This window comes from Zootoca vivipara, chromosome 6 (genome assembly GCF_963506605.1).
Source record: "Zootoca vivipara chromosome 6, rZooViv1.1, whole genome shotgun sequence".
Classification (NCBI taxonomy): Eukaryota; Metazoa; Chordata; class Lepidosauria; order Squamata; family Lacertidae; genus Zootoca; species Zootoca vivipara.
In genome coordinates, this window is record NC_083281.1 from 26,904,864 (window position 1) to 26,975,206 (window position 70,343).

General features: G+C 46.0%; 3 protein-coding genes across 5 annotated transcripts in view; 1 reads left to right on the forward strand and 2 right to left on the reverse strand.

Moving 5' to 3' along the window:
- Positions 1 to 2,208: 2,208 nt before the first annotated feature.
- On the forward strand, positions 2,209 to 33,115 carry ATP4A (ATPase H+/K+ transporting subunit alpha). The gene is made up of 23 exons (XM_060275674.1): positions 2,209 to 2,421; positions 6,829 to 6,960; positions 7,642 to 7,701; positions 9,298 to 9,501; positions 10,124 to 10,237; positions 11,477 to 11,611; positions 13,544 to 13,661; positions 14,074 to 14,342; positions 14,850 to 15,048; positions 16,786 to 16,895; positions 17,697 to 17,831; positions 18,702 to 18,894; positions 20,347 to 20,522; positions 22,115 to 22,251; positions 24,322 to 24,472; positions 25,422 to 25,590; positions 26,240 to 26,394; positions 26,507 to 26,630; positions 27,764 to 27,909; positions 29,314 to 29,447; positions 29,658 to 29,759; positions 30,577 to 30,668; positions 31,988 to 33,115. Exons 1-23 carry the CDS (start codon positions 2,410 to 2,412, stop codon positions 32,014 to 32,016), a joined length of 3,096 nt encoding a protein of 1,031 aa, XP_060131657.1. The 5' UTR covers positions 2,209 to 2,409; the 3' UTR covers positions 32,017 to 33,115.
- Positions 33,116 to 34,826: 1,711 nt separating this feature from the next.
- Positions 34,827 to 43,544, reverse strand: TMEM147 (transmembrane protein 147). 2 transcript variants are annotated; one of them, XM_035120664.2, is made up of 8 exons: positions 43,470 to 43,544; positions 42,852 to 42,977; positions 41,597 to 41,666; positions 40,258 to 40,323; positions 39,929 to 40,065; positions 38,313 to 38,397; positions 36,078 to 36,199; positions 34,827 to 35,131 (listed from the first exon to the last, which is right to left on the reverse strand). In XM_035120664.2, exons 2-8 carry the CDS (start codon positions 42,926 to 42,928, stop codon positions 35,011 to 35,013), a joined length of 678 nt encoding a protein of 225 aa, XP_034976555.1. In that variant the 5' UTR covers positions 42,929 to 42,977; positions 43,470 to 43,544; the 3' UTR covers positions 34,827 to 35,010. The 2 variants fall into 2 exon arrangements, with proteins under 2 accessions (XP_034976555.1, XP_060131658.1); XM_060275675.1 differs by lacking the exon at positions 43,470 to 43,544 and adding an exon at positions 43,405 to 43,452.
- Positions 43,545 to 55,727: 12,183 nt separating this feature from the next.
- The window catches only part of GAPDHS (glyceraldehyde-3-phosphate dehydrogenase, spermatogenic), a 16,578-nt gene continuing 1,962 nt past the window's right edge, over positions 55,728 to 70,343 (reverse strand). The window contains exons 1-11 of one of the 2 annotated variants that reach the window (XM_035120163.2): positions 66,784 to 68,060; positions 64,033 to 64,218; positions 62,744 to 62,840; positions 62,159 to 62,265; positions 59,852 to 59,942; positions 59,495 to 59,613; positions 58,891 to 58,972; positions 58,125 to 58,276; positions 57,250 to 57,412; positions 56,657 to 56,754; positions 55,728 to 56,028 (exon numbers count right to left, since the gene is read on the reverse strand). In XM_035120163.2, the coding sequence (XP_034976054.1) occupies positions 55,953 to 56,028; positions 56,657 to 56,754; positions 57,250 to 57,412; positions 58,125 to 58,276; positions 58,891 to 58,972; positions 59,495 to 59,613; positions 59,852 to 59,942; positions 62,159 to 62,265; positions 62,744 to 62,840; positions 64,033 to 64,218; positions 66,784 to 66,848 (1,236 nt within the window). In that variant the 5' untranslated portion in view covers positions 66,849 to 68,060 and the 3' untranslated portion in view covers positions 55,728 to 55,952. Of the gene's footprint in view, positions 56,029 to 56,656; positions 56,755 to 57,249; positions 57,413 to 58,124; positions 58,277 to 58,890; positions 58,973 to 59,494; positions 59,614 to 59,851; positions 59,943 to 62,158; positions 62,266 to 62,743; positions 62,841 to 64,032; positions 64,219 to 66,783; positions 68,061 to 70,343 lie in introns of those variants that run through there. The other variant, XM_035120162.2, reaches the window with a different exon arrangement.

Here is a 70,343-nt window from a genome sequence, read left to right on the forward strand (position 1 = left end):
GTTTGCCCCCAACCTCCCTTGCCCACCACCATACGCCCATCAAGTGATACAATAGGGATATTTACAAGCTCCTGGTTTTCCCATCAGGAAAACTCCTTAGTCCTGACCGAGGACCTAATCCATTCCTGGGTGGTTTGCCATTGTCCATGAGATAACTGCCTGTCTGGCACCCATTTGCCAGGATGCCAGTGATTATCTCTTGTGCAAGAGGCTGCTGTATATGTGATCCCAGGTTTCAGGGATTATGCCTGCCCACATCCTAAACTCCCCCCTTGGTAACCATTCCTTTCCTGAACAGAACAAAGTTGGAATGGCGCAAATCCATACTGGAACGATTTTATATGACTTTCTAAAGTTTTCCCAGTGAGCCAGGCCCGGTACATACCGGTAGATACATTTATCAGTGAATTGTTATATTTGTTGAATAGAGATAGGGAAAAACTGTGATGAAGTGTTTTGTGGGGACATATGCAGGAGTGATTGTGTTGAGTTTGGTAGTCGGTGTGTGTGTATAATGTCTGCTGGAGGGGCAAACACCCCCCCCCAAAAAAAAAAAACCACCTTTACATAAATTCCTGTAACACAACTAACAGGTTTGAATTATATTATTATTATTATATTTCTATCAACATTAGTAGCTTATTAGTAGCTGCAAGGCAAACAATCCCTGGAAGGATGAGGAGAGTTGTACAATGCAAGAATGGTCTAAGTGAGGGCCAGCCCAAACATGAGGCAAATTGGGGCAACAGCCTTCGGGTGGCAGGATCGATAGGGGCAGCAGATCCGGCCTCCAAGGAATTCCCTGTCTCTTTCAAATCGGGAAGTGTAACATACCTCATGATGCACAGTGGGGTTTGTGTTTTTGGTTTGTCGGTTAAATAAAGCATTTAACGGGGTGGGGGGGATGAGAAATCTCTTCAGATGCTAGCAGAGCTGCAGAAGTCGCTTGCCCTCACACTTCTCCCATTCTCCCACTCAATAACCACAAACCGAAAGTTGAAAGTTGAGAGGCATACTCAACTCCAAATCCCACGGAAAGGCTGATCACGTAGGACGCTTGCTGCGAGGTTATAGCAGTTTCCATTTGAGGTGGTTGTGGCTATCACAGCTGTGGTTGTTTACCAAAGCTTCGTGCCAGAGGAAGGGAAGTGGGACGAAATTTGATTCATTTTCCATTTAGGTCACATTCAAACCATGCCACAAACCCCCTATTAAAAGCATTTTAAACAGCCACAGCTTCCCACCCCACCCCCACCCCCAAAATAAAGAATTCCGGGAGCTGATCTTTGTTAAGGGTGCTGAGAGTTACCTTGTATTTTTATCTTGCCTTGAGATCTTGTGATAAAGGATGCTATATGAATCTGATAAATATAAGAAATAGGGCAACCGCTAGTCCCCTCATAGAACTACAGTTTCCAAAGTTGTTTCACAACCATTGTCTCTTCCCGAGGAACTCTGAGAACCATAGCTCTGTGAGGGGAATCAGGAGTCGCTGATGGGGGAGGGGTCGCTGTTGACAGTCCTTCATGGCTCAGATGCGCAGCTCATAACTACTGGCCTACCGACCAGACCTTACTATTCCTGTCTCCCTTCTTGGAACCAGGGAGGGTATCTATAGCAACGATCAAGGGTGCTTACATGTAGGAATAATAATAAACCGCACCCCACATCTTGAAATCAAATCCATTAATCAAAGCACATTGTGGGGCCTGCAACAAAAAATGTTGCAGTGTGATGTGCTCGTGTTCTGGCCAAATTGGCACAAGGACGAGGAGGTATTAACAGAAATATAAATAAGGTTTGCAGAAATATAACCAAATCCTGGGGAGGGGGGAACCTAAAAATAGCCCAGTGAGAACTGAGCATGCCCAGTGGGGTGTGTGTGGAAAGCCAAAAGGTCTCTTCCAGCCACACATGGAGATGCCAGGGATTGATTTCAGCACGCAAAGCAGATGTTCTACCACTGAGCCACAGCCGTGCCACCGCTTTCCCCCAGAGCCTTGTATTTAATGGCACCAGCTCCGTCCTTTTATATGGCCTGTTCCTTCACCCCCCTCACCTTCAAGGTCTTTGCCTTCAATGCCTGGATATGTTTGCTCCAGAGGGAGTTGCCATGGGTGGGAAGGGGAGTCCAAGGTGAAGCCTGCTCTCCTGGGTGTTTGCTTTCTCCCGTCCGAGGCTGTCACCTCCTGGTGCGTGACTTCAAAAAAGCACGCAAGAGGGCTTGGCATCCCCTCTCCTTCCTGGGACAAGGTGGCACCCAGAGGAATTGATAAAAGGGGGACACCCAAGAGGGGTCACCGTTTACCCTCCCTGCGCCACAGAGCACCTGCAGCAGCTTCAGACACTCGAGACCCACCCGGGTCTGTCTTGTTGGCCTTAGAGAAGACCAGGCCCAAAGGAATCAAAATGGGGAAGGCGGTAAGGAACTTCTGCTTTCACCTAGACACCACCAATTTATAGAGGTTTTAGGGTTTCCATCTCTGGCCTCCTTTTTCTTGTGAATTCTTGATGATCTGTGAGCATTGTGGGATCAGGGACATTATACGTGATCCCACTTCCAATACTGGTTGTGGCTGCAGATGTTTCAGGGCAGATACACCACTTGGTTTCCAAACACTGAAGCCCCATAGTTTCCAGTTGAAATCTAGTAATTTTTCATACCACAAATGTTCTGTTGGGGGGGGGGTTGTTATCCCACTTTTGTTGCACTGTTACAGTGCAAGAACTGCCCTCCAGGTGGCAGTAACATTGGAGATGTGTTGCAGAACAGCTAATAAAGCAGAATGGTTTGTGGATGGCCCAGCCTGAACCCACCATTAATTCACTATTATTGCATAAATATCGCGGGGCAAAATAAACCAGCAAAGATGGTGAAGAATCTGGAAAGTCAAGTTCTACGAAGAACAGTTGCGTTGGCTCCTTTTAATTTGGAAAAGAGAAGATGAAGAGGAGACATGATAACTGCTTTCAAATATCTGAAATTCTGTCATGCAAAAGGGGGGTGACTTGTTTATTGCTACTTCAAGGGACAGGAATAGACTGAATGTATAGGAAAGGCAACAGAGCAGCTTTCTGCTATACATTAAGAGAAACTTCCTAATGGAATGAGTTGTGTGATGATAGTAGAACAGACTGCCTTGCAAGATGGCAGGGTCTCCTTCACTGGAAGTATTGAAGCAGAGGCTTCATCAGTCAGGGATGTTGCAGTTGCAAGATCCCTGCATTGATCAGGGGTTGGACTAAATGTCCTATATGGTCCTTCCAGCTCTGCATTTCTTGGTGTCGCCATCTTCTGGAGACCCTACCCACTCAATTCATGCATGAATCTGCAGAAAAGCAACTGTGCCAGAGTTAAGCCTGCACTCTGCTATTATGGCTTCCAAAGGTCCCCCTTGACAAGAGATGAGGGAGAAATCCTACCCAGTTCATAGTTAAAGGGAAATCCTGCTAACGTTCAACACAATGAAAATTAAGATATAGCAATTACTTTGAAATTCTCACTTCTCTGAATTTTTCAGTGAGGTTCTCCAGCCAAGTGATGTGTACAAAATTGCATTTATAGTCAAACCTTAGATCCCAAACACCTCCATTTTGGAATGTTTCAGCTCCCGAATGTTGAAAACCTGGAAGTAAATACTCCGGTTTTCGAACGTTTTTCGGAAGCCAAGGCGGCTTCCGCGTGAGTGCAGGAAGCTCCTGCAGCCCATCAGAAGCCACACCTTGGTTGTCAAACATTTCAGAAGCCGAAAGGGCTTCCGGAATGGATTACGTTCGACAACCACGGTTTGACTATAGTAGGGCACAGTTTGTATTAAAATGCATATAGGCAAAGTGATGTGGAAATGTGGAGAGCTGAAAAGAAGAGTGGAACATGAGAAAGTGAAATTGGCAGATTTGCTTCTTCTTGCCCTTGGCATCTTATAAATCACCCTGTCATGTTCGACATCTAGCTAGTGAAAAAGAGCCAACAGGGCGAGGTGTTGCCACCTTTCAATGCATGCTTTTAGGAAAAGTGAGAGTTCTAGTCCTTCTTGTTAATTGTTAATTGAATTGTTAATTGAATGCACCACCCATATAGAAGATTAGATGTTGCATAAGTTGAATACATGACAGCTGACAGACACAGCAAGGCTGAGAACAATCATGACAATTTGTAATATAGTTTCCGTCATTCTGGGTTTAGGAAGTTGAGCCAGTTGTTGAGTCTTGCACAGATGTAAAATTTCATCAGTTGGCTTCATTTCACATATCCTGGGGTTATCCAGGCAGTGAATTCGCAGCAGAACATAGAGCAGGGTAGAACTAGGAATCCAACCATCTGAGCAGAATCTCAGCTTCTGGCAGGGGCGTTAAAAATTTTCTAAACCTCATAACTATTAATTAACTTTTTTTATTTGTATGCCATCTTTCCATGGCTAAACCCATTCTCTTTTTTTTTTTTAAATATTTTTATTAATTTTCCAATTAAAACCAATTATATCACATTCAATATTTCAAATTATACACATATATATATCAATCAAACCGAATGTTATGCCAAATCATCTAAATAATTTATTTTTGGGTTCCCATGCTTCAAGAAATTGGGAATTCCTCGCAACTGTCCACTGCCGTCTTATTTCTAAAGTTCAAATCGTCCTCCAAGCTCATAATATTCCAAATCTTCCCCTTACAGTCACCTAGATGTTTTCCACTTTCATCCGATTGTTCCAGCTGCTGAGATAAATGTCAAACGAAGTTTCACAGATGTTCTTTCTCCTGTGTGAGTTAATCAGTCCAGCCTCCCCATAAATCTTCTTAGTGGAGCTCCCTGTTGCGACGGAGTAGCAGCGCCATCTTAAAAGGCTCAAATCACTTTCATTTTCTCTCATAGCCATGAAGATTTACGATTTATTTATCTTTATAGAATTTACAGCTTTTTCAGGCAGGAGACCCAAACATCCAACCATGAACTCTTGGTAAATTAATGGATCTCCTTGCCCTATAGCTGAACTTAGCTTCAGGTCGCTGCTCCAATTTAAAGTGCGTCACAGCTCATAAATCCTCCGAACGCGTCCAGAACTCCTTCCGTCTGACTAGGGGGGGGCTTTTCTCATCGGCAACTTCACATCTTTAAGAAATATGCTCAGTGCTATAAAGTTCAACTCACACAGTCTTTTGCTTCTCTTTCACTCCAAACAAGCCAGGACATCGCGTCCGGGAAGATACGAGGCAACAATATGAAGAAAAAATAAAAACTTGCTTCCCTTATCGCTCCGTCCCCATCAATCCTTCTTCCAGATGCCGTACATTCTTTGACTCCTCTCGCTCAGCAGCATAAAATTCTCAGCAGTAAACAGCGCTTCTTCCCCTCCTTCTGAAGTATGTCCATAGATTTAAGCCTAATTATCTTCTTTAACCATGGAAATCCCCGCCATGCAGATTAGCGTCCGGGAGTCCTGGCCGTCGTAAGTGCTCAGCCCAAGCTCCCCCCACTCCAAAAACAGTCGGAGTGGGTCTGGGGGCATCGCGGGCCAGCGGCCCCTCTCCGTAACCCCCGGAGAGGGTAGGGGGTTGCCATTTACTCCCCTAGCAACCGCCAAATTCCTTACGAAGGTCAGAGAGATGGAAAACAGGTCCGCCATTCCTGCAGGCGGAAACCGGAACCTCCATGGCTAAACCCATTCTCAAGGCGGCTTACAACATGAAAAAATGTGCATAATTTTAAAAGATAACAACAAAAGTGGTCATGAACAATAAATAAAACTCATCAAAAAAGTAAACAACCAAATGGAACATTTTCCACATACAGTGGTACCTCGGGATACAGACACTTCAGGTTACAGACTCCGCTAACCCAGAAATAGTGCCTCGGGTTAAGAACTTTGCTTCAGGATGAGAACAGAAATTGTGCAGCGGTGGCAGCGGGAGGCCCCATTAGCTAAAGTGGTACCTCAGGTTAAGAACGGTTTCAGGCTAAGAACGGACCTCCAGAATGAATTAAGTTCTTAACCCGAGGTGCCACTGTAACTCTAAAAAGATATGAAAATAAAGGTACAAAAAAATAATATCAACCAACAACAACCCCTCTTCCAACTAGAGAGAAGAATATGAGGAGAAATCTTGACAGAATTGCCATGTGTAGGGAGAGAGGAGAGAGAGAAAGAGAGATGTCCCACATGTTAAATGGGAGGGTTGAGTACATTATCCCACTGAAATCAGCAGGGCTTAAAAATCCTGGATCCTGAACCAGTCGAACTGATTTGAGCTGACATGAGCTTTGGCCAGAGTTCAATTAATTTCGGTTGCAATCTTAAATCCACTTACCGTTGGAGTAAACTGCATCCAACTCAAAGAAAGGATTCCCCACAGGAACCCTCACTTTGAGAAAATCTCCTATCTTGTGGAACTTGAATTCAGTCTCTACTGCAAGGGAGATAACTGTTCTGCTTGTTGGGTTTGAGCTCCGAAATATGATAAAAGACAGGGCCTCTGAACATGTGTGAAGTGCCTTTCCTTCCCATTAATAGTGCCTCTCAGCCTGTGCATTCCCCCATTCATGAAAGGCAGTGCCTCTGCACATGTGCAAAGTACCCTTTCCCCAGCAATTAATGAAAGACAGCGCCTCTGAGCATGTGTGAAGTGCCTTTCCCGGCAGTTGATAGATGATAATGCCTCTATTCATTTGCAAAGTTCCCTCCCTTTGCGGTTAATAAAAGAATGTGCTTCTGAGCATGTGCAGAGTGCCTTCCCCCGCAACTAAAGTTTCAGCTGATTACATCGCCATGGTGCTTCAGTTCAAGTTCCCGACTCTCTCTTTTTCCACCCCCTCACCCTTGGCTTCAGGACAAGTACGATATGTACTCGGTGGAAATGGAGAAACATCCTGGTGGGGAAATGGATGTGAAGATCAAGAAGAAGAAGAAAGGGGAAAAGAAGAAAGAGAAGTTGGAAAGTATGAAGAAAGAGATGGATGTGGTAAGTCAGGGTGGCTGAATGCTGATTTGGACTGAGGAAAGGGCCTTGCTTTCAGTCACACTTCCAGAACATTTATTTATCATATTTACCATCCTATCTATTGCTATCAGTGTTACTTGTTATCTGGAAAGGCAACGTGGCGACTTGGCAAAGGACGCAGGTTTAAATCTCTGCTCAGCCACCAAGCTCATTGGGTGACCTTGGCAGGGATGGCTGCTGCTTTAAGGGGGTAGGGTCTCTTCTGCTCTTAAGGGCCCCTGTAGGCTTACCACTGAGCCTCTTGGGCTTGCCAATCGGAAGGTCAGCAGTTCGAATCCCCATGACGGATTGAGCTCCCGTTGCTCTGTCCCAACTCCTGCCAACCAAGCAGTGCAAGTAGATACTGTAAATAGGGAAGGTAAACAGCATTTCCATGCGCTCTGGTTTCCATCATGGTGTTCACCAGAAGCTGTTTAGTCATGCTGGCCACATGACCGGGAAAGCTGTCTGTGGACGAACACCGCCTCCCTCGGCCTGAAAGCAAGATGAGGGCCGCAGCCATCCAGGGGTCCTTTACCTTTTTCTTTTTTTATCTTTTATGTGGTAGCTGTGAGCAGCAGCAGCTGCAGACAGTCCCTGCTGCCCGAGATCTATTTTCCTCCCCCCTCTGAAGCCACATCTTGGGTCTGCTTTCCCTTTTAGGACGATCACCAGTTGTCCATAGAAGACCTGGAGCTCAAGCATCGGACCAGCGTCTCCAAGGTGATGCCCGCTGGTTTATAGAGGGGATATGCAACAATCTGAGTGTGATGGAGTATTGTCAAGGGTTGCAACAGTAGTCCTCCTGATCTGAATGTTTGTGCACCATCTAGTGTTCAAACAAAATATTACAGGGATTTCAAAAATGTGTCCAAAACGTCAAAATTCATATTCAAAGGGCATAGTACCTCACAACACCAGTGGCATATTATGCTTCTTCTTTTTTCTTTTTTCTCTTTTTATTTTTTATTTTGACAAAGTAATAATCATAAATAAATAAGAATAAAAATGTGCACCCCCACTCCCGACCATTCCAACCTCCCAACACCTCTTGCGATGGTTTGACCCCTTTCCGTTTAAACAGTACAAATTCTACAAACACCTTCCATATCTCCTCAAAATCTTTCTCCTGCATATTCCCCATCTTACCTTAATGGCACATATTAATATATTATCATTAATACCGGTAGCTATATCCCATACCTCTTTATACCATTCTTCCATTTTATATTCACATTGCCTCTTCCACTTCCTAGCTATAATAACTTGTCAATAAATTTGTGAGCAAGTCCTGCCTAGCTTGTGAACCTTCCACCCCATTGTAAATTGATAACAGTGGTACCTCTGGACTTTATATTATGCTTCTTAAGTACCGGTAATAAGGAGCACTTAAACTATCCAACTAACCTTTTTTCTAAGAGAATTCAATTGTTGTGTTTTCTTTTGACTCTTCTGGCAAATATTGTGCTACTATGTCAGAACTTTTAGAAACACAATCCGTTTGAAATCAGTTCTTTTGCCATATCGGGATTTGATCTCAAGGTGCGTTTTTTTCAACCGTGCATTTTTGTAAAAGAAAATTTGAAGAAGCTTTCCCCCCACCACAACCTGCATTTGCTTTCATGCTCTCTTTGGAAGGCGCTTCATAGTCTTGGGAGTAAACGAACATAAGGACAGCCTGTTGGACCAAGCCAATGGCCCATGTAATCTTGCATCCTGTTCTCACAGCAGCCACCCAGATAGCTGTGGAAAACCCCTCAAGCAGGACCTGAGCACATGAGCCTTCTCCCCTCCTGTAGCTTCCAGAAACGGTTGATTCAGAAGCACGACTCCCTCCAACTATGGCACAGCCACCAAATGGGCTTTGGTGTTTGCCTGAGCTTGAGTCTAGACTGAGGATTCTGAGCTCCAGTGTTCTAATTCGATACATGTTGTCCAGTCACAGAACATTTCAGGATTTGGGCCTCTGCCATTGGCCATTGAACTCTGAGTCGTAATTCGCAGTTTGGAAGTTTAGACAGCCAATGACGTTGGGAGTGGGAGTGGCCCAGGCTTTCAGAAATGTATATAAGCAGTTGCTTTGCCTCTGTTTCCCAGTTATGTAGTTCAATAAAGGTTCTTGCTGCTGTGCATCACTATTACTCTGTCTTACCTCATGGGAACCCATCTACACTTAAGGGAGGTAGCCTTTGGGGACCCAAATATTTGGGAGCATCAAAGCAGAGGACAGGCTAGGGACTCGGGATTGTCTATTCCCCAACTCCAGTCCGGGGGGGAAGTATTTCTAATGGTCCTGCCTCCCCTTCTCTCTACTTCCAGGGCCTGACCAGTACTGTGGCAGGAGAGATCCTTCTTCGTGATGGCCCCAACGAGCTGAAGCCCCCCAAGGGCACTCCTGAGTATGTGAAGTTTGCCCGGCAGCTGGCCGGGGGGCTGCAGTGCCTCATGTGGGTGGCAGCAGCCATCTGCCTCATTGCCTTTGGCATCCAGCTTGGGCAAGGTGACCTCACCAGTGCAGACAATGTAAGTGCCAAAAGCAGGGCTGAGAGAAGCTGTAGGCCAGGGGTTCCCCAAACTAAGGCCCAGGGGCTGGATGCGGCCCAATCACCTTCTAAATCCGGCCCGCGGACAGTCCAGGAATCAGCATGTTTTTACATGAGTAGAATATGTCCTTTTATTTAAAATGCATCTCTGGGTTATTTGTGGGGCATAGGAATTCGTTCATATTTTTATTCAAAATATAGTCCGGCCCCCCACAAGGTCTGAGGGACAGTGGACTGGCCCCCTGCTGAAAAAGATTGCTGACCCCTGCTGTAGGACCCCCAGGTGTGACTGGACTACAACTCCCATCATCCCTGAGCTTTGGCTATCCTGGCTGGGGCTGATGGGAGCTGGAATCCTGTGATACCTGGAGGGCCCTGTTGCCTGTTCCCCTCTGCATCCCTGACTTAAATGATGTTAGGAGGAGGGCACAGTGGCAAGAGATAAAACTGGTGAGTGGAAGGTTGTCAGGTTCAGGTCACCCAGCAGTGATGCTCCAATAAATGCAGAATTTTAAAATGGAAACTGAAGGCGTAACAGCTGCTGGAGTGACAACATTCTACAGAAAGATCATAGGCCCTTTTTTGCTTTCTTCCCCAAATAGCTATACTTGGCTATTGCTCTCATTGCTGTGGTGGTCGTGACCGGCTGCTTCGGCTACTACCAGGAATTCAAAAGCACCAACATCATTGCGAGCTTCAAGAATCTAGTGCCGCAGGTAAGGGGGAAGTTCCTGGGTACCTGCTGTTGCAAATGTGGCTGAAGGCACACACAACTGCAGATCAGGCTCCTGTATTTTGTAGGAGTGAAACTGGCAATTCCAAGCTCTTGATTTTATCTTTTAATGAAAAATAGCCATGGGAGACTAGAGGAATATAAGAGGGAGCATTTGATCATTTCTACTCCTGCTGCACCCAAATAGTTGAAGGAAAGAAATCATAGCTCAGCGGCAGACCTCATGCTTTGAGTGCTTTCTTCTGTAGTCAGTAACTTATTTTGTTAAGAACAATTAAATGAGGAAATTCAGAGTTCCCAGTCTTCTCTTTATCGTCTGGGGAAGGGTTTCTGTTAGCATATGGAAGGAAGAATTAATTGCACCAAGAAGGAACCTTAAACTTGTTTTTATCCTGTATTTTATTTTGCAGACTGCCCTGAGATCTTGTGATGAAGGGCTGTATATAAATCTAATTAATAATAATAATAATAACTTTGATCCCAAGCATATTCAGGAGATGCTGATGGGTAAACTGTGAGATAGCTACAAGACACCTATGGACTGTGGCTAATGTCATAGGTATTCAGCTTCAAACACCAGCAGTGGGAGAACACCAGAACCAGAATAAGCTGTAATGTGCAGACAGCCTTGGCCAGGAAACAAATTACCAGCCAGTGCTGCTATTTCAGCAGACATGCTGCATGATCATGGTAGCAGCCTCACATACAGTGCATTACAATAGGTAAAGGTAAAGGTAAAGGTAAAGGTAAAGGTAAAGGACCCCTGGATGGTTAAGTCCAGTTAAAGGTGACTCTGGGGTTGCAGCGCTCATCTCGCTTTCAGGCCGAGGGAGCCAGCGTTTGTCCACAGACAGCTTTCCAGGTCATGTGGTCAGCATGACCAAACCGCTTCTGGCGCAATGGAACACCGCGACAGAAACCAGAGTGCACGGAAACGCTGTTTACCTTTCCGCTGCAGCAGTACCTATTTATCTACTTGCACTGGCATGCTTTCGAATGGCTAGGCTGGGAGAGAGCAAAGCGAGCTCACCCCATCGCAGGGATTCGAACCGCCAACCTTCTGGTCGGCAAGCCCAAGAGGCACAGTGCTTTAGACCACAGCACCACCCACATCCCACATTACAATAGTCCCATCTGGAGGTGTGGTCTGATTTATCAAGGTGTGGTTTAATTTATAGGTTTCTAAGTTTTAACGTCTGGCTCTTGCTCCTCCCAACCACAGCAAGCCACAGTGATTCGAGATGGCGACAAGTTCCAGATCAACGCCAATCAGCTGGTGGTGGGCGACCTGGTGGAGATCAAAGGGGGAGACCGAGTCCCAGCAGACATCAGAATTATCACCTCGCAAGGCTGCAAGGTACGCAAGACCTTTTTTTGGGAATGGGGAAAATTCTAAGCAAATGCTACCTTCTCACAAGCTTGTGCCTCTGCTGCCCTCTCCTGGATGAAGGAAACCATAAAGTCTGGTTTGTTTGCCTGGGGAGTAGATAAATTCAGGGAGACAAGACTACTGTTATAAGAATTTCAAGGTCTCAAATAGAGAATAAATATTCATAAATGCACACATATCTAAATATATGAACCATGTGCCTGACATAGTATGGGAGAACAATCCTGAAGCCATTTTGACTGTCCCAGTGACTCTCCCAATTTCTCTCTGCAGGAAAAGAGGCAAATGGAGAAAGGCTTCCCATTGTCTTTTTGCTTGCAAATCCTGTCTTAAGGGTGTATTTGTGTACTATGAATAGGGTGAGCCTGTGACCTGGATTCAGGAACTAAAGTATTAACCATCACAAAAGAATGGCCAGGCTGCCCAGGTAATTCAATCAGTGACCATTATCAGGTATCCTGGCAGACAGGATTTCTGCTGTAGATGGCCTCCTCTGCGGTAGACCACCTTCTTCTGTGATGGATGGATGAAGTTTTAGGGGGGTTGTCTTAGGCTACAGGGTGGGCAATTTCAAAAGTCTATATAAGGGCTTGCGCACCATTGTTCTGGGTTCCTCCTCCCTCCTGCATGTGGTAAGTGGGGACCCTGTTGTAACAGTTCTTTGAATAAAGATCAGGCTTACTAGCAGCTTTGTTTCTCAATATACTCTGGTTGCCCTCTGTTGTTTTCTCCTACCAATAAGGAACCCACTTAAGGACTCTATACAGGCTCCAGAATACCCCATAAGGGAAAGGGAGCAGTTTTTCTTATAACACTACCAATGGCTACAACGTACCACTTCCACTATCTGAGGCAGTACGCCTGTTGCTGGAGAAAGACAGTGAGAGAAGGCTCCAACCTTGCTTGGGGACTTCCCAGAAGCATCTGGTTGGCCACTGTGAGAAGAAAGTGCTGGATGAGATGGGACTTTGGTCTGATCAGCATGGCTCTTCTTGAAATATTCAGTGGGAAGGAAGCTGACGTATTACTTGCCCACTTGGGGTATGTGAATCCCGATAGCCACTTCTATGCAGTTGCAGCAGAGAAGCACAGTGCTTCACCCTTCCCGCACCAGCCACTTTTACCTAAACAAATCTCTCCCTGCCAGCGGATTTTCACCTATCCAGGTGTCCAGACTCACCTGTTCGTTACAAGCACAGAGCGCCATAGCTGCCAAGTTTTCCCTTTTCTCGCGAGGAAGCCTATTCAGCATAATGGAATTTCCCTTTAAAAAAGGGATAACTTGGCAGCTATGCAGAGCGCTCAATTTTGCTCAGAATACACCCACTGAAATTGATGGGCCTAAGGTGATGGTGTCCTTTAATTTCCAAGTGTCTACTCTGAGGCTAACGAACATTAGATTAAACCCACCTTTCTGGAATGCTGGATTGGAGCAGGCCGGTAAATTTCAGGGAGGAAAGCGAGGGGTGGGGAAGGGCTTTTGATATTAATATCAATATTCGTTAGTCCCTTTTCTCACTAAGTGGCGCAAAACAAATTACATTTATAAAACCAAGGGGGGAAGCAAAAAACACAGTTATGCAGATATGCCCCTCTAATAGAGGCCACCATGCCACCCTTCAAATTAAGGGCCAAAGCCCAGATAAAGAGAAAAATATTTGCCTGTAACTTAAAAGTACATAAAGATGGTGTCAGGTATGCCTCCATGGTGGGGAGAGCGTTCCACAAGCAGGGGGGGGGCACCACTAAAAAGGCCGCTTCTTGTGTCCCATGGAGAGGGCACACAAAGAAGGCCCTCAGATGATTGTCTCAGTGAGGACCATGTCAGTTCATGTGGGGAGAGGCAGTCCATGGCAAATAGCCACATGCATGAATCACGCTTCTCTCTCTCCCTTTCAGGTGGATAATTCATCTCTGACTGGGGAATCAGAGCCTCAGACAAGAGCCCCCGAGTGCACCCACGAGAGCCCCCTCGAAACTAGAAACATTGCCTTCTTCTCTACCATGTGCTTAGAAGGTAGGAAGGTGTCCAATGTGCGTGAATGGGTTGGCAGTGAGTGTGTTTGTGTGTGAGAGAGAGAGAATAATGTGTGTTTGTATGGAGTGCATATAGTATCTATATTACGGTCCTACTTACTCTGGGTTTTGGCGCTGCCCAGTGCCAGTATGCAGTCTCTGACCACTTTCCTTGAGGGCCTTCATCCTGAGTGAGGCAGCGGGAGGACCATTAAAAGCTGCTCAACCATCGCTGCTTCCCGTGATCTACAAAGCTGGCAGGGCCTGGTCCAAATCCACACAGAGTCTTTACGAATGGTTTCTCATTGTGAAGAATGCACTCTGAGGGGCCTGGCCATCTGGACACGCCCCTACGTAAAGAAGTTGGGGGGGGTCCACATTTATGAACTCATACCAGCTCTGTGTCCTCTCAGGCACAGCCACAGGTATCATCATTAACACTGGGGACCGTACCATCATTGGCCGCATTGCCAGTCTGGCTTCGGGTGTGGAGAATGAGAAGACGCCCATCGCCATCGAGATAGAGCACTTTGTCGACATCATTGCCGGCCTAGCCATCTTCTTTGGGGCCACCTTCTTTGTGGTCGCCATGGTGATTGGATACCCTTTTCTTAAGGCCATGGTCTTCTTCATGGCCATTGTGGTGGCATACGTCCCCGAGGGCCTTCTGGCGACTGTCACCGTAAGTATCGCTTTCCCTCAGTTTTAGGGCAGAGGTGGGGATCCTGTGGCCCTCGACATGTTTCTTTTGTCTGTCCCAAATCTTCCAACATTCAGCTTCAGTGGATGTCTCAGAGTTACAGATTTATGAGAAAGAGAGAAAGCTAAATTCCCCCTATCCACTTTCTTCATACTATGCATAATCTTCATAGATTTATCATGCCTCTCTTGCTCATTTTTAACAAATGTTGCATACACACTATTCCTTTGAAGCACATTCAAAGCAAATTTTGCCCCTCAAAGAATTCTAGGCATTGTAGTTTGTCCAGGGCTGCTGGGAATTGCAACTCTCTAGGGATAAACTACAATTCCCAGAATTCTTTGAGGGGAGAAATGTGATTTAGTGTTATAGTGTGTGTGCAGCCCCAAAGCCTGAAACATGGTAACCTTTCCTTCATTATATGTACGTTTTTTCACCTGAAGTTTTCTACATTTCCCTCTCTCTGTCTTTGTCTCTCTCTCTTCATAGGTTTGTCTTTCCCTCACAGCCAAACGCCTGGCCCGAAAGAACTGTGTGGTGAAGAACTTGGAGGCCGTTGAGACACTGGGCTCAACTTCCGTCATCTGCTCTGATAAAACAGGGACTCTCACTCAGAACCGCATGACTGTCTCCCATCTTTGGTTTGACAACCAGATCCATACAGCGGACACCACAGAAGATCAGTCAGGTGCAGAGTCTGGGCTTCACAAATGCTGGGCCAGAGGCACTTGTGTCCGAGAAACTAATGGATAGGGTTGGCCAGGAAAGGCAGGGTCAATTGATTTAAATAAGGAATGAGAAATGTGTGTGTCGTTGGACTACAGTTCCCATCATCCATGGTTATTGGTGGAGGCTGATCTATTAGGGCGAATAGGGCACTGCTCCACCATCTTCAGTCTTCTCCCAGTCAGCCCCCACTTGCCTGCCTTCCTACTTAGAACCAGTCCAGCAGGTGGCCATGGCTGTAAGCTCCCTCCTCCTCCATCTCTATTTTGCCTTGCCCAGTAGGGAAGAGGATAGGGACAAAACCAGAATTGGCTACCTCTGCCTACCATTGACTCTGGCGCCATCTACTGTTGGCCTCCCATCCTTCCACCCTACCAATGCCAATAGGCACCTGCCACCCAGCACGACCAATCATATCCAAACACAGCCAGAAACTTGCTCCTTGATTTCAGAAACCACCATGCAATGTCACCATGTCAATTGTCATTTTAATTTCAGGTAGGTAGCTGTGTTGGTCTAACACAGTCGAAATAATTTTTTTTAAAAAAATGCCCAGTAGCTCCTTAGAGACCAACTAAGTTTGTTTTGGGTATAAGCTTTCGTGTGCATGCACACTTCTTCAGATACTCTGAAACAGAAATCGCCAGACCCTTATATAGAGAGGGAGGGTGAGTTGGGGTATTTCTCAGATGGGTAGTAGGAGATGGGTGATTGACTCAATGAGTATGGTAAACCTGTTGACGACTGTTAATAACTGCAATTAGTCCTACAGGAAAAAGCAAGAGATAGTATGCAGGTGTTTCTGAAATTCTTTTGTAATAAGACAGCTGCTTTGGTATTTTGTATTGAATGTCCTGGGAGATTGAAGAGTTCTCCTGGTAGTTTCTCTGTCTTGTGATTCCTGATGTCAGATTTATGTCCTCCCTCTATATACAGTGGTGCCTCGCTAGACTAATTTAATTCGTTCCATGGGTCTTTTCTTATAACGAAAAATTCGTCTAGCGAATCCCATAGGAATGCATTGAAATTTTTTTGAAATTTTTTCCCCATAGGAACGCATTAATTGAATTTCAATGCATTCCTATGGGAAACCGCGATTCGCTAGATGAATTTTTCATAAAACGAATTCGTCTAGCGAGGCAACCTCCGCTCGAAAAATCATTATGTTAAGCGGAAATTTCGTTAAGCAGGGCATTCGTTAAGCAAGGCACCACTGTATAAGGGTCTGGTGACTTCTGTTTCAGAGTACCAAAGAAGTGTGCATGCACACAAAAGCTTATACCCAGAAGAACAAACTTTGTTGTTGTTGTTTAGTCGTGTCCGACTCTTCGTGACCCCATGGACCAGAGCATGCCTGGCACTCCTGTCAAACTTAGTTGGTCTCTAAGGTGCTACTGGACAATTTTTTGTTATTTTAATGGAATGGTTGGCCTCCCTGAGAGTCTTGGGTAAAGTGTAGGGACCACAGGCACCTCAAATAAATCAATAATATCTGAACTATAATGGACACCAATATACAAGTTCATGAGAATCATTAAATGCTTGCAGTGAGCAAAGCCTCTGAGGCTAATGTCATGGCCCAGGCTGGTTCATATGGGTGAAAGGAATCCTTTGGATAACACATTCTTAAGCTGTTGTTGATACAGAAGAAACTATCAGTGCCACCTTCCCTCACTCTGTCTCATTTTGTACCTTTCAGGGCAAAGTTTTGATCAGTCCTCTGAGACATGGAGAGCTCTCTGCAAAGTAGTGAGCCTCTGCAACCGCGCCTTTTTCAAATCAGGCCAGGATAGCGTCCCTGTCCCAAAGGTAAGGAAGAGCAATGGGATATGGCCGGGATACATTTCTGCTAGTAAATGTGCAGTCCAAACATACGCAATGCAGCAACTTAGCTGAAGCCAATGTTTCAAATAGCAATTTAATTAATATTTGCTTAAAATAATAATATACTTTTTAATTAAAGCAAGAAAAGCGACTTAAAGAAAATACATCAACAGCAACAACAACAACACAACTACACATTAGGCTGGTACAATAAAAATAGAAGCCTTTAAACACAGAATGACATAAAAGCCATTACTCTCATGGGTAGAATGAATCTTCAGGAGTAATGATATTATTTATTATAATATTATTGAATCAACCAAATCCATCGATAAGCAGGCAGAGGCACTGATGAACTATTATTATTTATTCCATTTGTGAATTGCTTCCCATAAAGCATCCTGAAGTGATTCACAATATAATATAATATATGGAAAACACTATAAAACCCATCGTCTACAACCTGCTTGGCAAATGCTCAGGGACGATGGGAGGTGGTCCAACAGGACCCAAGGACCCAGGGTTGGGGGGAGACTGCATCTCTGGGGCTTGTGTCAAATCAAGCCTGGGGGAGCCTGCAGCCTGCCCACCATGTGCAACAATAGCGGGAGGTTGCCTTCTTGTTATGCTCAGAGACTCTTCCATCTCCAGCCAATCTGTAAGTAAACTCGCCAGTCCCTTTTGTGGAGACGGTGTCTCTAGATCACATCAGGGCTGGTCCCAAAATGGCACTGCATTTCAGCTGTACTGACCTATGTCCATTTTCTCTTTGGCATCCGACCCCAGCGGATTGTCATCGGAGATGCCTCGGAGACAGCCCTGCTGAAGTTCTCCGAGATCACCCTGGGCAACGTGATGGAGTACCGGGAGCGCTACAAGAAAGCCTGCGAGATCCCCTTCAACTCCACCAACAAGTTCCAGGTCAGCCGCTGACTCTGCTCTGGAGGGCTGACTTTGCCACCCTTGTTCAGTTAGCTCAGAATGAACTGCAGAAAACTCTGAGGCAGCCCATTGTCCCATAAAGGCCCAGTTCTCTTCTGTACTCACCAACCCTGCCTGCAAAGCAAGCTTCATCTTTGACAACGCCCCTTGCTGGCGTAGATGAAGGATATAGGAAGCATTTACATGGGTTGCTGCTACTGATTTTGCCTCAGCACCCTCCCCCCCGGCACCACTGGCATGTGGCCCCCAGAAGGTTGCTTTGAAGGGAATGTGGCCCTCAGTCTAAAAATAAAAAGGTTCCCCTACCCTGTGCTAGAGTGCCAAGGTGGTGGAGAGGACTATCGCTTCAGAATGCAAGGTCGCATTTTTGAATGCTCCTCTATGGGGGATGTGGAAGTTTAGCACTGCAAGGAGTAGGTCGGGGCTGAAGCTTTCTCTCTGGTGTGCTCGTTGTTGTTTTGAACTTGTGGGGAGATGTTGTTGTTTGTTTATTTTTCACATGCGTTCAAAAATGGAGTGAGCTACCCACATCCTGAAGCAGTGCAGCCTACCAGTTCCACTGTCAGCGTGTACCATTAGTTCATTTTGGACTCTGGATTTTGAATAGCAGTGCCTAGGACACCACTTACTTCAACATGTCATAAGCCCACCCCTCTTGCGTTTGGGGGTGATCCTTCTGCAGAATGGGGCCCCCAAAGTTCTGCCCTGATAGCACCATTGTCTGCCATGTGCCCAGGCTAGGCCTCAGTCCCGCTCTCCCCGAGAGGGCAAAAGAAAGGACGCTAAAACACAGGGCGTATTTTTATGAATGAGTCCTCCTGAGTCTCCTGCTCCCTCTCTTCGCTCCAGCTGTCCATCCATGAGCTCGACGACCCTCGAGACCAGCGCTACCTGATGGTGATGAAAGGAGCTCCTGAGCGCATCCTGGAACGGTGTTCCACCATCATGATCAAGGGTCAAGAGCTGCCCCTCGACGAACAGTGGAAGGAGGCTTTCCAAACAGCTTACATGGACCTTGGCGGGTTGGGAGAGCGTGTACTGGGTAAGGCGGGAGGGAGAGGGGTGTGTGTTTGTGTGTGTGTGTGTGGCCAGTTCTGTATTCTGAGATACCATCAGAGCCAGCTGTATAGATTTGAGGGAACACTTAGCAAAACGCTCCCTCCCTCTCGTGGATTTTCTGTGTCAGTGCTCTCAGGAATGACATGGAGCCTCTATTTCACTCTCCCACAATGGCCTGGGGTGTTGGAACGTCAAAGGGCACTGTGGGAAATGTCAACGACAGCTCCAAGCCGCCCGGCACTCATCCTAAGGCTGCCCGGTACTTGTGCTGATCCTGGCAACTGGCATGTCAACTGGCTGAAACACAGGGAGCTGCCTTGTACTGAGTTGGACCATTGGCCCATCTAAGTCAGTATCATCTACACTGACCGACAACTGCTGTCGAAGGTTTTAGATAAAGAATCTCTCCCAGCCCTACCTGGAGATGCTGGGGATTGAACCTGGGACCTTCTGCATGCAAGGCAGGTGCTCTGCCCCTGAGCTATGACCTTCCTAAGCAAGTGTCCAATGAAACCACAAGGGTAGGAGGCCAGGAGGTCAGCAGTAGGTGGAGCTAGAGCCAACGACAGGCCAAATTCCCTCTGTTTGGTTGTTAAACCACTCTGGGAATTGTTGCTCTGTGGGGGAATATAGGGGTCCCGGACTACTCTCAGCATGCTTAGCAAACTACAGCTCCCATAATTCTTTGGGGGAAGCCATAACTCTTCAAGTGCATAGTACTTTCAGTATATGGTGTGGATGTGGCACAATTATTTCTAAATGCACATCTTTACATATTATTAATTGCATTTCTACCCTGCCCCTTCCTTCCAAGGGTGGCACACAACCTAGTAGTAAAACAATAGGAAAATATTACCTGTCACAGATGGGTGTTGGCTTCTCCCGAGTAAGCACTCCACACATCCTCTGGATTTTCAGAGTTTTATTGTGCATGCTATATACAGTGGTGAGATGTCTCAAATCATGTCTGCTCTGCATGGGGCAGAAGCCCACAATGGCGTCTCGTGGGCTCTGACCCCCCTTTTAAGACTGGGCATCCAAACGCCCCTCCTCCTTGCTCTATGGGTCCTCCGTGGTCCCAAAACAGGCTCCTGAGGTGCCGTTCTACTTACTCCCTCCTTTCCAGCCCCTGCTGAAGCTAGCTCCACCCCTGCTTCCCTTCTCCCAGCCTGGAGCTGAGCCTTCAGGACTCTGCAGAGCCCTGGACCATTCTTAACCCTTCCTGATCCTGGTTTTCCCTCCCAGACTTGCTGCTGCTCTCCCATCTGATGGAAGTAAGCAGAGTGGGCTGCTCTCTGCAAGCCCTCTCTCTTACATTACCATATGCAGATTATATGCAGATCCATGTCCTCTTCTTTGGTGATATGTTTCCTCTTTTTCTGATGATGCCTCACCCTTGGCAGAGGCCTCACCATGATTCTCTCTTTCCCCGCAGGCTTCTGCCACCTGTACCTTCCCCAGAGCGAGTTCCCACGTGGCTACAACTTCGACAGCGACGAGATGAACTTCCCCACTAGTGGACTCTGCTTTGCAGGCCTCATCTCCATGATTGATCCGCCCAGAGCCACCGTGCCTGATGCCGTCATGAAATGCCGCACTGCTGGCATCCGGGTATGCTGCCAGCTGTTCCGGGGCGTTTCTGGCTCCGACAGTAACCAAGAGGGCCGGCCCTATTGTTAGACAGAGTGAGGTCACTGCCTCAGGCGGCAGATGCTGGGAGGAGTGGCGGCATTTCTCCTGAGACTGTGTGCCATTCTCCTCTGTTGGAGGGCAGGACACAGTCTGTTCTGCACCCGCACTATCCTGTCACCAGTGTTGAAGTTAGGCAGCCTTTCCCAGCCTTGGTCCCCTGGATGTTGTTGGACTACAACTCCCATCATCCCCAGCCAGAATGGACCAATGGTCAGGGATGATGGGAGCTGTAGTCCAACATCTGAGGACTCAAGGCTAGGAAGGACTGGAATAAGATTCACCTGCCAGCTTCTGATTGTGGAAATGGGAGGCATGCAGAGCGGGGGGGGGGGGCATCTTGTTCTTCACTGCAGGCTGCAAAATGTCTTAAGTCATCCCTAGTAATGAGCATCTTGGCGAAAAATAATAATTTACATTTGTTATGGTCAATAGGGATTATACCTCTAGTGGCCATTAGTCATTTACCCTGTTTCTCATATTTTAAGACATACCCATAAAATAAGCCATAGCAGGATTTTTAAGCATTCAAGGAATATAAGCCATACCCCGAAAATAAGACATAGTGATAGGCGCAGCAGCAATGCCGGCCGCGGCAGGAGGAGGAGCAAAAAAAAAAAAACATCCCTTGAAAATAAGCCATAGTGTGTTTTTTTGAGGAAAAAATAAATATAAGACGTGTCTTATAATATTAGAAACACAGTATATTGAGTTGCAGTAGTGTGTAGCCAGTGTGGGTTAGTGGTCAAAATGTCAGACTTGGACTTGGGAGACCAGAGTTCAAATCCCCACTCGGTCACGATGAACATCACCGGGGGGGGGGGCTGTGTGCCACCTTGGTGGAAAGGTGGGATATAAACTTAATAATAAAACAAACTATCATTAAATAAATAATTAAATAGAAGCTTCTTAGAGGCAGGGACTGAGAGTTCCCGAATATAAAATGATGCAATTCTGATTCACTGGGAAAGCTTTTTCTTTCTTTTTTTAAGGTCAGGGGCCTGACCTTAAAACCATATGTATTTCCTACCCTCCCCTAAGAGAAGCTAAGAGACTGTGACTGAGCCAAGGTCAGCTACCCAAGTAGCTTTATGGATGAGCTAGGATTTGAATCCAGGACCCCCATCTGCACCATACAATATCATACCACTTTAAACACTCATTGGCTTCCCCCAAAGAATCCTGGGAACTGTAGCTTGTTCAGGGTCTTGATGGGTGCTAGGCGACCCCTGTTCCCCTCACAGAGATGCAATTTCCACAATCCACTCTGTGAATTGTAGCTTTGTGGTGGGGAGGAGCATCTCCTACCATCACCCATAACCAGCTACAGTTCCCAGAACTCTTTCGGGGAACCCGTGACAGTTTAAAGTGATCTCGTTGTGCTTTAAATGCCTCCCCGAACCTAGACCAACATTCTCATCAGCATTTTTCAGTCAGGCTTATTCAATCTGTGCTGATGCAACAACAACCAAAGATCACTTCAGGATTTTGAACCACTGCCCTGTCTTCTCCAGGTGATTATGGTGACAGGAGACCATCCCATCACCGCAAAGGCCATTGCTGCCAGTGTGGGAATCATCTCTGAGGGCAGCGAAACAGTCGAAGATATCGCCACCCGCCTGCGCATTCCCGTCGAGCAGGTCAACAAGCGGTGAGTATCTAAACACAGAGAGATTTGCCTCAGAAGCAGCGTGGATTTGATTTAAATCAAATCGATTTGAATCACTAGTCAGTAAGACTTGATTTATTTTTTATTTTTTTTACAGAAAGACCCATTCTTGCTGGTATAACCTTAATATTTACAACCAGATGAAGGTTTCGTTTTTGGAATAATAAATTTTCAGAGTAGTTTTTACAGTTACCAGTATATAAAAATGACTGATTTGGTTGTACTATTAGAAATACATAGGCAGAGATAATTATGAAATTATTGTGAGGTTTAATAAGTTAACTGTTTATATAGGGACAACTTTTCTGCTATACTTTATTGGAAGAAGAACAATAATCATTTCCTTAATAACAATTTAAACAATTTATTTAACTCAAACAATAGCATTATAGCATATGTATCCATGTTTGTTAACTGACATGGTTAAACATTTATTTTAAAAAAACTTAGACTGTGTTTTAGCACACATGAAAAACTTCGAACAAATTCTTATTTCCTAATTAATAGCCTTTGGACTATGTGCTGTTGTTTAGTCATTTAGTCGTGCCCGACTCTTCGTGACCCCATGGACCAGAGCATGCCAGGGACTCCTGTCTTCCACTGCCTCCTGCAGTTTGGTCAGACTCATGTTGGTAGCTTCAAGAACACTGTCCAACCATCTCGTCCTCTGTCGTCCCCTTCTCCCTGTGCCCTCCATCTTTCCCAACATCAGGGTCTTTTCCAGGGAGTCTTCTCTTCTCATGAGGTGGCCAAAGTATTGGAGCCTCATCTTCAGGATCTGTCCTTCCAGTGAGCACTCAGGGCTCATTTCCTTCAGAATGGATAGGTTTGATCTTCTTGCAGTCCATGGGACTCTCAAGAGTCTCCTCCAGCAGCATAATTCAAAATCATCAATTCTTCAGCGATCAGCCTTCTTTACGGTCCAGCTCTCACTTCCATACACTTTCCACTACTGGGAAAACCATAGCTTTAACTATTCAGACCTTTGTCGGCAAGGTGATGTCTCTGCTTTTTAAGATGCTGTCTAGGTTTGTCATTGCTTTTCTCCCAAGAAGCAGGCGTCTTTTAATTTCGGGACTGCTGTCACCATCTGCAGTGATCATGGAACCCAAGAAAGTAAAATCTCTCACTGCCTCCATTTCTTCCCCTTCTATTTGCCAGGAGGTGATGGGACCAGTGGCCATGATCTTAGGTTTTTTTATCCCTCCCCATTCATCTGGAGCTGAACTTTAGGAACTGGAGAGATTTTTTGGTACTTCTGAGTTTGAAAATAAATTAAAAACCTGGACTCCTGCAGAAGATCTATTTCCCGTCCCAATTTTAAAATCATTAGAAAGATTTTTCATCCAAAAGCATTTTATTTTAAAAATCTGATTTAAATTTTTAAAAAATCCGATTTAAAATTTAAAAAATCTGATATTTTAAATTATTATTTTTTAAAATCATTGGTTTTTATCCACCCTGCTCAGAAGCATCCCAAAGTGCAGTTAGGTGACTTTTGACTCTGGGTATAATAGTCACCATACAGGAGGAATTTCTCCATCCACAGAGGGTCACTTCCTTCAAAACGTGGTAAGCCAGCCGCACTGAAACAAAGGAAGGACAGAGTTGTGTTTGTCCAGCATTGAAACCACCAACTCTACGTCTTGTTGTCGCTGAAAAGAGCCTCTCACTTGAAAACTTGAGGCTCTTTATTTATACAAAAAAAACTTTTGTCTCACCCCTTCAAGTGCCCACTAATCACTCAGGGCAGATTTCAGCAATGTAAAATTGCAGAACCATGTAAAATGGAAAGTGTTTTGCAACTATAAAAATCCATAAAATACGCATTGAAAACCCAATTGAAACAACAGTGGCATTGATCACACGTCAAAATGAACTTAGCAGGCAGAAGGCTGCTGAAATAAGAATGTCATGACCAGCCAGCAAAAAAGGCAATCAGAAAAGGGCCCATCCATGCCACTTTTCCCACAATTATTGGTGCAGCCACTACAAAGGCCCTGTCTATGTATGTGACCCTGGGGCTCTCCCTTTCTCTGCTTCGGCATCCAGGGACGCCCGAGCCTGTGTGGTCAATGGGGGCCAGCTGAAAGACATGGAGACTGAGGAGTTGGTGGAGATCCTCAAAATGCACCCAGAGATGGTCTTTGCTCGCACCTCCCCGCAACAGAAGCTCATCATTGTGGAAAGCTGTCAGAAATTGGTAAGGGGCACAAAACCCTAACTGCAGAAGGAACTGTGGGTGCGGTGGATTTGGATCACCTGTTTCATACGATTATCATTCCCTCCATTTCCAGTCTTCAGGCATGAGGCGTCGATGGTTGTGCATAAAAAATTTCACTACCTGTGTAACAAGACAAAGCACCTGAGGACAGCTCAAGGTGTGCAGAAGTACAAAAAACTTTAGGAGGGGAAACTAAGCTGTGTGTGGACAGCCGAATGAGAACTGAGCATGCTCAGTCTACATGGAATGTTAACTGACTTTTGATGGGGGGGGGGGATGCAATGGAATATCCTGGAAAAGGGCAGGACTGGCTGGCTGGGGCTCTGAACTCCATAGGGCAACATTCTGTTGCAGGTTCCATCTGTAGATCCCTGAATGAGTCCATCCAGGCATCCTTTCTATTGCATGTTAGTAATGATTTCTGATCATACTGCTACCAGGATGGCCACACAGAATACCATTTTCAATACTGTTTGTGCCTGCAAAAGCTTTGGGGGCGTCACACTGCTTCGTTGCCAATTGCTGCGCATCCTGTAACTTTCTGCTGCAATCCTGTAACCTTTTATATCAAAAATGTTCCGGTTTGTTTTTCTCCCACTTTTGTTGCACTGTTCCTGCTCAGGACAGCAGTAAATGTGGGATCACTGGGGAAACATAAAAGAACAAACAAGAATGGAATAAATCCACTATGGACATGTTAAGATTGTCTCACAGATCTATTAACAGCATGCACCTGCAATAAAACACCCACCTGCAGGAATCATAGAATCATGGAGTTGGAAGAGACCACAAGGGCCATCCAGTCCAACCCCCTGCCAAGCAGGAAACACCATCAAAGCATTCTTGACATATGCCTGTCAAGCCTCTGCTTAAAGACCTCCAAAGAAGGAGACTCCACCACACCCCATGTCTCTCTCCTTGTCCGCAGGGTGCTATTGTGGCAGTAACAGGAGATGGGGTGAATGATTCCCCAGCACTGAAGAAAGCTGACATCGGTGTGGCAATGGGCATTGCCGGATCCGACGCAGCCAAGAACGCGGCTGACATGATCCTGCTGGATGACAATTTCGCCTCCATCGTCACTGGCGTCGAGCAAGGTCTGTTCTTGGCAGGCTGTGGCACAAGGGGGAGGGTTAGTGCCCATGGGTCATATATCAGCATCTGATGGTGGCAACTTCGTGTGGGAAGGTAGGTGCCACCACGAGAAGACTCGCTCTCTAAGTGCCAGAAGAAGGCATTCCACTACTCATGGAAAAGCCAGCAATCCCTCCTATGGAGATCTTAGCAATTAGCCAGGGATGTCTAAAGGGGTCTACTTGGTAAGCATGAACCCTGACTGTGTGTCATGCAAGACAGCAGAAGATTTTACCATTTAGGGGCTGGGTGGTCACATAGCAAGTTGATACTGTGTTCTGGGAAGCTGATGAGAACACAGTGCTGTGCCTGCCCCCTTCCTGGACAGCATCAACCTCTTGCTATCACTATGGCAACAAGGCTCACTCTTTGAGATGCTGATGAGAGCATTGAACTGGTCGGCTATGGCCATTTTCTTACCAAGAGGCTGGTCTGACCGGCTCAACAGCTTCATCTATTAGATTGCAAACTTTGCTGGACACAGAATCACAGGCCTGGAAGGGACCCGCAGATAACATCCAGAAAAGTTCGATGGAAGGAATCCCAGTTCAACAACAGGAGTCGTCCATTAAACCCACCGCCATCTTTCTTTCATTCTTTTCTTCCTTTCAGGGCGCCTGATCTTTGACAATCTCAAGAAATCCATCGCTTACACCCTAACCAAGAACATCCCAGAGCTGACGCCCTACCTGATCTACATCACTGTCAGTGTCCCACTCCCCCTGGGTTGCATCACCATCCTTTTTATCGAGCTGTGCACAGACATTGTGAGTGACCCGGCACCAGTCCAGCAGAGGCTCTTTCCCAGGGCTCCTCAGTCTTGTTTCCGACCCGCAACTCCAAAACAAAAACAAAAACCTATCTCATCTCTCTTCTCAGTTCCCCTCAGTCTCCCTGGCCTATGAGAGGGCTGAGAGTGACATCATGCACCTGAAGCCACGCAACCCTCGGCGGGACCGTCTGGTCAACGAAGCGCTAGCGGTCTATTCCTACTTCCAGATTGGTGCGTATTAGGGCTATAAGGGGGGAGCCTAGAGGTTGGAAAGCAGGGGAGAGCAAGCTATGTTGCGTGAGACAAGGCAGGGAAGCCTAGGCGGGCTCCATGGGGTGTGGAGTTTCCATAGGGAGTGGCAGGAATCGGCTTAGATACCTGCCCCATCATGCCTTATCCCGTGAGGCCACCACATGGGGAGGAAAAAGGCACATCATTTGAGCAGTGATGGACAGTTGTGCAGTGGCAAATTCAGAAGCGCAGGATCCGTTCATGATGATCGCAACCAGGCTTCCTCACAGCTACGCCCCTTCTGAGATTATATAACATTCTAAGATCATAAATAAACATAAAATTATACAATAATAATTAGGGATCCACTGCAGACATCCATGCAGATCTCAGCAGGACACCTTTCATCTAGATCAGTTTCCCAAACTTGGGTCTCCAGCTGTTTTGGACTACAATTCCCATCATCCCTGACCACTGGTCCTGCTAGCTAGGGATGATTGGAATTGTGGTGCAAAAACAGCCAGAGACCCAAATTTGGGAAACCCTGATCTAGATCTACTATTTTCTGTGCAAGTGCATACAGGGTAATGATCTGAAACTGCTCCAGTTTCTTCTTTCGGAGTGACTAAAGTTGTTTTTTCCATAAAGGTCAACAGTACGTAACGGAACTTGCACACTGTTCTCTTGAAACTGATGTGCCTTATTTTCAGTGCTCAGCTTTGGAGCAAAGGGAACAACTTCTCCTCCTTGGTGTTCTTCCCACACACCTTCTCCAGGTTGACCCAAAGAGCCAATCCTCTGTGGCCAACTCACCTCCTTTCACTCCGATTGGTTCCAATCAGCAAGAAAGGTGGTAACACTTCTTCCCTGTGGCTTAAAAGCTCCCCTTTTGTGCTGATTTGGGTGGCCCTGGGACTCTGGAGAAAGGGATGCTTCCAAGACCCTGCTGCAGAAATGGTAGCAGGTCCTCGACCCTCCCCAAAACCCTAGGTCCACTACAGCAGGCAGGCAGGTTGGGAATGTTTGGGTGCAGCTTGGGTCAGGGGGGCAGTGGCTCCATGTGCTCTAATGGACCAGCCTTTGGGATTGGCCACCCAATGACACAAACTCCCCTGTGCTTCCCTGCCACGCAGGAGCCATCCAGTCCTTTGCCGGCTTCACTGACTACTTCACTGCCATGGCCCAGGAGGGCTGGTACCCGCTGAAATGTGTGGGCCTTCGGGCAGCCTGGGAGAACGACCATATCCAAGATGTTCAGGATAGCTATGGACAAGAGTGGGTGAGTGGAGGAGACACACTGCTTCTGGCTTCTGGCCTCCAGGCAGGATGGCCAGATGTCCTGCTTTTGGGGGGACAGTCCTGTCTCTGAAAGGCTGCCCCGTTTAAAGACAAAAAAAAAAACCTGGGGAGAACAAGGGTCCTGAAGCACTTAGCCAGCTGACTGGGGAGGCACAAAGAATACCATCAATTTGCTACGGTGCCTGTGTTCTACCTTGGGTTCGACTAGATGAGCCTCGGGGTATCTTACAATTCTATGATTCTATACCTCCACTGTCGGAGGCAGTATGCCTCTGAAGGCCAGTTGCTGGAAATCACAAATTGTGTGATGAATGTGGCAAGCAATGCTTAATTGAATTATCAGTTATACTATATTTATTATTAATTATTATTACTACTACTACTACTACCACCACCACCAAAAAACAACAACTTTAAATTGCCCTAATCAGGCAGGAACTTTGTGTCTGTGTATGGAGAGATAGAATAGGTTTTAAGCATCAAGGTTTGCCCTAGATCCTGGCGGGTGCAGCTAATCACTAAAATCATATATAGCAGGCATGTCCAACTTTCAAGATAGCGATCTACTCCCACTATAAAAAAAATCTGGCAGTGATCTACCAAAATTTTTGAGCTTTTTTTAGGGAGCCAAATTTGTTGAGCTTTTTTTGGGGGGGGGTCAGGGTCCGGCGATCGACCTGTTGGACCAGGGCCGTCTCAAGCATGTCAGGCGCCCTGGCGCCGTGGTGCGGAGATCGCTCCAGCACCCTCGCCCTGGTGGGCGGGCACAGCACGCAGCGCCCCCCTGCCGGCCCCGCGCCACCCAGCCTACCCCTAGAGTGTTGGACATCCCTGCTATATAGTATCTTATCTTATCAGTGGTGTTTGGTGCCCTTGAGGACTGGTAGGGTGTAAGGCAGAGAGGCCAGCAGTAGGTGGTGCCAGATATCCAATGGCAGGCAGAGCCAACTCATTCTGGTTTCGTCCTTCTCCTCCTTGTTCAGTTCCACATGGGGCAGCACTGAGACCAAGGAGGAGGCACACCAACACCCAGGGCGGGTTGCATATAAGATGGGAGGCAGGTGGGGGCTGGCTTCAGGCAGACTGAGGTTGGTGGGGCAGCGCCACTTCTGCCTGAATGGAAGTGCTTCCCATTGTTTATTGGAATGACTCACAAAGGAGCCAGCATAGCCCACAGTAGGGAGCTGCAACCCAACAGCAGGTAGAAGGCTGCAGGTTCTCCATCAGAGCCCAGATCCTGTGTAGGGAATGGGAAGTCCAGCCTTTCCCGTGCAGGAGGCGCCACTGGGCCCCTAGGCTGGTGAGTGCAGCTGGTGCAGGGAGAGAGGGCGGAAGATGGCCAAGCATCACTGCGTCTTCACTGGTCGTTTCTTCCCACTTGCAGACTTTTGGGCAGCGCCTGTACCAGGAGTACACCTGCTACACCGTCTTCTTCATCAGCATTGAGATGTGCCAGATCGCCGACGTACTCATCCGCAAAACACGACGCCTTTCTGTCTTCCAGCAGGGATTCTTCCGGTACGTGGGAGCCGAATGAATCTCCAAGCCAAACATGGTTCTGTGCTATACAATATTGCTGCATTTTCCGTTCTTGTAACAGAAGTTATTGTGATAGAAGCACCCTGCCCCCATCTCCCTTCAATCATGCTACCTATTTTGCTGAAACCAAGAGCAGCCATAGGTCTTCCTATTCGCCACCCACCCTGAAACACCCCCTTCCCTTTTCAGGAACAAAGTCTTGGTGATAGCCATCGTGTTCCAGCTCTGCCTGGGCTGCTTCCTCTGCTACTGCCCTGGGATGCCCAACATCTTCAACTTTATGCCTATAAGGTAAGACCTCACATGCCTCTATGGGGCAGATTTAGCCCTCCACTCCACTAAACAAACAAACAAACAAAAACAATGGAGGATACTCTGTAGAAGAGAGCAGGGCAGCTGGGTCTAATAAGAAGTGGGCTTCTTCGAACTGATGTGTCTTGAAAGGCAGTCAATGGAGGGCCACCCAGATGTTGTTGGTCAGCATCACCCCTGACCGTTTTGCTGTGAACTGGAGCAGATGTCCGGCAGCTTACGAACGGCACCTCCAGATAGATGGAGCAAGGTAGCCTGACTTGGTATGACTTAGGACATCACCTTGTACAGAGTTGTAACGCCACCACTTAACTCACCCATCCAGCTCACCTTCCTAATTCTCCATGCTAGCCTGAAAAGGGGAAAGCAGATGAGCACAACCACTGTATAGATAGGGCTCCCTTTCACTCAGAACCATGGACAGCAGCCCAGCAGCTTTGTTCTGTTTTAGTGGAAGCATCTCCTAGGCCAGCAAAGGGAAAATTGAGATCTGCTGGTAAATCTCTGGTTAATTTTTAGATTACAGAAGAGATTTTTATTTTGCAACAGTTGCACTTTTTCCAAGGTTATTTGCATATTTACAGAATCCGTGAGAAAGGTTTTTTTTTCTGAAACGTATTGCAATAAACACTTGTATGTAGCTTCTGGACTTTCCTCCCTTTTTTGTGCTGCTAGCGATGCTACCCCATTTTTGAGGTTGGTTTCCTGTCTGCCTTGGGCCAACCCAATGTAACGATAACTGAGCTCAGCTGGCTGGCTTAGCAATGCAGCATTGAACACCCTTTTTCCTGCTTAGGTTCCAGTGGTGGCTGGTGCCGCTACCCTATGGCCTTCTCATCTTCGTCTATGATGAAATCCGAAAGCTGGGAGTCCGGAGACACCCTGGAAGTAAGTAACTGGGGGAAGAGAATACACCTGTTGCATCTGCCAATGTAGATATGGCACGTGTGTCTTCAGGCACACTCTCCTGCCCTGTTGCAGCTACTGACCTTTGGGTCAACCTTCTGGTCTTGGTCCTGCCTCTGGCGGCCAAAGCAGCACTCAGAACAGCAGGCAGGAATGTGATGCTCCAGCTCCCTGCGCTTTGTGAGGGAAGCTTGCAATGGTATTTCTCCATGGTTGGAGGCAGTCTGCCTCTGAATTCCTGCTATAGGACATAGAAGCCATTGATAGCCTCGTCCTCCATGAATTTTCCCAATCCTCTTTTAAAGCCATCCAAGTTGGTGGCCATCACTGCCTCTTGTGGGAGTGAGTTCCATAGTTTAACTATGTGCTCCATGAAGTATTTTCTTTTATTTGTCCCAAATCTTCCAATTTCTGAGCACAATTCATAGTGTTGGTGTTGACCTTTAAAGCCCTAAACGGCCTCGGCCCAGTATACTTGAAGGAGCATCTCCACCCCCATTGTTCTGCCCGGACACTGAGGTCCAGCTCCAAGGCCCTCCTGGCGATTCCCTCATTGCGAGAAGTGAGGTTGCAGGGAACAAGGCAGAGGGCCTTCTCGGTGGTGGCACCCACCCTGTGGAACACCCTCCCATCAGATGTCAAAGAGATAAAAAACTACCTGACATTTAGAAGACATCTGAAGGCAGCCCTGTTCAGGGATGTTTTTAATGTGTGACATTTTAATGCATTTTAAATTTCTGTTGGGAGGCGACCCAAAATGGCTGGGGAGGCCTAGGCAGATGGGTGGGGTACAAATAATAAATTATTATTATCTTCCAACATTCGGCTTCATTTTCTTATCTACCTTCTGCATGGCATGTGTGATTTCATAGATTAATCCAGGCATCCCCAAACTTTGGCCCTCCAGATGTTTTGGACTACAATTCCCATCTTCCCTGACCACTGGTCCTGTTAGCTAGGGATCATGGGAGTTGTAGGCCAAAACCTCTGGAGGGCTGCAGTTTGGGGATGCCTGTACTAATCTACCCTTCTTATTCGCCTTTTATCTGAAGTAAAAGCAAGACAGCCAGAACCAACACTGACATTGGCTGTAATTTTTAAGGACTTGTTCCTCGGTTTGCTTTCTCTCTCCTCCATCCTGTTACTTTTTCCCTCGTTTATCTTGTTTTCTTAAATTATGAGCCTGTGGGCAGAAGACATCTTTGAAACGGATTTTTGTATGCAGCTGCAAGAGCCTTTTGGGGCCAAAGGATGGGATACAAATGCTACAAATTAATTGTTAAAATTCTCCCTTCCTCCAGGTTGGTGGGACAAAGAACTCTACTACTAAAGGCGAAGCTTTTTTTTTTTTTTTGACGGAGCTTTTTCCCTGCTTGTGCAACAGAGACAAGGAAATCAAGGATTTGCTTCTGTCATCAACAACCGTACTGCTGAGCCAAGCCTGCCACATTTCACACCACAGAATCATAGAACCGTAAGGTTGGAAGGGATCCTGAGGGTCATCCAGTCCAACCCTCTGCGGTACAAGAATCTCAGCTAAAGAATTCCTGACAAATGGCCACCCAACCTCTGTTAAAAAGCCTCCAAGGAGAGCTCACCACTTTCCGAGGTAGAGCCTCCTAGGAGAGCTCACCACTTTCCGAGGTAGTCTGTTCCACTGTTGATCAGCTCTTACTGGTAGAAAGTTCTTCCTAATTTTTAGTCAGAATCTCCTTTCTTGTCATTTGAATACATTGGTTCAGGCCCTGCTTTCTGGAGCAGCAGCAAACAATCTTGCTCCATATTCCATGTGACAGCCCTTGAGATATTTGAAAGTGGCTGCCGTATCTCCTCTTAGTCTTCTCTTTTCCAGCCTAAACATACACAACTCCCTCAACCATTCATCATAAGGCTTGGTTTCCAGACCCTTGATCATCTTGTTTGCCCTCCTCCACACACATTCCAGCTTGTCAATATTCTTCTTAGATTGTGGTGCTTAGAATTGGACACAGTATTCCAGGTGTGGTCTGACCAAGGCAGAATAGAGTGGTACTATTACTTCACTTGATCTTGACACTATACTTCTGTTGATGCAAACAACACCTTTAAGATAAAACTTAAACTTCAGGCTACCACAGTTCCCACTCAGCTACTTTGGGGAAAGATAGCTAGCCCTTCGTCGAGAAATGATTTAAGAGTGCTGATGTGCAGAGTGGAGGGAAACTATATATGTATGATTGCAGGTGCTGAGATCACAGCCGAGTAACAAATTGGCACAGGATTTCTAGATCATGAGAGTTTTCATGTGCATTTTTAAAAAAATAAATACTACGTTTCTAACTATGAAGGCTGTAAATATACATGTAAAAGCAGCATGCCAACAAAATCTCTATGTGACAGAGCAGAGGGCAGGGGGGGCGAGCAAGGCCTGAGAAACAGAATTAAAATAAAATGACATGAGATAAGCCAATGAATGCAGATTGGCATTTCGTTTATATGGGAGCTGGATTCAAGTTTTTGGTGATGTTGGGTCAGCTTTATTTACTGAGGCCCAGGAGCCATGGCCTTCCAGATGTTACTGGACTCCAACTCCCATCAACCCCAAAGAGCATGGCAGACAGTCAGTGATGGTGTGTCTTGCAGTCCATCATCATACAAAGGGCCTCAGGTTCCCCATTTCTGATTCAAGCAGAGTTTGCACAGTTATGGTGCTGCCAAAGAGGTGGCCCACTGAATGTCAACAGGCTTGTAGCTAGCCATGCTGCTGGTCAACCATGGTGAAGCAGGGTCTACTCCAGCTGCCTGGGCACCTTTGCAGATGTTTTTCTCCTTCTTCGTCTTAAGATACAATTGACTAACATTGCTATGTTGGCAAAAGCGCCCTCTGAAGGACCCTCCCCTGCTCCTTTAAACAAAGGAGCAGGAAGCAGGGCAGTGGGAGAACCTCTTCACTGCTCCTTTGGAATAAGTATGCACCCCAGGTTGGGAACCCCTGATATAGGAGTGGGCAGGAGGAACAGGGCTGAACCAGGCCAAAAAGGGCTTCTTGAAACACCACCAACCAGCAGATCCTTGGGAACTCCAGACCCCCTGCACGCCAACCAACCAAACATCAAAGCACAGGACAGGGCTTTCTGCGAGCGCTTGTGCAAAAAGCTCTGAGCAGCGCTTTGAAGCCCCGGCCACCAGCTGATCATTGGCTCTTCAAAGCACCGCATCATGATGGCACTGAGTAATCTGACACTTGTAAAATCTGCAGAGAGAAGGTCCTGGCCCGTCAGGCAGATCCAGTCCTACCCCCACGCCACCCGCCATTGCAGATCTCAGCCATGAGCTGCGCAATTACTTCTTCATAAGCCATCGCTGGAATTTGGTGGTGCGCATCAGAAATGTCTGCGACGGCATGCAGAACTGCAGGGTCTGCATGAATCAAAATATGGCAGTTGCCCTCAACAGGGAGCAGTCACCCAATGCCGTGTGCACCAGCTTATATGGAAAGTTAAAGGGTCAGTTTGCTATAGGTATGTACATTTTCAAGAAGCCCCCAACCAACTCACTAGGGAAAATATCACACTGTAGAGAGAGAGCTTGCTTAACTCCCTTCAACCTGATGGAGAAAACCCCACTTCCCCATGAAGCTTTTGGGTGCACACACCCATGTAATTGTAACTTACTGCTATTACACTCTCCTATTATTCCACCCTAAATTTAGAGATGAGCAGAAAGCAATTATTTACACTTCTCAAACAAAGCAAACCTATTTTGGGGTGGGGGCCCTCTAATTGACAAGGGGAAGGCAGATGGGAAGACACACTGGGTCTAACACAGAAGCTTTTCAGCAGCTACAATGCATTTACGCCTACCCTGCCTTGCTATGTGACAACTCAAGTCACCTCCTTGCAAAGCCACCACTGACTTGACACTGATCACGTCTACTTCAAGGAGAAAACAAAGACCCACGTTTGATGCCATTCCCTTGCAGCGTAACAGGCCTGTTCAGACAAGAGTCACAGAATCATAAAATTGTAGCACCGGAAGGGACCCCCAGGGGACATTTAGTCCAACCCCCCTGCAATGCAGGAATCCCTGGCAAACAGCCACCCAACCTCCATTAAAAAACTTCCAATGAAGTCAAAAAGAACTTAACAATTGCAAACCACATAAATACCAAAACCTGTTTATTATTATTATTATTCCCCTCGCCTGCAAGCAGAGGCCGCGCTGAGGCCGATCTCACCGCAGACAGGATCAAACCGTGTCTCGACTTGGCGACAGCGACTTGGCCGGACAATCCCGCCAGGATGCAAAGGCAATGTCTCTTCCCCAAGTGGGAAGGAATGAACCCTCAGTTGCTGTGTACTAGAGTGACAAAGAGAGTCAGGGAGCTGAGGGAAAGGAGGCCGGTGATGACAGCCTTGACCAGGAGGGCTGTCCAGCTGCCCAGGAGAAAAACATGGACAAAAGACCTGGGAAGGAAAAGAAAAGGGAGAGGGTTGGTAAGGAGCAGAGGAACATCAGGAGCTGCCTTCTACCAAATCAAAGCACTGGTTCATCTAGCGCAGTGCTGTCCACTCTGACTGGCAGCAGCTCTCCAGGGTTTGAGACAGAAGCATTCTTCAGCCCTGCCTGGGGACACCAGGGATTGAACCTGCAACTTTCTGCGTGCAAGGCAGATGCTCTACCATTGAACTACAGTCCTTCTGTGGCTGCAAGGATTTAGTGGGACAGGAGAGCAGGAGGTCCCACTTAACTTCCATGCTTAAAACTTCCATCCTTAAAAGAAAACATCCTGCAATGTTTAATGCTTATATATTTGGGGAAGGGCCATGGCTCAGCAGCAGAACACATGCTCCGCATGCAGAATGTCCCCAGATTTAATCACTAGGCTCTCGAGGTAGGAATGGGAAAGACTCTCAGCTAAAACCCTGGAGAGCATCTTCTACTCAGCATAGACCCCTCTTTTGCCAACCCTGTGCATCCCTGACCACTGGGATGATATTGACCAAGGCTAACAGAGAGCCAGTGTGGCGCAGTGGTTAGAGTGTTGGACAAGGACCTGGGAGGTCTGGGTGCAAATCCCTGCTCAGCCATGAAAGCTCACTGAGTGAGCTTGGGCCGGTCCCTCAACTCTCAGCCTGACCTCCCTCGCAGGGTTGTTGTGAGGATAAAATGGGGACAAAGAGAGAACCACCACGTTGAGCAACTCGTAGGAAAGATGGGGTGTGCATGCAATGAATAAAATAATAGGAGTTACAGTGCAACATTATCTGGGAGGCTGGTGTAGACAATACTGGACAATGTATTGAAGGAATCGAAGAAGCTGCCTTAAATTCAATCAGCTAATGGAAGCCACGGCCTGAAATGCACAAGCCCCAAGTCCCACCTCCAAGCTACGAGCACCCAGTGACTCACTCCATGAAGAAAGCCTTGTAGACACTGATTCCCAGCAGGAAAGTCAGAGGCAGTCGGTAGTGTTTGGGTAAATCGTAGCGTGTAAACATCCATACCAAGGCAGCCGTGGCAATATAGTGGACCTGGGAGAAGAAAGGGGGGGCAAAGGGAGCAAACAGAGATAGGTATGATTTCAAGTCCTTTCTGTGGAACATCCTGCAAGGAAGTGGAGGTTTAGGACCAGAGTTTTCCTTCTCCTAGGTAGGCTACCTCATACACCCTGTACACCACTGTTATCCATAGTTGTAACTTATAACTAGCCAGTGTGGTGTAGTGGTTAAGAGCGGTAGACTCGTAATCTGGGGAACCGGGTTCGTGTCCCCACTCCTCCACATGCAGCTGCTGGGTGACCTTGGGCTAGTCACACTTCTCTGAAGTCTCTCAGCCCCACTCACCTCACAGAGTGTTTGTTGTGGGGGAGGAAGGGAAAGGAGAATGTTAGCCACTTTGGGACTCCTTAGGGTAGTGATAAAGCGGGATAAAAAATCCAAACTCTTCTTCTTTATTGGCATAAGTTAAAACAGCAAAATCATAAAATCATACAAAGTCACCCAAATCCAAAACACATCCTATATAATAAAGTCCAAGTGTCTCTGTGTCCAGTCCCTGTGTTCGTTTTTGCGCTACTGTGCATGTGCCCCACGGGCAGCCGTTGGGACTTGGAGCGCAGAAACACGAGGCATTCGGCTCCCTCCCTCCCTCCCTCAGTTCAGTCAATCAGTCCGTCAGTGCTTGAGAGTCGTGTGTTGTTCGTTGGCGGAGGTGGCGGAGCAGGACGGGACGGTCTGCTCTGGCCAGTTGTTCGGTTGGTGTTGGATGGAGGGTCCCGTCCGCCTCGCCTGCTCTCTCTGGAATGTACTGGGGGGCGGCTGCCGAGTGAGAGTGAGGACTCTATGGGCGCAGGCAGCACCGCTGCTGCCGCTGAGGAAAGGTGAGAAGGAGGGAAGCCGCAGCGCTGGCGGGCAGGTTGGCTGTAATGGGTGTGTTAAAAGCCGGTGAGGGGATGAAGAGAGGCCAAAGAAGTGCCGGGGTTTCGTGGAGGGAACACATGCGCGTGCGTCCGCCCGCCCTCCCACACGAGCCAGCAAGCGACAGGCGCACGCGCGGCTCCACTCGCAAGGGTTTTTACAAATGTTTGACAACATATGTTCTAGCACCCATTTATTTAACGGGCTCAATGACACTAGTACAATATATAAAAGACTAGATAACCACCACTGAATAAATCAGGCAACTTTAGATTTAGCTTTAAAGACCTCGGCAAAGTACCGCAAAACAATATTGGTAGTTTCAGGAGTATCATCCCTCAACAAATATTGGATTACAGAGCCTTTGCAAATTGATACAGTCAAACCTCGGCTCCCAAACACCTCCGTTTTGGAATGTTTCAGCTCCCGAACGCCGAAAACCCAGAAATGCTCCGGTTTTCGAACGTTTTTTGGAAGCTGAACATCCGACACGGTTTCCGCTTGAGTTCAGGAAGCTCCTGCAACCAATCAGAAGCTACGCCTCAGTTGTTGAACATTTTGGAAGCCGAACAGGCTTCCAGAACCGATTACGTTCAACAACCGAGGTTTGACTGTTTTATGAGCTGTAAAGGAGTCACTAGGAGATCTCTGCGATGGGTGTCGAGAAGAGGGCAATCCAAAATTATGTGATGTGATACTTCCCTTTTGTATATAGTCAGTGGTGTTTTGGTTGCCTATGGAGCCACACTCAGATAGTGATTTCACTATAAGTATACACCTGTAAAATTTCCAGGCTGCCTAATATACAAGCCTCAAAGCAGGCATGGATTTTATTAAAATGCATTATTTTAAAATGCAACTAGTCCACTGTCACTTAAGAACAGCTCAGTTCAGAAGGGAACATGGATTTAATGCAGAAACTAACGCTGAGAGTTATAGTCTCTTTTGAACTATTATTCTCGCACGCATTCAGACCCATATGCAAAGTCATGCAGTTTTAGTCAAACAGTTAATTGGATTGATTCATCAGAACACACAGGGACACACACAAAAAAGTGTATTTCTTCTGTCAACTCTACTGCTGTGTTTATAAAAACACCACCACTAGAACAGCAGGGGACGAAAACAAAAGCAGGGAAGAGCTATCCAAATGTCGTGCTTCCTCCCCACCAGCAGGGGCACTGCTTTAGAGAAGCTCGCAACGGGCAATAGCAGAATCCGCACTTACCAGACTGATGTTAGAGTCGATGCTCATCTGGATGTATTTCCAGTCAAACTCAATTCCACGAGCTCCCACCCAGAGCGGGATGCATCTGTCAAAAACACAGCGGTGTCAGGCACAGTTCACACATTCATTCGTTTATTCAGAGCATTTGCAACCTACTGTTCAGTCAAAAAGGTCCCCAGAGTGGCTCATGGGCAATCAATTAAAACAGGACAATTCCCTCCCCTCAGGCTTGCAATCTAAAAAAGCATGTCACGCAAAGGAAAAGGGACAAGGAGGGAAGAGGAAAAAGTCAAACTCAGGCACCAATTTTTAAACAGCTGCTCTTACAATGACCAGCTGGTAAGGAGGTGACTGACGGAGCTGGGCTTTTGGCAAAAGTAATGGAATGAGCCTTCTGCTTCCTGTCTCCCCCACAGATGGAATGGCTGCTCCAAGGTGACAGCAAGAGACTTGATGGAGCTGGTCTGTCACAGCAGTGCTGATTGCCTGCAGCTACATCCAAGGATCTCGAAACCAGAAGTTACACATACACACAGAGAGATACACACTGGTTGCAAAAACAAAAAAGGAGCAACTTCCCAAATGCAATTGCACAACAGGGATCAGGAACCAGCCTGTAATTATGAGCCATGAAAAGTCTTTCCAAATTCAAAATGAAACTTTGGGCTGCACACTCAGGATTGCTCATCACAAAGGCTCCCTAGAATGTAGCACCAGAGCCTAATATTCTGTGTCAAAATAAATAAATTGTCCAGTAGCACCTTAGAGACCAACTAAGTTTCAGGTATCTGAAGAAATGTGTATGCACACGAAAGCTTATACCCAGAACAAACATAGTTGGTCTCTAAGCTGCTACTGGACAATTTTTTATTTATTTATTCTGTCCCAAAGTTCAGCTTGGGGACATCCCAACACACTGAAGTTCCCACAAGCATGTGCAGAGTGTGTCTGCCTCAGCAAGGAAGCATCAACAATCCAAGCTATGCAGCAGTGTAAGGATTAGCCCCTCCAGGCAGATTCAAGTGCTATCGTTTTAGAAACGAACCACACCTTCATGAGAATGAACTCACACCCCTTGACACCCTTTAAACAACTTAAAAGAGTTATTTAAATCATTGGGGGGGAAGAGAAAGAAAAGAGAATATTTGTTCCAGCTGGTTGCAGAAACATAACAGGCTTGTGGGGAATTTTACAGAAAATTGAAAGTGCAAAGAATTCAGCTGAAAAGGAGGAGGAAGGCGGAGTTAAGCAATTGTAAGGTGACGATGCAAAAGGAAACAAAAATAGGTGGTTTTTTTTTAACAAATCATGCAATTGATGGTCAAGTAGGTACTATTCATTTTTAGTTGTTGGAGGCATTTTGTGGGTAAAGTCAGAATACTAGTGCCTGCTACATTCATTTGAACATTTCTCCAGATGAATGAATGTGGATTAAAAGCATGTAAAAAAATAAAATAAAAGCACGCAACATTGCTGATGGAGGAGGGAGAGGCATAAAAACCCACATCAGAATCTCGCATTAACCTGGGATAAGTGGCTCCAACTGAGCTCCGCCCACATACCCTCCCCAACTAGCTCTGGGCTCCACCCCAACTCTGGGCTAAGGCCCAACTCACCGGGACATGATGAGCTCTGCTGTGGCCCATCCCATGGCAGCCACCATGATCTTGTACTCCCCTTTCCCTGCATTCCGCGACATGACCAGGTGCAAGCCCACGAGGTCAGCCAAGTCTACGGTGGCTTTCATAAATTCCTGGTACAAGAGGAAAGGTTTCAGAGCAGCAGACAGGCAAACCCCGATTCCCCCCATCCTCCCAAATCCACATCCCTCCAGTTATGCAAGCACAGATGCTCCCAATTATGTAGGACAGTCAGTAGTATGGGTAGTTGTACCTCCATCCTTGTAGCTCCCACCCTGCCCTGCTTGCCCAAGTGCCAGACTTACTCCAATGAAGTCATAAACGCCTGCACCGCCCTCCCAAGTCGGGAAGAAGGTGGCTAAGAATAGCATCTGTAAGAGAGAGAAGGCAGCAACCAACATTTATGAATGAAAACAATTATAAAAACAGGGAGGGAAATGTACAGTGGACAAGTGGGCATAGTTATGTTCTACCAAAATCCTGAAAATACAGAACACTCTCCGATTCAAGCTTTCATTACAACCCATGAGAATGAGCAGCAAAATTTCACAATTAACATTTTAAGGATTGTGGTGAAAGGCAACAGCCAATGGGGGGAGCACTATTCCCACTTCACAACAAGTGTGGGGGCCACCACTGAAAAGGCCCTGTCCCTTTTGGGAAGAGCGAAAAAGTTAGCACAGCACAGCATTTTTTTTTTAAAAGGCTACTGAAATCACACGTACAGGACTGTCCATTGAGTACCCACTGTTAGCTGGCTTCATATGCCCAGATTCTAACATACAAAGAGTCCTGCTGGATCAGGCCAATGGCTTACCTAGTCCGGCATCCTGTTCTCACGGTAGCCAACCAGGTGCCTGTGACAAGCCCCCAAAGCTAGACCTGAGCATGAAAACACTCTTCTCCACTGTTTTCCCCAGTAACTGGCATTCAGAATCATATGGCGGATAGTAGCCATTGATAGCCTTATCCTCCATGGATTTGTCTAATCTTCTTTTAAAGCCATCCAAATCGGTGGCCATTCCTGCCTCCTGTGGAAGAGAGTTCCACAGTTTAACTCTGTGCTGTGTGAAGAAGCACTTTTTCTTCTGTCTGCCCTGAATCTTGCTTCACTGACAGACTCGGAGTTCTAGCGCTTTGAGAGAGGGAAGTAACAATTTCTCTGTTCACTTTCTGAGATTCTGCAGGTGGTCATCAGAATCAGGCTCTTAACACATATAGGACTGCCCAGTTTAGAGTGAAGTCCGACAGCCTACAATGGCACTTACTCCCAGCTTAGTGGATACAGAATTACGGCCCAAACAAGAACAAATATTCTCACCGCTGCAGTGACAGGCCTCCTAGATGTTGCTGAACTTCATCTCCCATCACCCCCCACCATTTCCCATGCTGCCTGGTGCCGATGGGAGTTAGAGTACAGCAACACTGAGAAGGCCCCACATTCCCCAGTCCTGCCTTGCTGGACACCGCACTGAGATCAAACTCAGAAAGTTCGTGGCACAACCCATCAAACTATGCACCAGCGCAAGGGTGTTGCAGAGAGAGCTGTGTGCCTCCTTTGCAATGGACTTCACACTCTCAGCATCCAGATTCTCATGTGCTATTTCCTCAAAGCTTCAAGACAGCGAAGGGGTCGGGCAATACCTTGCAAAGCTGGACAAAGAGGTAGGTAGCTCCGGCTTGGACACACCTCCAGAAGGCATTATACTCTGACCTAAAAGGGGCAGAAATAAAAAAAAAGACAGCCCTTTGTGGGATAGGATACTTCTGAAGCAGAAGGTGCTATGTTGTTAATGGCTGTTTCCCCCCCCCCCGCCAGAGCTTTTATTTCTTGGTCCCTGGCCCCACAGAATGAGATAAAAGGACAGTACTGTGTCCAGGTGTTTTGTACTCCAGTTCCCATCAGTCCTGGCCAGCATGGCCAATGATCGGGGATGAGGGGGGGGGGTTCTAATCTGAAACAGCTGGAGCGCATCAGAGTGGGGATGGTTCACATAACTACATGCAGCCCATAATAGGCTAAGCCCTGCTCCGAATTGAAATTAATGAACCAATGTTAGCCATGTCTATTAGCTTCAGTGGGTGTAATTTGAGTAGGGCCAGCACTTTATTTAACACCCTTTATATTTTGGAAATTTGGTTTGTTCCCTTGCTACGCATTTGGGCACCTCTGAAGGTATCATAACCAAATTTCGCATGCAGCGCCTGAGATCAAGCACCAAGTACTCATCTGCGTTTGGAGACAATCTGACGCTCTCTCGAATCAAGACAATGGGCTGAACCTTTGGAACGGCACTGATATTTCTGCTTAGAATTCCCAATCAACAACAAGCTTGAGGCTGCCAGCGGTTTACAAAAGGAGCGCATGCAGAAGATCTCAAGTCCAATCCCTGGAATCTCCAGGTAGGAACGGGAGAGAGAAAGAGAAACACTGGAGAGCTGCTGCCAGTCAGTGTGGGCAATACTGAAACAGATGGACACATAAAGGAGCTTCCTGTGTTCCTATACATTAAAAGGCATGAGTATCACCTTCAGAGGTGGAACTGCCAGATCAATCTGCGTGGCTGAGTTTCGCTGAGGCTTGGCTTGAAACGGACAAAGTCTGGCCTGCCAACATGCCCCCCAACCAGTCTCTGTTTTCTATACCCCACAACCGCTACTAAACAAATGAGGCCACACCATCCCATGCAAACCCTGCTCCCATTCTAGCTTTCCATCCGTTATGTGCCCCTCGAAAGGCTGCTGCTTTAATGCACTGCTCATAAAGGGGGAAGCAAATCCTCCCCCAGCTCAGCCAGAACCTCCCCACATCACCCGCAACAATGCACCTCACATTCACACAATCCCACCACCCCTCAAACACACACACACACACACACACAAAAAAAAAAACACTTACAGGCCGCTGCACTTGTAGGTGATGAAATAGGGGAAATAGGCGAGGGCAAAGCAATTCCCAAAGTGGAAGAGGGTCATCTCGCTGCCAGCCTGGCGGATCGAGACTCAAGATCGTCCCACCTGCCGCCTCCGGAAGGAAGGAAGGAAAGGGGAGGGTGAGAAGCACAGCAAAGAACCAGGCGCAGCCTCCCACGCATCCTGACCCAGAAAGGAGGATAGGGGTTCCGACTCCCCCACCCCCGAAACCCATCTGGGGGTTGCTGGGCTCCAACTCCCATCCATGGCCAGCGACCAGTGATAATGATGGGAGTTCCGAGTCCAGCGAGCCCCGGAGAGCCGCAGGTTCCCCTGCCACGATTGCAAGTGACCTCGGGGTCGGGAAGGGGGACCTATCACAGAATTGTCGGGTTGGAAGGGACCCTGACGGTCATCTAGTCCAGGGATCCCAGCGAGATCACCCATGACAGCCTCTGCTTAAAAACCTCCAAGGAAGCTTCTGCGGAAAAGCGAGCGTTTACCCGGGAGCAAGCCCCATGGAACTGAGCGGGACTTACTCCTGAGTAGACGGGTCTTAGAGGCTTGAACCTCCCTCCACTCCCGTTGATCCCCCAGTACTTACAGATCTCACGTCTTCCCTTCTTCTCCCCCTCTGCATCTGCGCATGCGTGCAGCTTCGCGCCCCCTCCCTCACTTCCTCGAACTTCCTTTGGATCATGGGGTTTGTAGTTCTGTCGAGTCCCTGTCTACACTGAGTTCGGAACGGGCGCAATACAACTCCCAAGGTGCACCGCGCGAGCGGAGCCCCAAGGGCATGGCGGGCGCCGTAGTTCTTCATTCGCAAGGCGATCGCCCGCCTTGAAAAGCGTGCGTGTTGTTGCGCAAAGAAGGGCGGCGAGCGCCGCCTTCTGGCGACATCCGTGAACTGTCGCTGGAATCAACAGAAAGGTTCGATAGATTCATTGCGGCGACAGTTGCGTGCTGGGAATCGTAGTTCTCCCCCGCCCTTTCTGGAACTACGGGCTCAATTCACTTGGTAAAACCAGGGAGTTCCTGCTGCTACAGCCTACACGGACTGTCCCTGTGCAAAAACGCCACCGATTATACTTCTTGGATTTCGGCTCCAGTGATCAAATGCTTACATTTTCCTCCCCTCTTTTCTGTACAGTACACATAACAATTACCTCTTCTTTGCTCATAAAAGCATTTGTGAACCGCCCTGAGACCTCCGGGTATAGGGCGGGATATAAATTCAAATAATAATAATAATTTGCTACAATAAATACCCACTGGGCCATGAAGGTCACTGGATGACCTTGGGCCAGCCAGCATCTCTAAGACTAACCTATCTTAGAGACATTAAATAATACTTTAAATAAGATACCTTAAATAAGAGACATGGGGGAATGATCAACGGTCTTCAATGTCTGTATACTAATGCACAGAGCATGGGAAATAAACAAGATGAACTTGAGCTCTTGGTACAGCAAACTAAATATGACATAATAGGCATCACTGAAACCTGGTGGGATGAGTCTCATGACTGGAATGTAGTAATAGAGGGATACAATCTATTTAAGAGAAATAGACCAAACAGGAAAGGAGGAGGAGTAGCTTTATATGTTAGGGATATGTATACCTGTGAAGAGATCCAGGATTTAAAACTTCAAAGCCAAATTGAGAGTATCTGGGTCAAAATTAAGGGAGAGAAAAACAACAGTGATCTCATTGTGGGAGTTTACTATAGATCCCCAAGCCAAACTGAGGACACAGATGATGCCTTCCTGGAACAGATGGCCAAGCATTCCAAAGGAAGTGAGATAGTAGTAATGGGGGATTTCAACTATCCTGATATTTGTTGGATGTCAAACTCAGCCAAGAGCATAAGGTCGAACAGATTCCTCACTGGCCTTGCAGACAACTTCATTGTCCAGAAAGTGGGAGAAGCAACAAGAGGATCAGCCATTTTAGATCTGGTCCTAACCAATAGCGATGACTTGGTTAGTGGGGTAGAAGTGGCAGGATCATTAGGTGGGAGTGACCATGCTCTTCTGGAGTTTATTATCCAGCGGAAAGGAGCAACCAAGCATACTAAGGTCCAAATTCTAGACTTTAAGAAAGCCGACTTCAGAAAACTTAGGGAAACGCTGGGTGAAATCCCATGGACAGTAATACTAAAAGGGAAGGGAGTTCATGATGGTTGGGAGTTTGTTAAAAGGGAGATATTAAAAGCACAACTTCAGGCAATACCAATGAGACGGAAACATGGAAGGTGCCTAAAGAAGCCAGGCTGGCTATCTAAAGAACTTTTGACTGAGTTAAGATTTAAAAGGGATATGTACAAAAAATGGAAAAGGGGGGAAATCTCCAAAGAGGAATTCAAACATATAGCCAGCACGTGTAGAGACAAAGTCAGAAAAGCTAAAGCACAGAATGAACTCAGGCTCGCCAGAGAGGTTAAAAGCAACAAAAAGGGCTTTTATGGGTATGTCCGTAGCAAAAGGAAAAACAAGGAAACAGTGGGGTCACTCAGAGGAGAAGATGGTGAAATGCAAACAGGGGACAGAGAAAGGGCAGAACTCCTCAATGCCTTCTTTGCCTCAGTCTTCTCCAAGAAAGAAAAAAACGCCCGACCTGAAGAATATGGAGCAGATGATTCAGCAGGGGAAACACAGCCCAGGATAAGTAAGGAGGTAGTACAAGAATACTTGGCTAGTTTAGATGTATTCAAGTCTCCAGGGCCAGATGAACTACATCCAAGAGTATTAAAAGAACTGGCAGAGGTGATTTCAGAACCACTGGCAATAATCTTTGAAAATTCCTGGAGAACAGGCGAAGTTCCAGCAGACTGGAGGAGGGCAAATGTTGTCCCTATTTTCAAAAAGGGGAAAAGAGAGGACCCAAACAATTAGCGCCCAGTCAGCCTGACATCAATACCAGGAAAGATTCTAGAGCAGATCATTAAGCAAACAGTCTGTGAGCACCTAGAAAGAAACTCTGTGATCACTAAAAGTCAGCATGGGTTCCTGAAAAATAAGTCATGTCAGACTAATCTGATCTCATTTTTTGACAGAATTACAAGCCTGGTAGATGAAGGGAATGCTGTGGATGTAGCCTATCTTGATTTCAGCAAGGCCTTTGACAAGGTGCCCCATGATATTCTTGTAAAGAAGCTGGTAAAATGTGGGCTAGACAATGCTACCATTCAGTGGATTTGTAGCTGGCTTACTGACCGAACCCAAAGGGTGCTCATCAATGGCTCCTCCTCATCCTGGAGAGTAGTGACTAGTGGGGTGCCACAGGGTTCTGTCTTGGGCCCAGTCTTGTTCAACATCTTTATCAATGACTTGGATGATGGGCTTGAGGGAATCCTGAGCAAGTTTGCAGATGACACCAAATTGGGAGGGGTGGCTAACACCCCAGAGGACAGGATCACACTTCAGAATGACCTTAACAGATTAGACAACTGGGCCAAAGCAAACAAGATGAATTTTAACAAGGAGAAATGTAAAGTACTACACTTGGGCAAAAAAAATGAAAGGCACAAATACAGGATGGGAGACACCTGGCTTGAGAGCAGTACATGTGAAAAGGATCTAGGAGTTTTGGTTGACCACAAACTTGACATGAGTCAGCAGTGTGATGCAGCAGCTAAAAAAGCCAATGCAATTCTGGGCTGCATCAATAGGAGTATAGCATCTAGATCAAGGGAAGTAATAGTACCACTGTATTCTGCTCTGGTCAGACCTCACCTGGAGTATTGTGTCCAGTTCTGGGCACCACAGTTCAAGAAGGATACTGATAAGCTGGAACGTGTCCAGAAGAGGGCAACCAACATGGTCAAAGGCCTGGAAACGATGCCTTATGAGGAACAGCTTAGGGAGCTGGGTATGTTTAGCCTGGAGAAGAGAAGGTTAAGGGGTGATATGATAACCATGTTCAAATATATAAAAGGATGTCATATAGAGGAGGGAGAAAGGTTGTTTTCTGCTGCTCCAGAGAAGCGGACACGGAGCAACGGATTCAAACTACAAGAAAGAAAATTCCACCTAAACATTAGGAAGAACTTCCTGACAGTAAGAGCTGTTCGGCAGTGGAATTTGCTGCCAAGGAGTGTGGTGGAGTCTCCTTCTTTGGAGGTCTTTAAGCAGAGGCTTGACAGCCATCTGTCAGGAATGCTTTGATGGTGTTTCCTGCTTGGCAGGGGGTTGGACTGGATGGCCCTTGTGGTCTCTTCCAACTCTATGATTCTATGATTCTATGATTCTATGATTCTATCTCTTGGAGTTGTCATGGGGATTAAATGAGGAGGGAAAGAACCATGTACACCACACCTTGAGCTCTTTGGATAAAAAGGTGAGATATAAATGCAATTAATGATAGTAGTGGTTTCTAAGCTTTTGCTGCAGCTTACCATGGGGGTGAGAAATGGTCCACGAGAACAGCCACAGAGTGAGGGCCAGCCAGTTTAAAAAGTGGAAAGCTTTTCAAGAGTCAAGCCTATGTATTTATGATGGCAAGGAACGAAACTTGCCAGGTCTGTGACTGTTGCATTGCCCATTTCCTCTTGCCCTCAGCCCTTCCAAAGCCAAAGACAACTAAATCCACCCCTGAATGGCCAGATGTTCCCTGCTGATGCCGCAGGAGCTGTGTATGATCCTCTCTCTTCCTTATGCCTAATCCCCTTGCATAAACAGAGATTATCTCTGACCCTTTTATTAAGGCGGAGATGGAAGGATGGGGGCAGAGAATAGACTGGCGCAAAGACGGACTCTTCTCTTTCTGCTTTTACCAGTCAGTTTTGCCGTGTAACAGCCATAAACACATCCATGCTGGGATCCCTTCATTCACCCTCCCCTTAGGACAGATTGCTTGATTTCCTGTTGAACTAAACCACCCAACACCAACTAAACCTGTCCTTTTACCTCCAAGCAGGAGCTGCTTTGTACATCCAGAAAGGAGAGTAGATTCAACCCTCCTAAACTGCAAGTCAGCAGCCTGTAGCTGCTTCGAAGGTTGCCACTTAGGGATGGCCAATCAAGAGAAAATGTATAAAGACAAACACAAGTGTGTCCAAATTGCATATTCTAATCTAATCTGGGCTGATGCAGGTTTAAATATAATTGCTGTAATTCAGGCAGACATTTTATTTATTTACTCCATTTATGTGCCACCTTTTGCTCCAAAGAGTTCAAGATAGCATAACTTGGTCCTTCCACTCCTCATTTAATCCCACAGCAACCCTGTGAGGTAGGTTAGACTAAGAGGCAGTGAATGTCCCAAGGTGAGCTTCATAGAATCATAGAGCTGGAAGAGACCACAAGGGCCATCCAGTCCAACCCCCTGCGAAGCAGTAAACACCATCAAAGCATTCTTGACATATGCCTGTCAAGCCTCTGCTTAAAGACCTCCAAAGAAGGAGACTCCACCACACTCCTTGGCAGCAAATTCCACTGCCGAACAGCTCTTACTGTCAGGAAGTTCTTCCTAATGTTTAGGTGGAATCTTCTTTCTTGTAGCTTGAATCCATTGCTCCGTGTCCGCTTCTCTGGAGCAACAGAAAACAACCTTTCTCCCTCCTCTATATGACATCCTTTTATATATTTAAACATGGCTATCATAACCTCCTCTTCTCCAGACTAAACATACCCAGCTCCCTAAGGCGTTCCTCATAAGGCATCGTTTCCAGGCCTTTAACCATTTTGGTTGCCTTCTTCTGGACACGTTCCAGCTTGTCAGTATCCTTCTTGAAGTGTGGTGCCCAGAACTGGACACATTTCTCCAGGTGAGGTCTGACCAGAGCAGAATACAGTGGTACTATTACTTCCCTTGATCTAGATGCTATACTCCTATTGATGCAGCCTCACTTCATGGCTGAGCGAGGCTTTGAACCCTGGTCTCTCAGGTCATAATAACCCACTCTTTAACTGTTACACCATACTGGCTCTCAAGAGGTTAGGTTTCTTCTAGAGTTTCAGGCAGAGTTATTTCCATTACCTGTTGGTTCTTTTAACTGAGCTAAAATCCCAATCACCTGGCCAATGGCCATGCTGGCTGGGGCAGATACAAGTCAGGCTGCAACAGCATCTGGAAGTTAGAAGAAACGTAGGACACTTCCTTAGACAGAGTTAGCCCATTGCTCTATCCAGCTCAGCAGCAGTTTTGCTGACTGGCAGCAGATCTCCAGGATTTCAAAGAGGATGTCTTTTCCCAGTCCCACCTGGCGATGCCTGAGATTGAATCTGGGGCCTTCTGCATGCAAAGCAGATGCTCTGCCACAGAGCTACAGCCCTTCCCAAAAATGTGGTGCATTTCGAACTGCTGGCAAGCCTGTTGGTTAATAAAATGGTGTGTCCCCATCTCCTAGTATTGTCCTCAAAGAACAAATACCTTCTTTGCTCCTAAAATTTGTGCAGAGCAAACTTACAGGCTTCACCAATTTGTGGTAGTGGCAGCAGTGGGACATAGAATCATAGAATCATAGAGTTGGAAGAGACCACAAGGGCCATCCAGTCCAACCCCCTGCCAAGCAGGAAACACCATCAAAGCATTCCTGACAGATGGCTGTCAAGCCTCTGCTTAAAGACCTCCAAAGAAGGAGACTCCACCACACTCCTTGGCAGCAAATTCCACTGCCGAACAGCTCTTACTGTCAGGAAGTTCTTCCTAATGTTTAGGTGGAATTTTCTTTCTTGTAGTTTGAATCCATTGCTCCGTGTCCGCTTCTCTGGAGCAGCAGAAAACAACCTTTCTCCCTCCTCTATATGACATCCTTTTATATATTTGAACATGGTTATCATATCACCCCTTAACCTTCTCTTCTCCAGGCTAAACATACCCAGCTCCCTAAGCCGTTCCTCATAAGGCATCATTTCCAGGCCTTTGACCATATTGGTTGCCCTCCTCTGGACACGTTCCAGTTTGTCAGTATCCTTCTTGAACTGTGGTTCAGTTCAGCTTGGAGAAGGACAAGAATTAAGGGCACTGCGAGCATCTCTCCGTTATCATTTGTGAAATGTTGGCAGGTATGTAATCTCAAGCACAACAGGCCTTTGGTTACCAACAGAGTAGGAGAATGCAGTTTAATTAGGTTGTTAATCCTCTAATCTGCTCCATGAGCCCAACTGGAGGCAGTTTTGGTCAATGGGGATGTAGCAAGAGATTGGCTTTCGTGATCAGGAGCAAGTTCAGCTCCTAAGTCAGCTGCTCCACTTTAGTGATTTTATCTCTCTGCTAAAGGACCTCATCCTCCTCCTGCTGACGTGATCTCCTAAGTGGATGAGGCACCGCCCTCCTCCTCCCACTCCTAGGCAGCAGCACCCAACGATACAGGATGACCTTGAACGGAACAGAAAGGGTTGGCTTGGGTGCAGTGACAGGAGATGCCGCCAGGTGGCACTATGGATGAAGAGTTTCGGCATCCACATTTGGGCGATATGATTCCATCACAAATATTAGAGTGTATACTAAATCGTACTGAGGAGCCCATATTTTCCAGCTGCAAAGAGGGCACCTGGACAGGGATTTCAACCATGATCACCAGTTTTCACCAGGAGCATGGAAGACCACAAACCCTGTGGGGGGGGGGGAGAGATACAGTACTGGGATTTCTTCCAGCCTGTTTGTATTTGTTCTGCAAATTCAAGAATGAATCACATGAAAACACAGGCATTCACCTGTACATTAAGAGATCTTGCATTATGGCAAGGAGGAGGAGGAGAAGGAGTTGCAACAGGTCTGTGGGTTTCTCTAGAAAAAGAAAGAGGGAAGCATGTTCCTTGCAAGGATGTTAGTTGCCTATGGCTTAATCCAAACACATTGACATGAAATGCATGCAAGAGCGGGGTTTGTGCAGTTGGGGAGACCTGGCTTTGCAGGTATTCTGGACAGGTCTCTGGCTTCATCCTCCAGCAATTCCCTCAGTCACAACACGGAAGCCATATAATCCTGCCTTTGATCTGTCACAGCAGTTTTCAGCCACAATTGACTGAGCAGAGCAAACAACTCGAAAGGGAGCCTCAGATCTGAGAGCATTCCACACCACAAGTTCAAATGAATCGTGAAGCCTAATGAGAAGCGCTTGAGCAGGATAAGATCAGAACAAGATGGTACAAGCACCATCTTTTGCCCTTGGTTGATCGACGCAGCATACAGGTTTGCCCCTCTGACCAAAGTGAAAACTAGAAGCCACTGGACCCAGATATAAAAGTGTATTCCTTGGGTTGTGGCAAATCTTTGACTCCCTACTTGAAGAATATCAAGGGGATATGGAACTGTCCTACTTGGTTCACAGCTAGTTATCCTTTGTGTAAGCTGAAAGGTGCCCAAAAAAAATCACAAAAATGAAGATAATAAAAGCAAACAAGCAGCAGACAAAATAGTCAAAACAAGGCAACAACTAGAAATCATACAACAAGCATGCTTCCCAAGCTGGGTAGGAGGGGGGTCAGATATCATACAAACAGCTAAATACTATTAAAAGCCACAGAGTATAGGACAGAGAATAGGACATCAATAGGAGTATAGCATCTAGATCAAGGGAAGTAATAGTACCACTGTACTCTGCTCTGGTCAGACCTCACCTGGAGATTTGTGTCCAGTTCTGGGCACCACAGTTCAAGAAGGATACTGACAAACTGGAACGTGTCCAGAAGAAGGCAACCAAAATGGTCAAAGGCCTGGAAACGATGCCTTATGAGGAACGGCTTAGGGAGCTGGGAATGTTTAGCCTGGAGAAGAGAAGGTTAAGGGGTGATATGATAGCCATGTTCAAATATATAAAAGGATGTCATATAAAGGAGGGAGAAAGGTTGTTTTCTGCTGCTCCAGAGAAGCGGACACGGAGCAACGGATTCAAACTACAAGAAAGAAAATTCCACCTAAACATTAGGAAGAACTTCCTGACAGTAAGAGCTGTTCGGCAGTGGAATTTGCTGCCAAGGAGTGTGGTGGAGTCTCCTTCTTTGGAGGTCTTTAAGCAGAGGCTTGACAGCCATCTGTCAGGAATGCTTTGATGGTGTTTCCTGCTTGGCAGGGGGTTGGACTGGATGGCCCTTGTGGTCTCTTCCAACTCTATGATTCTATGAGATTTTGTCTCCCATCTGAATAGGGACATAGGCAGTGACCTTACATTTAAATCAGACTACTAGTCCATCTGCCTTAGTGTTGTCTGTTATCAGTCTCCCACAACCTGCAGGGAACCTCCGGCCCAGGGACTTTGCCCTCATGGGACTTGCTTCACGCTCTGCCCCAAGTGTTTTTGCTGAGATGGAAGATGTCATTGAATTCTGACAATGCCTCTTGCTTCCCTGGGTGGAGGGTAGTGTGTGTGCATGTAGAAACAAGCCCACTGCACAAAGTAAAATCTACAGCTGCTGCTTTGCCCATTGCTGCCCCTGGCCCCACTCACCGGTAGATTGTGTCCCTCAGAAGGTTGCTGAGAAGAGTATGAGGCCCTCAGGCTGGAAGGCAGATACATATTCCTGTTGTAGTGCAAAATATCTAGAGGGCAACATCTCCCGTCAGCTTTGGGAGGAAGCATCACCTGAGAATAAGAGATGCTGATGACAGGGGGTGCCCGAACTTTTTTCAAAGAGAGCCAGATTTGATGAAGTGGAGATAAATTGCCACAGGGGCTAGATTAAGCCGATCGGCAGGCCAGATTAGGCCCCCAAAACAGATTTTGGGCATGCCTGACACACATCAAGGGGAGGCCATGGTCCTCATGCCCTAAGCTCTAGGTCAGGCATCCCCAAACTTCGGCCCTCCAGATGTTTTGGACTACAGTTCCCATCATCCCTGTCCACTGGTCCTCTTAGCTAGGGATCATGGGAGTTGTAGGCCAAAACATTTAGAGGGCCGCAGTTTGGGGATGCCTGCCCTAAGCTCTAAGTGCTTCTCCCTGCTATCACTTTATTCTATTTTAGTCTTATTTTTACTGCAGGGATAGGGAACTTGTGGTCTTGCTGATGATGTTGGACTCCAGCTGCCACCAGCCCCAGCCAGCATGACCTTTGGTCAAGGATTATGGGTGCTGTAGTCCAACAACATATGGAGGGCCATCAATGCAAAATCTTCCGGGAGCACAAGAGCATCGACCCCACAAAAAATCCAGACGTGATCTTATCCTTCTTACCCCTCCCACCTATTTTGGTTTGGGTGCTGAAACTTACAATACAAGCGAGTTCACACAAGATGCACAATACAGTAGATAAAACTGTCTGCTCTCGCTTTCGCATTAGACTGTGCACAACGTGTTAATAAGGCTACAGTTTTCAGAAAATTCCATCCCATGCTGGAGGCAGGAAATATTTGCCAGAGCTGTAACAATGGGCTGTGTTGAGGCATTTGACTTGGGAATGTGCTCCTTGCCAAGCCAAGAACTGAGAGCCTCTGTCATTGACATGACTTTGCATTTGGAAGCAAGCTCTCCGCAGACACTGGATAGCTCTGTTCAGAAAACTGACCTGCAGTGGGCAGGACAACTTCATCTGAAACCACTGACAAGGTTGTTTAGGACGCCAATGCCTGCCTAGCCAGTTAGCAACCTTTAAAAGGTTACAAAACTGCAGAACTAGATGTATCGTCCATTCGTATACACAATAAGTGCAGCATGAGTCTTTGCCTGCCATGTGGAAAATACCTGGAGGCAGCTGCTCAACATATTTGAAAGTGTTCCTCTAGTCCAGGTGTCAGGTATCTTTTTCAGCATTCCTTTGTGGGAAACCTTCCAAGACTTTTCTCTTTGTACTTTGTGCTACATTACAGTTCTGCAAAAGCCAGGCCACACCCCTCACTAGCTCACATACACATCCCTATCTCTCCATCCAGGCAGGCAAGAAGCTTCACCGCAGCTCAAGAACTCATCTCAGCAAGGCAAAAAACACTTGGAAAATGCAAAGTAGACCCAGTGAGGGGTGGGGCCTGGGGAGAGCCTCAGGGGCAATGTAAGAAACTTGGAGGAGAGAGGCTCCCTACCTGCTTGCTCTGCACTCAACACTGGGTGGAATCCAAGGGTTGTTCCTGCTAACACAAGATCCCAGTCCTCATGAGGAACTTTTCAGGCGGCTACAATGGGCAATATGGATTAGCAGAGGGTCAGGGTCCTCCCTTGCGCAAGAGGAAGCGCTTTTTGCTAGAGTGAAACACAGCACTGGATACAACAGTGACCAGCCGGCTGCCTTTGGAAGATTATAAGCAGGGCATGTGGAAAGGCAGCTCTGCACTTGCCTGCTCCCCCACTTCGAGGCTGGTCAGTGTGCCCTCTGGATGTTGTTGGACTAGAGTCCAACATCTGGAGGATCATATTGCTGGCTATTCCTGTTCCACAGCTCTGCATCTTGTGGATGTTCATGCATCTGTTGCTTGGTCAGAAGCACCCAAATCTCGTCATCTGTTGCAGGCAATCTATGCGCCCAGGACATGCTGAAATTGTCCCTGAGTGAGCTGTCTGAAGTGGCAACTGTCCCTGGTCACTCTTCCCCTTTTTTGCTGCTGTGTGTTATATTGTGAATCCATCTTGGCTCTTTAGATGTTGGGGGGGGGGGAGACAACTCAATGCTATCGGTAGGCCCCACACCAAAGACTCCCCCCCCCCTGCAGAAACAATGGCAGCAGTTTTTACAATATGGAAGCATGGACTCCACCTTATGTAGAGCCAAGGAGTGATTACCTCCATAAGCCATGCAGCCTTTCAAATAAACTTGACATACTTTGAAATCTGGTGCAGCTATGAGCTAGGTTCAAATTCCACCTCACTAAGGCTAGCCTAGGTGCACTCTTTTGGTCTTAGCTGCTCTCCTGCAATATCTACATTGTGGGGTTGTAAGGATTGATGGGTGTATTGCTAAATGGAATGAACCATCAAAAGTGTTATAGCATTCTGAAAGGCTTGTGATTCTTATGCTAAGAAAAGATTGTAGGTTAGGACTACAGAGGTTTATAGAAAAGCCAAAGTTAGGAGTTCGACAGCCTCCTTGAGGGAGGTATCTGGACTTTCTACCAGGCAGATACTCTGAACAGCAGTACTTTTTACATTCTCGTGGTGGTAGTGCAAAAGGTTAAAAAGCTCAGTGGCAGAGCTTGTGCTTGCATGCCGAAAGGTCCCACGATCAGTTTGCACCATCACCAGAGAGCCACTGCCACTAAACAGGCTACAGCAGAGGCAGGCAGCAGGTAGACCTGGCCCTGCTTAAAAGATTGCTGGATTTGCAAATCATCTCCTGTTCAACCACAGTAATAGAAACATTTTATTCCTCCCAATTGGTAGCAATTCAGATGGATTTGTGTGTATACATATTTAGATCATCTCACAGCTCTTTCCAGCAGTCACTGGTTCTGCCGTCACCATCATTTGCACTTGGGCTGTCCTCCAACCATCCAGCCACTATTTTGCACTCGGCTCTGACTGGTGGACTTCAGGATTTGAAGAGAGACCAAGTAGATCCTACAAGCTTTAAGTTTGCCCATGTTTGAGCTAGAGGGCCTAATATAATAGCTCGATATAAAAGGCAGCTAAGTTCCCTAAGTTTCTCAGCAAACTATAGCGGAGACAGATTTTACACAAGTCCTGCACATAGCTCCAGATTAATGGCAAACCAGGATTCTGATCTTCGCAAAAATGAGCATTTTAATTAGAATGCTCCTTTGATAGACACATTTAGGAATGCTCAAAAGATGTCCAGTTGATACACAGCTGTGGTCAAAATGCACATTTCAGCAGACCCACAGGGAGCTAAAATAAAAGCCCATGAAAACATTTCCAGGTTCACATAACTTCAGTGGTTTTATTTCAATGCTTACGAGATCTCAAGGACACTACAGCCACACAAACCAATGTGTAACCCCAAAAGCTAGACTTTCTCCAGAGGGAATTCGGTGCATTTGTCTTCACTACGTTTTTAAAGCTCATACAAGCTGCTGTGGAAAACAGGATTCACACTCACATGTACACACATACACACAAAGCTTTACACAGTGACAAAAAGGTGCAGTGTTCAGGGTTCTGTGGTCGAAGCGAAGAACTGGCCAGGAGATCAAACCTATTGACTAAAGGGGTGAGAGGCCACTCTGTCGGATAGCCTGGAATGAAGAGTGTGGGCAGTGCTCATTTTTCCTCCTTGCTGTACATGTGCTTCAGGAGATCTACTACACGGCAGCTGTAGCCATATTCGTTATCATACCTACAGAATGGAAAGAAAACTGTGTCTAAGTAATGCTCATAGCCCAAATGACTCAATCACATAAACCCACAGTTCCCAGGTGCCTCTGACACGCCTACTAGGGCTGGGCAATATAGTGTCCCAAACCGGTTTGAAGTCCATATCATGATACTGGTTTCATAGTTTTTGATCTGGTAATATGTCACGAATCATGAGATGTGGGTGGGTGGGTTTGCTTTGCAAAAATCACATTGTGGGCAAAACTTTGAAGTCAGCCAATGCCTCTACATAGCTCTATCCTTATTTCAGACATTGTGGTATATCAGTATATTCCGATGTTGAAAACCAGCCCTAATGCCTACAACATATACAACTCCCCCTCTTACATAGACACAATATAACTCTGGTTATACAAATATTGAGCCTAGTTGGTAAGTTGTTCACAGCAGATGACAAAACCAGAATGTTCCAATTGCCTCAAGCCATCCCTGCTTGGTCAAAATTGGGTGTTCCTTGCTAGCTTTCGAAGGAAGCAGCATTGCTACCTGAGCAAGGCCAAGTCAGGGTGGCAAATTCTCTTTCTGAGAAGGGATTATGAGGCGACACGCCAACTATGCTCCAGTGTGGAAAAACACCTGGTCATTCTTACCAGGAGATGAGCTTCACAAAGTGATCATTGAGGGAGATCCCTGCTCCAGCATCAAAGATAGAGGAACGATTATCACCAATGAAATCAGTAGAAACAACCTGCAAAAGAAGTGTGAAAATTAAATTATATACAAAAGACAACAAAAAAGACTGGTTCATCACAGATGTCAACCTGGTACCCTGGGATTCCAGCATTGTGAGATGTTGGTCAGATGCTCCAGCAGGTAAAGACTGTTTGCCCAATCCCTCAGGTTATGCTTTACTTATACTTTGAACAGAGCATCCCACATTTTATTTTACTAGTGAATGAATGGCAGCGACTTTTGGCTAAGTGATTAAAAATGTGGATGTTGGATTCCACAGTAAAAAATATACTACAGCTTTAAATGCCACACCTGGTGTAGAATAAAACAGCTTTTTGCTAAAAACAAACTTTTAGAATGTAGACTATGACCGCATCCCCCAGCAGTGTAAATCAAAGCAGGCATTATTATTGTTCTGATGAACTGTATTGCCTGTAAATGGCTCACTGGTGTGCCTTGGGATTTCTCTCCCTCCACAGCTTGTTCAACTGAGAAAACTATCCATACTCACCTCATCTTCTGTATATCCCAGGATTCCTGCCATTGGCCCTTTAGCTGCCTTCTTGACAGCTTCTTTGATCTGAGCATAGGAGGCTGGCTTGGAAAGGCGGCAGGTCAGGTCAACAACTGAGACATCACATACTGGCACACGGAACGCCATGCCAGTGAGCTTCCTGTTAAAAGAGGAGGTTAGTAATTAACCGGGGGGGGGATTATCCTGCAGGATTACTACTAAATAGGAGCCAAAATTATATACACTTTAGGAGAGTGGGTCTTCACATTAAATTCTTAGCACCACCTGGACTCTAAAGCACTGCTCTTGGGAAAACATGGCAGAGGGCCTTCTCAGCAGTGGCGCCTGCCCTGTGGAATGCCCTCCCATCAGATGTTAAGGAAATAAACAACTATCTGACTTTTAGAAGACATCTGAAAGCAGCCCTGTTTAGGGAAGTTTTTAATGTTTGATCTTTTATTGTGTTTTTAATATTCTGTTGGGAGCTGCCCAGATTGGCTGGGGAAAGCCAGCCAGATGGGCAGGGTATAAATAATAATTAAAATTATTGTTGTTGTTGTAAGTCATGAAAAAAGTGCCACAGTTGTTCTGCTAAAGACTGCTAATCCATTTCATGGCAATCTCATGTATGGGCTCTCATCAGAAAGCCTGGGCAGAATGTATGGGAAAGAAATGTTGAGAGACCTCAAGCAACTACCCTAAGAAAATAATGCTGGGCAATGTCATGTTTCCATCTTCTGCATGAGCACAATTAACATACCTTGCCAATACTGCTTAACCTGTTTTGTAGTCAACGAACAGCTGCAATAACTACAAAGACACAGGAACTAGTTTCTACAGAGGCCTCTCTGAGAATAAGATATATTCCATACCCATTAAGCTCTGGAATGACCTTGCCCACAGCTTTTGCAGCACCAGTAGAAGCTGGAATGATATTTTGGTGGGCACCCCTGCCATCACGCCAAGCCTTGGCTGAGGGACCATCCACAGTCTTCTGAGTGGCAGTATAAGCATGAACTGTGGTCTGCAAACAGAAGAAGCCAGTTAAAGAGACATGCAAGACATTTTAGAGTAGATTCTGGTCTAACAAGCAATATCTGAGGTTTTCTTAGGAATCTAAACTTTTGCTTTACATGTAAAAACACGGAATTGACTCACATGAGATGGACATTTGTTAACTTTATGGGAGAGCAACTCTAATCTTGACTGGTGACAGGATTCAGAAACCTAAAGACTAAGCTGCATGCTCAAGTAGTAAAAATGCCCTTTTTGCCTATCAGCAGGCGGTTGGTGAAAGCAAAAGTGATTCACAAGAGTGTCAACACTTCTATAAGCCACAAATAATCAATACAAACCCAACAGTTGCAGACAGGATTCAACTTCCCAATCATTTTATCTGGAAGCCTGGCCTCTAAGGACTGGATGGCACTGTTAGAATATTGTTTTGAATCCTCAAACAGCCACCAATTTGGATAAATGCTTTTTTATCGTCGGTAACTGAAAGCTACAGGAGTTGTGCACTACATAGGAACTTCATTTTCTTCTAGACCGCACTGTCTATAGGAAGACACTAGAGTGATAAAAGGTTTTGTCAGAAGTCCTGCTCTTCGATCCCAAAGGCAATCCTGTGTTGCTTACCATAAGGGCCTCTGTAATGCCAAAGTTGTCGTGAATGACCTTGGCCAAAGGTGCCAGGCAGTTGGTGGTGCAGGAAGCATTGCTGAAAAGCAAGGGGGACACATTAAGCTGACTTGACAACCAGCCAAGGGAAAAAGCACCACCTTTTTGTGTGTAACACACCCAGAAGCCTGCATTGCAAGCAAAGACTTGTGGGTTGTCTCCAAAGCTAGGTAAAGTTCATGCCTCAAGTTTAATTGTAGTCCTATTTTCCAGGCTTTTCTCTTAATCTGGGTATCTTGAACAAGTTTGTGTAAATCATCAGCTTTCCAGGTAGGCTAGAAGCTCCCACAACCATCAGAGGATATGCTATGAATTACTATGCCTCCCCCATTAGCACCTTGCTTTGCAACACAAGCTCAGCTATTCTTCAGAAAAAGAGAGAAAGCAAGGCTTTGTCACCACCCTGCCAACCCAAACTCCTCTACCCCCAGGGACGACCTGAGCCCCCTGCCTACATGATTGTTCTTTCGATTGAAAGGATCCACAGAGACCCATCTCCAGAGTGGCCATGCAGCAAACTACTTCTCAGAAGACGAAACGCTGGGGTGGAGAGGAGCCTTACCTCACAATCTTCATGCTGGAGGGATCGTACTTCTCATGGTTGACTCCCATAACAAACATTGGCGCATCAGGAGACGGCGCACTCACCACTACTCGCTTGGCTCCGCCAGTGAGATGAGCCTGTGGAAGGCAGCAGGGTTTGGGTTTTTTTGGTCAGTCACTGAAGATCAAACTCAGGCTATGCAGAAAGCATTGTAAGTAGGATGGAAACACAGCACACAAAGGGTAGCATGTTCCAGCACAGAGATCTGCCCCTGTGTATTTAGAAAGCAAGCATCCGTGGAGGGAGTCCAGCATAGCGTCACGGAAAGGCCCAAGAATTGCTTCCCTATTCCAAGCAAGCTACACAGGTACTTACCGAAGCTTTCTCGACAGAGAGGAAGACTCCAGTGGATTCTACGACATACAAAGCTCCTGCCTCGCCCCATGGGATTTCAGTTGGTTTCATGCTGCAAAAATACAAGTTTGTAAGGCCTTTTGTCTGTAGCTGTTTTAGTATGTGGAGGTGCGAAGAAATCTCTCACAAATGTATTAGCTGCCAGAGGACACAGGCAGGTTAGCAGTCATGTACCTGTGGGACTGGGCTGCTGATTAACCATCTTTAAAACTATTCATCAAGAGCTTAGTAAAATTGAAGTATGAATAAACTGATACTGTCTGCACTGACAAAATGCTTTTAGAGTCCATTTATAACGTCACTGTAAAGTGTAATGAATTGATGCTTTTAAATATTCCAGGGAGGACTAAATGGTAGAGTGTTGCTTTTTACAATCCCTGGTACAATCAACGGGCTAATGGCAATGTCTACATCCCGATTCCAAAGAAGGGCAGTGCCAAAGAATGCTCCAACTACCACACAATTGAGCTCATTTCACACGCTAGCAAGGTTATGCTTAAAATTCTACAAGGCAGGCTTAGGCAGTATGTGGACCGAGAACTCCCAGAAGTGCAAGCTGGATTTCGAAGGGGCAGAGGAACCAGAGACCAAATAGCAAACATGCGCTGGATTATGGAGAAAGCTAGAGAGTTCCAGAAAAACGTCTACTTCTGCTTCATTGACTATGCAAAAGCCTTTGACTGTGTCGACCACAGCAAACTATGGCAAGTTCTTAAAGAAATGGGAGTGCCTGATCACCTCATCTGTCTCCTGAGAAATCTCTATGTGGGACAAGAAGCTACAGTTAGAACTGGATATGGAACAACTGATTGGTTCAAAATTGGGAAAGGAGTACGACAAGGTTGTATATTGTCTCCCTGCTTATTTAACTTATATGCAGAATTCATCATGCGAAAGGCTGGACTAGATGAATCCCAAGCCGGAATTAAGATTGCTGGAAGAAATATCAACAACCTCAGATATGCAGATGACACAACCTTGATGGCAGAAAGCGAGGAGGAATTAAAGAACCTTTTAATGAGGGTGAAAGAGGAGAGCGCAAAATATGGTCTGAAGCTCAACATCAAAAAAACCAAGATCATGGCCACTGGTCCCATCACCTCCTGGCAAATAGAAGGGGAAGAAATGGAGGCAGTGAGAGATTTTACTTTCTTGGGCTCCTTGATCACTGCAGATGGTGACAGCAGTCACGAAATTAAAAGACGCCTGCTTCTTGGGAGAAAAGCAATGACAAACCTAGACAGCATCTTAAAAAGCAGAGACATCACCTTGCCGACAAAGGTCCGTATAGTTAAAGCTATGGTTTTCCCAGTAGTGATGTATGGAAGTGAGAGTTGGACCATAAAGAAGGCTGATCGCCGAAGAATTGATGCTTTTGAATTATGGTGCTGGAGGAGACTCTTGAGAGTCCCATGGACTGCAAGAAGATCAAACCTATCCATTCTTAAGGAAATCAGCCCTGAGTGCTCCCTGGAAGGACAGATCGTGAAGCTGAGGCTCCAATACTTTGGCCACCTCATGAGAAGAGAAGAATCCTTGGAAAAGACCCTGATGTTGGGAAAGATTGAGGGCACTAGGAGAAGGGGACGACAGAGGACGAGATGGTTGGACAGTGTTCTCGAAGCTACGAACATGAGTTTGACCAAACTGCGGGAGGCAGTGCAAGACAGGAGTGCCTGGCGTGCTATGGTCCATGGGGTCACGAAGAGTCGGACACGACTAAACGACTAAACAACAACAATGGCAATGTCAGTCCCAAACAGGTTTACATCTTATGTACCTAGGAGGACCTGAGGGAGGTGGGAAGCAAAACAGGATATTCGTAACATTTTATCCTGGCCTTCTCCAAAGAGGTCAAGGCATTGTATGTGGTTTCCCACCCCCAAGTTCTTCTAACAACCTCGTGGGGTGGGTTAGGCTTCAAAAATAGTGACTAGTCCAGTGTCATGTAGCCACAAGGTTGGTTTGAATCTGGTTGTCTCCAGTCCATCTGTTACAGCACACTGGCTCTCTGCATTCGACTCTATCACAGCCTGCTGCAGGATGATATGCATTTTATCAATGTCCCCGTGAGAAAGAGATGTGGGGGATAGGGATGGCGCACAGGTATATGCATAATCCTTTAAAATGCATCTGTCACATGTTTGGTGCAGTCTTTGGGCCAGTCATCAGTTACACAAACCTTGGACAAAAATCTCAGGAGCCTGCTGATTATTGCCAAGAGTGGGTACGCCTCTAGTCAAGACCCTGACTTTTATCCCCACTTACCTCTGGAATACAGAGATTTTTGAGCCATTCACTACTAGCTTGCCGTCCTCATCCTTCACTTCTCCCTTGAAGCGCCCATGTGTAGAATCATACTTGAACATGTAGACCTAAGGTGGAAGAAAAGTGTCAACCGCAACCATATTGTGCCAGACAGAGGGCACTGTCATTTATTTACTTATTTTTGCTTTCTTGGCTAGAAATAAAAGCTTATGCAGAAAGCATGAGAGTGGTAGATCACCCCAACCCACTAACCCCTAGGTATCCATATGTTAATATCATGCTTGTACAGGGCCTTACAGTAAGTGCAGAAATCTGTACATTTCAAATTTTCTGATTGCATTTTCACACACTTCACCTCTATGTGCACTGGGATTTGCTTATTTAAACTAACACGCAAATGGGGTGTAAATGTGTCTGCGTATGTTTCACTTGGAGATGGTGCTAGGATGCCAAGGACCAACCAGCGTAATCTTGACCATTCACCACTACCACCGCTCCCTAAAACCTTCCTTTTCAGTCTACCAAGGAAAGAGACTAAGGGCCACTGTACGTTTGGAGTTCAGTCGGACACCATTAAGCCATTACCATGTATTTGACGTCAATGAAAGGATCATTGATAGCCACAACTTTGACCCCCTTCTCCACACAGGCTCGGAGGACCAAGCGCCCGATACGCCCGAATCTGCAAAAGGACAAAAGCCAATCCATTAGAGTTGCCAATGCCCCTCAGCCCTTTCTACATAACTAAAGCAAGCAGAATATGCTACTAGAATAGGCCTTCTTCTAGGCAGCAATGAAGGCTTCCACAACATTAAAAAGCCTTTTTCCACTGAGACCATGGGTGCTTAGGAGTAGCCAACCTGGTACCTTCCAGATATTGTGATTTGCAACTCCCATCATCCCCAATTATTGGCAATAATCAGCTGATGAGAGTTGTACTCCACAATATCAAGAGGGCACCATGTTGGCTACCACTGAAATGAGCATTCAGAGACAAGATATTCCTGCTCTGCATTTTGCTTTCTTGTACAAGAAACCACCTTTTGGTTAACCAATCTAGAAACTGTTCTAGAGGGTTGCTTAGAACCTTATCAGAAAGCTCTCCAATGGGGATGATCAGTAAAAGTAGACAAGTTTGCTGGAAAATGTTGCTCATCAATAGCTCTATTTCTCTGCAAGATTCGGCACAGGAGAACATTGGGTCTGTTGTAGCATGCATGCATGCTCTATACATTCCTGAGTGACTGTGAGCCACCGATAGCTTTCTATCCCATGAATTAAGTCTAAACTCCCATTGAAATTGGTGGCCATTATTACATTTTTGTGGCAGCAAGCTTCATAATTTATAAGTATGCAGTGACACACATTGTACTGTGTGAAGGACGTCCTTTGGTCTGTCCTGAATAATCAAACATTCAGGCTCATTAAATGTTCGTGGGTTTGGTTGTTATGAGGGTTAAAAAAACTTCTCTACCCACTTTCCCCATACCAGGCATAATTTTATAATTTCCATCATGTCCTTCTGCTTACATGCCTTTTTCCTAAACTGAAAAAAACCCTCCAGATTTTGTAATCTTTCCTCACAGGGGAGTTGTTGCAGGCTGTATTATTTTGGTGGCCCTTTTCCATCTCTACAACATCCTTTTTGAGGTACAGCAACCAGAACTGTACACAGTATAGTGTTCCAAATGCAGCCTCATCACAGATTATTGTAAAAGCACTAGGATGTTGGCAGTTTTATCTTCAATCCCTTTCCTAACAATCCCTGGTAAGGAACTCCTGCCAGTTTCTTCACTGAGCTAGCTGCCCACTGTATTATACTGTGTTACAACAAACAAACCAGCAAGCAAATACTCATTTTGAAAAATCCTTACCCATTGATCCCAACATGAAATTCCGCCATGCGTTTCGGAGGTGGTGGTGGTGGTGGAGGAGGAGGCGGAGCTTCTTTTTCTGGCTCTGGGGTAGGTGGTTCTGCCTCGGGGGTAGGTGGTTCTGCCTCGGGGGTAGCTGTCGGCTCTGGAGAGATTTTTGGAGGAGACCCTTCACTTATCTCGAGCCTGGAAGCATCAGAAAGGAGTAAGCATGCTGGCTTGGACAGAGGTAACTAAAGATCACATTGGCTCAATAGATTTTAATTGGTTTAAGTCATCTCACTCCCCAGAACTAGAAGTCTACGGTAGTGGATGCCAGTAATAATCAGCCCCCTCCCTAGACTACCATTTCCAAGATTCTTTAAGGGGCCATCACACTCCCATGTGGGTTAACCCAAGGATATTCATTATTCCTGCTCCCCCCCCAACATTCTTTATTCTTCAATGGTTAGATCATTTAGACAAGCCACGAAGATTTAACTTCAGGACTTTTCTAACAAGGATGGACTTCATATTGCCCCCTCTCCTTCCCAGCAACCTTGGTTTACAATGATGTACACTGTGACATGTGACTCAAATCCATTGCACAGTGTTGCAACAAAAGGAGGAAGAGGCCCGCTACTTACTCAAAGAGGATTTCCAGATACTGGTCTACGTACAAACTCTTGGCTTGTGCACACTTCTACTCGTCCTATGCTTGGAGGTCTGAGTGGTCTTCCACTTGTCCCACACTTTCCATACATGGGTCTGAGTGGTTTTGCCTTGCCCCACCAGTTTCTCCCAGAAAAATTGCTCTTTAGCAATACAGTGGAACAAATAGCAATCTGCAGAAACCCCAATTGCCGATTGTTTCAATTCACCACTAAAGATTGGGTTTCCCAAGGGGAAAGGCAGTGGGGCAAATGGAGTATGCCACAAGCATTTTGTTCTATTAATTTCTGCTCAAGGGTTGAGTTCAGGAACTTGAGCTTCAAGTTTGGACCAGAGGCTGGCTGTACACAGCAATGCTTTGATGGCTCCTGTGACATGAACCCCCTTTACTTCCATTAATTCCAGAGTCAGCTTAGCAGCTGCTCATATTGATATTTTTTAAGCCCTACATGTGTTGCTTTAAAAAGATAGCCACCTAAAACACAGGAGGATGACTGATGACTAATCAGCATTCACACTACTAGTATTCCTTTATTACAAAGATAGGAGAAAGCTTGGCTTACCATGCAGGGAAAATGAGCTCCTATCACTTCCATTATATTTATTCAGACCCTAACTTTGCAGATCCAATCCCTTCACTCAACTGTAAGAACTAATGTGTTATATCAAACTAAGTTTAAGTAACCTGGGTTTATTACTTCCAATGGGTCTGCTCTGGATAAAATGCAGAGCTACAACACACTCATTACAGGAATTATTTCTGGTGAGCAATGCATATTACATGGTTTGCATTGGGCCAGGCAACTTGAGTTTCAAAATGGGATTTACTGTGTAATTAGGAAGCTTGTTTCCTCATTCCAGGGCAAGAACAATGAATTTAATGTAAACTTCCAATTTAGTATACAGTCGTACCTTGGTTGTCAAACGGAATCCGTTCTGGAAGGCTGTTTGATTTACGAAAATGTTCGACAACCAAGGTGTGGCTTCCGATTGGCTGCAGGAGCTTCCTGCACTCAATTGGAAGACCCAGAAGTCGCATTCAGACATTTGGCTTCCAAAAAAAGTTTGCAAACAGGAACACTCACTTCCAGGTTTGCGGCATTCGGGAGCCAAAATGTTTGAGTCGCAAGGCAGTCAAGATCCAATGTATGACTGTACATATCTCTGAGAGACTGTCCACTCCTTAATTTGCCAGTAGCTATGTTTTGTTCTTGGATTAAACCAAGCATCCCAGAATAAGATCTTGAAATTGCTGACTGCTAAGTTACTTCTGAGAGACCACATACCCCCAAAGTATGCTTGGAGATAGCAAACAGCTTCACTACTTGTGAAGCTCCTGTAAGGAGACCATATTACACAGGACAGCCAAGTGGGGAACCCCAGAAAGTAACAATACTGTACATACAATCACAAGGCAAAATAGTCTTGTGGACTGAAAACCTGGAGGGATGCCACATCTTTTAAGACTGAAGGGAGCCTCCAAGTCAGGGTTAACCAGAACACACAGTTTTCTCAGGAGTGAGATTCATTTTGCTATGCTTCTATGTAAAGTAGCTGAATCCTTGCCATAGCAAAAGCCAGGATACATGAGAGCATAGCTGTTTTCTGTAGTTTCATCCAAGAGTTGAAGATTCCATCACACAATAACTTGAGGCAAGCAAGGATGAATGGCAATTCCAAAACATTCCAGTATTCAGTAAGAGGGCTGGTCGTCTGGGATCACTAACCCAAACAACAACTTTGGGTGCTTCTGAAAATGTAAACAAGCCTTCAATGTGGAGAACAGTGAAAAGGTTTAATAAAAAATGTTTTCATATCCAGATAGAACATGCTTGCTTAACCAAATTTCAGTAAGCACACACAAATAACTTGCATCTGCTTGGGATAATCTCATTGGAGAAAAGCTCTCTTAAATGGGTTTCATGGAGGTTCTGGAGTTTGCCTTACCCATTGTTGAACTGCATTTACAAATGAAGTTTAGCTTTACTGTTATTTTTACCACTATATATCTTACCTCTGGTTACATTGGCTTTACCAACTCACAGAGAAGGCTGCCAGTATTTAAATGTTCATCAGAAGCCTTTCAAGAAATTTGCTTACCTGAAAACTTTGACACTAACTGATGTGCCGCCACAATCCGGTGGCGGTGAGCAACTGCGATTCATTCTGCTGGCTGACCTATCTACCGTTTCTCTACCTAGAAATACTGAAAGAGGATTTCAGGAGGCTGGTTAACTTCTGCTCGGCTAAGCTTGCTGCAGCTAGTCTGAAAGACTAGTTCCTACACTGGTAGCAAAAAAAAAAAGTTACTTAGAGGGGTTACCAGAATTCAGATTGAAACAATAGATTTTTGGAGCCATCTTCAGAAGGACCACAGTCCAGTTTTACCCTACTGAGCAGATATTAGGAAAACATTGTCAAACACATCCCTGAAGATGAAGAGTAGCAACAGAAAAATGCCTTATTACAGCAGCTCATTGATAGTTCTGAAGATTGTGAAATGGCTCTTTTTGTTTTAACTTCAACAATGCAACATACAGTATATATTTTTATGTATATACTGTTTGTATGCCAAAATGGCAATAGCAATACACACAGAGGTGATTATATCAGTTGCCTATCAAGGTGTTTCAGCTTTCGATCTACTTTTTTTGCTTCAGCAGCCTGTGCATAACCCAAGAGCTTTAAGTGGAGAAACGTTTGCCCTGGAGGGCATAGCAGAATGCTAGACAAACAAGGACAGCTATTTGTACAGTGCTCCTGCCCAGACCAGAAAGCAGATGATAGCCAAGGTTATGTATGAATCAAGAGAGCACAGCTTCATATTTGAAGACAGTTACATAAGCATGACCATCTACATTTGTGTTCCTGAGCCCCTTCGTTTGCATTTAGCAGGATGACTCTGCAAGTTTGCTTTATATCCTGTTGGCTCCATCTGTATTGAGTCTAAGCTACAGGTTTATATAACCATGATTATATGGTTTGTTGCAAGCAGAACAAGTTGCTTCCCCTGGTCATTTTAACCTAGGCTTCTGCCAACGGCAAGTAGGAAAATACTCATAAAATAAAAAAAGGCAGAGGAGAGAATAAATACATTCTCTTACCATCCTGAGGTTCCGGTATTAATTTCTCCCACTGAGTTATAGTGGCTTTGCAATACGAAACCAGTATCACATTTGTATATTTCACCACTTCAACCTTGAGCAGGATCACCTTAGTCATATATTATCTCTCATTTGTATAAAGATGGATACTGGATGACTTTTCAAAAATGCAGATGATGCCAGTAACATGTTAAGGTGGGGGTTTTACAACCTTCCCTGCTACAGCCACCAGCCACCATCAATTCTTTCTAGCAACACTGCTTGCCAGACTTTCAGCTCCACTAGTGCAGTGTTTCCCAAGCTTAGGTCTCCAGCTGGTTTTGGACTACATCTCCCATCATCCCTAGCTAGCAGGAGCAGTGGTCAGGGGTGATGGGAGTTGTAGTCCAACAACAGCTGGAGACCCAAGTTTGGGAAACACTGCACTAGTGATACATGTGGAGCCGTACTTTGGAAATGGTACCTCTTTTGCCAATCAAGTGCTTCCCATGCAAGGAGATATTAAAATGAATCAAACAAAGGAAAGAAGCAAAGATCTTAGTCAATTGATCTTTTATTTAGAAATCCTGTGTTCCACTGATTTTGTTAAAATGTTACATGCCAAACAATAAATATATTGGCAACAGCAACTGGAAGAACAGAAGCCATTTTGTTTCAGAACAGCTCGGGTCTGCAGCCTCTCATGCGTATTATTTCTAAATTGCTCGGTACAGAAACACCCTTTGATTCCTTGGCAGACAGCCCTACGGAATTTTGCAACCCATTGCAGATTTGCCAATGCATTTTCACAACGGTGTACAGTAAAAAGGGGAACTTAGCAATAGCAATTTTGCAGCATTGCTGTGAAAACGACCTTGGCCTAAGCATCAATATTTCTGCCACCGTTATTTGGTGTTCTTGGATCTTCCGGTTTACGCAGCTTCCATGAATGCAACAGCCTAGAACTGTATGACAGTCACAGGAGTTTGACAAAATGAGTATTAATCTGATATATTGAGTTTCTTCTATTGCTTCATTACCATTTTGGCATTCCATACGTGTACCTAGTACATCACGACAGAAGCAACAGTCCGTCACAGAAGTGAGTACATTCCATCCTACTGCAGGCATCTAATTGCTGCAGTGATGCTCTGTGGCCAACAGCAGAGTCCCAAACCCATCCAAGAGTACATTAAGCAGCAACCACAGCCCAGAGCAGCGTCGGTAGGCACATACTCACAGCCCCCGAGCATTTTACAACCATCACGTCCTGGCTGCAGATGCTGTGACCTTGAGACTGTATTGGTGCAGCAGAAAAGTCCGCCCACACCATACTCCTATGCAGTTAGATATACCAAAGCTCATAGATGCCAATGGTCTTGGTCAGACCCGTTGCACAATTCTAATTATGCTATACATTTCTCAGTATAAACCTATGGCACCCATTGCAGTGTACCCTTGACAACCAGGATCCAGATTTTCAGTTAGAAAATTGGCTCTTATCTCCCTCCTGCGTTCCTGGAACAAACAGTTTGCATTTGACCTCCACTGACCAAAGACAGGAAGTCTGGTGTTGTTGTTTTTAGCCTTTTGTCTAAGGCATGTTTCCCTCCTTACTGTTTGTGGGGAGCCTGGAGCAAGATACCAGTTAGCTGTCTGCTCACATTAGCAATTGAGACTTACAACCTCCTTCACAGAAAGACTACCGGTATATACTTGATCTGTGGATCACCTCTACCGAAGATCCATCTATTCTCCTGCTGTAGTCAATAATGCAGGCTTGCAGCATATTAATGGTCTCATTTCCAATGTCTCAATATTTCATTATGATTGCAGTTTTAAGTAGACATTGTGTGCACTTAAATTTAGAGCTACAGCTCCAAAAAAAGTAGATTTTTCAAACAGGCTATCAACATAAAAAAGTATAGAATAAAATAATGCTTTATATTCTGCCAACAGGGCACTGGATCAATTTATTATGGTGCAGCATATTTGCAGAGTCTCATTCTTGCAATGAGCACACGGTTCTGCAGCCTAGATCCTACCAAAAATAAGAGTCAGATTGATTTCCCTTCTAACAATGGCATTATTTGTGAGGAAGTAGCTTTTCAGTTTCTGAAATCCTTGAGGGAAAATCCTGGCCCTCTTTCAACTGCTGCTCTCTGGAGCGTGCCTGGCTGCACGCAGACATCACTGCTTCCTAATCTCACTGATGTGATGCGACAGTCACATGAACAGGAAGGATCCATAAAATTAGCAGTTGATCTGGAAGAAACCAACTCGATCGCTAGGTAACAGGGGTCTTTGCTTCCCTACCTCTGCAAAAATCCCTAGGTATTGAAAACCACCCAGCCAGGGTAAAGGCAATGTATATAAACATCAGCCAGTTCCTTCTCACCTGGAATTGATACAGCAGAACAAATCTCTTCTTATATTTTGCTTTATGCAAAATATCTACAATAAAAATGGTGTACTATTATTCCTCAAAAAGGATGAGCAGTTTTAAAAAAAAGATAGAAACCTGGGCTTATATCTACAGAAGGGAGTAGGTGGGACAGGATCTTTTATTAAATTTCT

Coding starts and splice junctions, on each gene's coding strand:
- ATP4A (XM_060275674.1), top strand. Junction 11,612..13,543: donor TCACCTCGCAAGGCTGCAAG/GTACGCAAGACC, acceptor TCTCCCTTTCAG/GTGGATAATTCATCTCTGAC. Junction 20,523..22,114: donor GCCGCACTGCTGGCATCCGG/GTATGCTGCCAG, acceptor TGTCTTCTCCAG/GTGATTATGGTGACAGGAGA.
- TMEM147 (XM_035120664.2), bottom strand. CDS start 42,928: ATGACCCTCTTCCACTTTGGGAATTGCTTTGCCCTCGCCTATTTCCCC. Junction 41,667..42,851: donor ACCTACAAGTGCAGCGGCCT/GTAAGTGTTTTT, acceptor TGCCCCTTTTAG/GTCAGAGTATAATGCCTTCT. Junction 35,132..36,077: donor TACAAGGCTTTCTTCATGGA/GTGAGTCACTGG, acceptor TTTCCTTCCCAG/GTCTTTTGTCCATGTTTTTC.